This window comes from Melanotaenia boesemani, chromosome 11 (assembly GCF_017639745.1).
Source record: "Melanotaenia boesemani isolate fMelBoe1 chromosome 11, fMelBoe1.pri, whole genome shotgun sequence".
NCBI classification, from domain to species: Eukaryota; Metazoa; Chordata; class Actinopteri; order Atheriniformes; family Melanotaeniidae; genus Melanotaenia; species Melanotaenia boesemani.
Genome location: NC_055692.1, coordinates 2,530,787 through 2,587,638, shown reverse-complemented (window position 1 = coordinate 2,587,638; position 56,852 = coordinate 2,530,787). Strand labels below are relative to the sequence as shown.

Sequence of the window (56,852 nt, the reverse complement as noted above, 5' to 3'; positions counted from 1 at the left end):
GTCGGACCTTATTAATCCTGGTGTGATAGATGGAAGCAGGAGGTGGAAACCTTCCTCAGAGGTTTTCTCCATATTAACATGACAGCATCACACAGTAACTGACAGTTACCTGATGTGTTTATTTGTATTTGTAGTTTCACAAATATGAACAACATGATTGTTTCTAAATACATAAATATATTTTATTTAGATAAAAACATATTCTTGACTCCTCTGTTTCAGTAAGTCATATTTTGTCTGTTTTAAGGACTTTAGTGAAGTTTTCCAACAAGGAAGAGCTGAACAAACAGTGAAACACTGCCATCAGGTGGTGATGTTGGTGTAGTGCAGGACAATTTTGCATCATTTAAATCAGCTTTGAGTCACTCACCTGTGGTCTCACCTCTCCACCATCACCACCATCTCCTCTTGAAAGTTGGTCTGTACTCATTAGGAAACTCTCAATGGTCAGCAAAGCTTAGTTCATTCCCTCAAGATCTTTATTCCAAGAACTGTAGAGGAATGACCTGTAGCTTCGTCTCCTGCAGTCGGTCCTGTTCCTCTCTGGACTGCAGCATCTACAAGTCTCAGCAACTTCAGCTTGGTTTCACAGCTTGGTTTACACGGCCTGGCAGAGTGGAGGTGTCAGGAAAGCTGTGGGAGGAAGAGTTATTACTTCTGCAGAGGCGGAGCTCATGTTCGTCTGTTAGCAACATAGCTAACAAAGTTAGAGATTCTTATTAAATTTTAAGGAAATATCAGAAATGGAATAAGGTACAACCAATTATATTTTCAGAGTGATCCGGATCACCGCCTAGATCCAGGAATTTTTTAATTTTTTAAGGATTCTTTACTATTGGGAGATAATGTTTCCATTGGAACTTCTAACATGTCAGGTAACGCCCAGAAACACCGACAAAACAATTATTTACAAGATGACATCATGGTAGATTTTATAATCCAACATCATGACCCGGATCGTGTTGAATTTCTGCATCTGGTAATCTGGTGATATTGGGGGTGCTGGGTGGACTGTTGGGTCTTTTGGGGTTTTTCTCAGTGCCCCTCTGGCTTGATGGAGGTCTCCAGTTATTATAGTGTCAGATTGCCCCCTAGTGGTCAAACTGATGTACATCAATGCAGATATTTAGCTTACTGTAATTATAAAAAAAATAAAGAAGATAAATGAAAGAGGCAAAGAGAAAAACTTCTCTGTCCTTTCAAATATGTCAAATAAAAATCTACTGGGGGTTAAGAAACAACAAATAAACTTTATTTAAACCAGAGAAGGGAGGCAAATCAGCACAAGATGGTATAAACTAGTAAAAACAGGAAAACCAAAAGAAAGTCAGTCTGGAAACAAACTGGGGAAAGCAGTAAGTTAACAACAGGCTGGATGGACAGACAGACAGAAGACTGAAATTGTTCTCCATGAAAGAGGCAGGAAGAAGGATCTGTACAAGAATTTAAACATTAAAGAGAAAAAGAAGAAAACTAAAAGAAAACCATGAAAACATCTGATGGAAACTTTAGAGGAAAGATCATGTGATGTGTGTGGTGATTAAACCCCAGAAGTCTGACATGTTTCTCATCCTGAGGCCTGTTTCTCCAGCCTGAGAAAAGGGATTAAGCTGGATTTCCTGGTTATTCTGACTAAATTTATCCTTGATTCGGTTTCACAAAAGCAGACCCACATCCGTTACCATGGAGATTTATCCTGTGCAGCTAGCTGCTCCAGACCAGGCTAACAGCCAGGCTTAGTTTACCTCTCCCAGTCCACAGTAACTCCATCAGAAATGACTTCTGTTCAGTTTTAAGTTAGTTATTTAACTTAACTGCGGTTATTATCATCATCATCATCAATCATTACAGTCACCATCACAGCAAATTACATAAATGATTAATGAACATTTTGATGTTCGATATGTAGACATGTTTGGTCTGGATTCCTGATATCAGCTGATCAACATGCAGGTTGCTTTCAAGATCCAGCAAATTTCTATTTATTTAATTTATTTTGCTCCTAGTTCAAAATAAAGACTTTTAAATTTTTTTTTTTTTTTTTTTTTCTAACCCCGTCCTGTCCAGCATCCTAACATACAGAACGGTGGTCTGTGTGCCATATTTTGCTTGACAGATTTGCTCTACCAAGGGAGACATGTTATATACATGGCTGCCCTTGATATTTTTATTATTTTTATTGTAATTTTATTTTCTTTAGTCTTATATGTCAGTGCCGAACCTGACAGGGAGATAGAGGAAGAGAGAGAGAGAAAAAAAGGGAGAAAAGGACAGGATTAAAATGTGGAAATAACAGTTGTCTATGCTGCCCAGAACATATCACAAAAAAACAACAACATAAACTACCACAGTACTACATGATACCGAAAGAAAGATAGAATGATGATGATATAAAAAATTACAATAGTCATCAAACGTACCTGCAGATGAACGTACCAACACACAAACATCAGCTACATCTAGTGAGAAGCGGATGGAGAGACGAGCACGTTTGTGAGCATGCACGTGTTAATATGCATGTGTGGCCATGCAACAGGGAGGAAATGTGTACCCGCAAGGGGGCCGCGATCACGCCGCACCCCGAAGCATCAGCGGGGGACGGGGGGAGCCCGAGGCCCCAAAGGCCAAGCAGATCCACAGAGTACCAAGCCCGGGACAGCCAAAGCAGACAGAGCAGTGGCCCACCCGGACCAGAGCAGAGGGGTCCCCAGACCGGAACCCCCGGCGCGATGGGGCAGGGGCACCGGGCAGCCCAGGGCGATAGCGAGCAGGCCCAGCGGGCGCCGGGCGCTGCGGCGCGGGCCGCACGGAGGGCAGGCGCCCCACAGGCCCAAGGGCCACCCTTTCCCCCCAGCAAAGCCCCACCCAGGAACCCGACGGGGCCCGACCGCCCCAGGCAAAACCACCGTGGGCCACGCCAACCCAACACCAAGGCTAGGCACCCCAGGGACAAGAACATGTCCGCAGGCCTGGTGGGCCCCAGACCCGTCCCTCTCCACATACACACACCCACACAACCACATACATTCTCCCTGGGGTCTCACCAGCCCCCCGATGCGGCACCGAGGGCAGCCCCCAGGGCAGATGGCGCCCAGCAGCACCCCACACAGGACTCCAGGCAGGCACCGAACCTCCACCCCCTGCAGCCCCGAGTGCATCCCGGGACACGAGGGCGTAGGAAGACCCCGGCCCCCCTGCCCCCCAGCCTGAGTTGTGTGTGCATGAGTATGGGCTATTTATAATGCAATTAAAAACTGGAAGGAGCCATGAGATGGTGATGGGTCCCACTGCTGCCAGGCAGCAGGACCCCCTCAGGACTCCCTCAGTGTGTGTGAGTGTGTGTTATGTGTGTAGTGCAGTACTGTTAAATGTGGTAGTGTCTAACATGTAAATAAAATCGGGGGGAGAGAGGTCACAAAGGGAGGGGATGGAGGAAGGGCCACCTCGGTGGCTCCTGTCCACCCACCCACAGCCCATGTGCCCATCCCCCCGAGGCCCTAAATGCATATTGATGTCTAGGCTGTGATTAAAATCTAGTGGGGCGGGCAGTCGCAGGGGTCAACCGGGGGATCCCGCAATGGGGACCCCTAAGCCAAACCCACCGCCTCCACCTGCCCCACAGTGCCCTATGTGTAGTGTGTATGATGTGGGGTGGCGGAGGAAAAGAGGGGCTAGGGGAGGGGCACAACTGGGAGAGAGATCCCCGTCCCAGGCAGCCAACTCCTCAGCTGGCCGCTGTAGGCGCACCCGCCTCCCCAAGACCACCCGAGGAAAGAGGGGCAAAGGCCCGGCCCCGCCAAGAGCCCAACGCATGAGCGCCCCGGACGCCCACCCACCCCCGGCAGCCCACGCCACCACACCAGGGGACCAGAGAGCCCCAGGTTGCACACAGGTATCCTGGTTGGGTCCAAGGCACAGCGTCCCCATCCTCCTCGAAGGAGCCCCCGGCGGGAGGGGAGAGAGCGAGAAGGAGAGCAGACTCCATCCCCACTGCCCACCAGGACTCCCGCCGCCCCCCTTCCCCCTACCCCTTCCTTAGACCCAACGGACACATTGTAATCCCAAGGGTACCTGCCCGGCATCGGATCAGCCCGACCCCGATGGCATGACCAGGGCGACCAAGCCCCCCCGAGGCCCAGGAAGGGCCCACCGAGCTGGAGGGAGGCAGCCCCCAGACCCCGGGGCACCCCCCCGCCCGGCCCCCACCACAGCAACCCGGCCGCCCAGCCCCAGGCCAGCCCCCCAACCGCCCCGGACCCCCAGTCGCCCCCCGGCCCGTCCCCAGTGAGCACCAGCCCCCAGGCCCCCAAGGCCCCAGATCCAGTCAGCCACACCGTCCCCTACCCAATGGCCCGCCCGACCACCGACCCAGAGAAACGGCCAGGGCCGATGGACCCCCAAGGCCCCCCAGCCAGCCCCACCCCTGACCCCCACAGAACGACTAGACCCCAGCACCCCTTCCCACTACGTGATGTGACTAATCAGCGGGGTCCAGGAAGACTGAGAGTTAACTGATTGGTGTTTAATGGATGCCGATACAGACTCTAGACTGATGTGATCCAACAGGAGATTTCTGTACTGGTTAATATTTAGATTGTTTTTAGACTTCCAGTTCACTAGAATAGTTTTCTTTGCGATACATAAGGCCGTGAGGACCATATGTGCTTTGTTAGTGTCTATATTAATGTCACTTAGGTCACCCAGTAAACAAAGTTTTGGACATGCAGGAATGTTACATCTAACCCATGTTGATAAATCCTCACAAACCTTATTCCAGAACTTCTGGACAGGTGCACAAAGCCATAAAGCATGTAAGTAATCATCTGCTGTGTTACCTGTGCACTGTGTGCAGATATCTGAGGGATTAAGACCCATCTTGAACATCCTTTGTCCTGTATAATGCGTTCTATGGAGGACTTTGTATTGTATGAGTTGTAAATTTGGGCTGTCTGTCATATTAAAGGCATTAAGACATATTTGTAACCAAAATGGTTGACTAGGATTGATGGATGAATCTATCTCCCATTTTGAAGTAGGTAGGGAATTTGAGTCATCTATTTTTAACATTAATCTGTATATTTTTGAAAGTAATTTGGGGGTACAGAGGTCCATAAAATCTGCTACTATTGGAGAAAGTTCCAGATCTGTTCGGTGAAGGGGGAATTTTGTGTGTATTACGGTTTTGAGCTGTTGATATTCTAAGAATCTGTTGCTGTTAATCCCATATTGTGATGACAGTGTATTAAAAGATAAAATGTTTCTGTTATGGATAATATGTTCAAAGTATTTAATTCCTTTGTTAATCCATTGGTTAAAGTTTAGCATATTTTTGTTTAGTAGAATATCAGGATTGTTCCAGATGGGTGTGAGTTTACATGGTATTATTGAGGAGTTGGTTTTATTGAGAAATTCCCACCAGGCTGTCAGAGAAGTGCTGATGTTGACACTTTGGAAATTTCTGATCTTCCTTTTTTCATCTTAAGTATAAAAAAGCAAAAGTGCTTTAAAAGTGTCACAAAATGTTTGTTCTATGTCTATCCACAGGTCATCTAGTGGACTAGGTTTGAGCCATTTTAGGACATATTGCAACCTATTAGCTAGGTAGTAATGTTGAAAGTTAGGCAGGTCTAATCCTCCTCTATCTTTCGGCTTCTGTAAAGTTTTTAAACTGATCCGGGACAAAGACATTTAAATTTAATACCGTCCAGTCCGCTCAGGTTTCAGCTACACAAGTTAGACAGTTTGTTAAACTTAAACTACATCATAAAGTGAAATTACAAATACTTTATTAATCCAAAGAGTTTAAATTACAAGGTTATTTTAAAGAAAGCAAAATTTCATGTTTTTTTAAGTCATAAACGTGCCCTCAGCAGGTTAACTTCACCTGGTTTGGTTTAAGTTTCTCCATCTCAGCCTGGTTTGGTTTACGTTTCTCCATCTCAGCCTGGTTTGGTTTACGTTTCTCCATCTCAGCCTGGTTTGGTTTAAGTTCCTCCATCTCAGCCTGGTTCGGTTTAAGTTTCTCCATCTCAGCCTGGTTTGGTTTAAGTTCCTCCATCTCAGCCTGGTTTGGTTTAAGTTCCTCCATCTCAGCCTGGTTTGGTTTAAGTTTCTCCATCTCAGCCTGGTTTGGTTTACGTTTCTCCATCTCAGCCTGGTTTGGTTTAAGTTCCTCCATCTCAGCCTGGTTTGGTTTACGTTTCTCCATCTCAGCCTGGTTCGGTTTAAGTTCCTCCATCTCAGCCTGGTTCGGTTTAAGTTTCTCCATCTCAGCCTGGTTCGGTTTAAGTTCCTCCATCTCAGCCTGGTTCGGTTTACGTTTCTCCATCTCAGCCTGGTTCGGTTTAAGTTCCTCCATCTCAGCCTGGTTCGGTTTAAGTTTCTCCATCTCAGCCTGGCTCGGTTTAAGTTCCTCCATCTCAGCCTGGTTTGGTTTAAGTTCCTCCATCTCAGCCTGGTTCGGTTTAAGTTTCTCCATCTCAGCCTGGTTTGGTTTAAGTTTCTCCATCTCAGCCTGGTTCGGTTTAAGTTTCTCCATCTCAGCCTGGTTCGGTTTAAGTTTCTCCATCTCAGCCTGGTTCGGTTTAAGTTTCTCCATCTCAGCCTGGTTCGGTTTAAGTTTCTCCATCTCAGCCTGGTTCGGTTTAAGTTCCTCCATCTCAGCCTGGTTCGGTTTAAGTTTCTCCATCTCAGCCTGGTTCGGTTTAAGTTTCTCCATCTCAGCCTGGTTCGGTTTAAGTTTCTCCATCTCAGCCTGGTTCGGTTTAAGCTCCTCCATCTCAGCCTGGTTCGGTTTAAGCTCCTCCATCTCAGCCTGGTTCGGTTTAAGTTTCTCCATCTCAGCCTGGTTCGGTTTAAGTTTCTCCATCTCAGCCTGGTTCGGTGTGTTTGGAACCAATAAAACCAGAATGCTGTTACAAAGCTGGCCAAGCCCTGCTACCTTCTCTTATCCTGAATAAAACACTTTTTATTGTGATTTTTATACAAACTTCTGTAAAACTGATTATTAAATTCTGTTTGATACATTTTCACTGCGTTTTTATTTTAGTTTTTTTTATTTAATTCTCGAATGTTGTTGAAACGACAGTATCGATAACGTTTATGTACGTGTTACGCGCGTGCGCGCACACGTGAGTATTTTTCTTTCACTTTCATTTAGCAGCTGCTTCGTGATGCTTCACGTTAAACGGTGAGTGATTAAAATGACCTAAAAGCAGATTTTATTATAGATAAATAGTTTCTCTCTGTGAGGATGAAGATTAAACACGATCATTAAAACGAGCGGAGCTTTAAAACAGCCTGAACATTATTGATCGTTTATCGGTAGAAATAACAGTAGAAATAACGGTAGAAATAACGGTAGAAATAATGGATCACCGTCAGATCAGGAAGCTCAGATTCTACAGAAATTATTTCTAAACAGCTGAAAACTACTTCCAGACATTTTGCAGGCTCCACATCAACAGATATAAGTACGAACAGGTTTATAACATCTACTCTGGAGAAATTAATAAGGAAATGAAAGGTTTTCAACTGTAGCTTAAATATATAAAATAGCCGGAATAAAAACACATTTCTGCATTTTAATTATTTAATATTAAGTCCAGGTGGTGTGTGTGTATTTTATTTTCATCCATGTGACGATCTGATATTTATCAGCTCTTGTTAAGATTTAAGCAGCAGAATTTCCGCCGTTTCAGAAGAAGTGAAATAGTTTGAAGCAGAAAGTGGAACAAACTTACATAACAAATAAATCACATATTAAACTGCTTAACAACAGTTTAAATGAGGCTATAAGACCAACCATGCCGGCAGGGTAAAAACTTTTACTCTTAAATTTTACTAAAACTCAGTTATAACTACTTTTTTCTGTCAGGTTGGTGAAACCAGTGTTTTTGTTCTCCTGCTGAGTTCTGGTGTGACAGAGTAACATCATGGCTGCAGCACCTGGTGAGTCACACTGACACGATTACAGACACTTTTGCTTCTGCTAAACATAAAATATAATAAAGAACAAATATCTGGCACAACACTGCCAATGAACCCTTAATCCAATGTTGATGCATTATTGTATGTGTGTTTTATATATATATATGTATATATATATATATATATACACACACACACACACACACATATATATATATATGTGTGTGTGTGTGTGTTGGCAACAATTAAAATTTTTAATTGCATTGTTACATGGAAAATGTCTTTTCCTCTAACAGCAGGCCTACTAAAGAAACTTCAGTACATTCTGGTTTACAAACACTAAGAAAGTCTGTCTGTCCTCTTTTTGCTAAAGTTTTATGTTTTCCTTAATTTTAAAACCTAAGAATAGAAATAAAATTGTGATTCCTCAATCATGACAACAAATGTCCTCTAGTAGATATTTATCATCAATGATAAGTCGTCTTTTTTCTAAAGATCTGGTAACATCTGCGTCTCTAAAGTAGTTTTATTTAGCTGCTGAGGGAAAAATGTCTCTTTGGATTGGAAAGGCTGCAGACCCCTGCACTAAACACATAAACAGGTTTAGCAGCAGTTTTCTCTTTAAACACCAACAGTTAAAATATTTCTTCATATATAAAATCAAATATTTATGAGAAAGAAGGACGAAATGTTCAGGATTTACTAACTAAAAGGTAAAAAGTCAGCAGGATGAATTTAAAGCTGTGAAGCTGCTTCCTTCTAAACACAGAAGGAACAATATGTGATGAATATCAGCATCAGGTGAACAGACAGAAAGCAGGATGAGAATCTCACAGCTTCTAGATCAGGGTTTCTCTAACTTATGTTTCAAAGATTCATATCTACTCTCTGTTAAAGGCCAGAGCGAAAATACATTTATTGATTAAACGTTTTTACTGTATTTATTTTATGTATAGGCATCATATAAAATATGACAAAATTAATAACAAAAATGTTATAAACATACAAATAAATAAATATTTAATATAAATAAATTCACCAGATTCAAGAGAAAATCAGAGTGACAGATAAGAAAGGAAAACTTGTCAATATAAACATGTTTTAACTTCTTAACTTCGAGTGACGTGAAGTCAGGAACAGTTCAGATGCATCCATCCTGGGAGACATGTATGGGGCTATTATTGTAGCAAAATTATCTACAAATCCGTGTTGAAAGTCACAAATGCATACAGAGAGTCGTGTATCCGTATCTTAATTTGTGTGTGCACAGTTGGATTCGCAAATGTGTAAATAAATCCACAAATGTGTGATGAGATTTCTGTGTCTGTACAAGAATCTGCAAATGTGTAAAACAACTTGTGTGTAACCCGGTTTGCAAATGTGTAAAAAAATTCCACAAATCTGTATTTAAAGTTGCAAATGTGTAGACCAATCTGTAAATGCGTGCTAAGATCTGCACATGTGCAGACCGATCTGTATCCACAGAGAGACATGAATGCCTGGAGTATTTCAGCTACAAGACCCAGAAATACAGACAAATCGCTGGTTACGAGTCAAGCAGCTTCTGGATTGGCTCTCTCTACACACGTGGATTTTGCTACACTTGTTCCGTGAGAAATCCACAAATGCGTGTCAGGATTCGTATCCGTAACGCTTGGGTTTGCGTGCCCTGACCGCTGGCTCACAGGCTGCCTCACTCCGGCTGCCGTTGGTTCGCTTGCTCTGCTGCTGGCGGTAATATAATTACTGCGGTCAAGCCAGCCGCCTTTCGTTTTTGCGTAGTCAAGCCAGCCGCTCCTACATTTTCAGTGCGCACCTACCGTCAGTTTACGGTAAATGCAAGCGTACTGCTGCAAGGAAATTATTTCCGGTTCACAAAATAAAAGCACGAATTTAAATGTGTATTATCAAGTGATGTTTTAAGAAACTGATTCACGTTAACTGTAAACTATCGGGGTATACTGCTAACATTTACACTAAATAAATACCTTAGAATGTATGGAGTTGAAAACAGTTTTATCTATCTATCTATCTATCTATCTATCTATCTATCTATCTATCTATCTATCTATCTATCTATCTATCTATCTGTCTGTCTGTCTGTCTGTCTGTCTGTCTGTGCTAATAAACATATACTGAGGCCTTAAAGCAAATACTAAGTGATGTATGTTGACCATCCTTGATAGCACTATCATTCTGGACTGCTTTGGGGTCAATAGGTCACATGACCTCAAAGCTATTGAGCCGAAAATGCTCCCATTTGTTATGTAAATTTGATCAAAAACCAATAGAATAATGAAATGAAATACAATATATACAGTGGTCACACAGTAAAAGGACTTCAGATATCTCAAATTCAAACCTTTTTAAAACAAAAACAATTCTTCAACATGTGTAACTTAAGCATTGTGGGGAAAAAAATTATGATAATGATATCTAACATTAAAATGACCTCAAAAACAACATCAATAAATACACAATGATAATAAATAAAAATAATACTAGTAATAATAACAATTTGAATTAGGAAATGACCATAAAATAGTTAATATATACATTTAACTATTTACACATGTCACTCTCAAAATGTCTATCAAAATATATATTTGGAAGTAAAGTAGATCTAAAACCAATAGAACAATAAAATTAAATAAAATAAATAGAATGGTCAAATGGTATATGAACTTTTCAAATAGTTTTAAAAGAAAAATAATTCTTCAACATGTGTAACCTCATCACTATAAGAACAACAATAGTACCAATAAAATTGAAAATAACAACAATAATAATAATAACAAATAAACAAAGACAATAATATTTAAATGACCAAAAATGGTAAACATATATATATTTACTGTAACTATTTACACATCAATATCGAACTATCTTAAAGGCACTTTTCAAATAGTTTTAAAACAAAAACATTTCCTTAACATGTGTAACCTAATTACAACAACAAAAAACAAAACCTGTTCCTCCTCTCTTGCTCCTCTCATTACCAACATCATTCATTCCTCTTTACTTTCCGGAATCGTCCCTCCTGCACTTAAAACGGCTACAGTTACACCTATCCTGAAAAAACCCGGTTTGGACCCCACCAATTTTAATAACTTACGCCCTATGTCCAATTTACCTTTCATTTCCAAAATTCTTGAAAGGTCTGTTGCCTCTCAGCTTCATAACCACCTCATCACAAACAATATTTACGAGCAGTTTCAGTACAGTTTTCGTCCCCTCCACAGCACTGAAACGGCACTCCTCAAAATCTCCAATGACCTTATAGCTTCAGATTCTGGTTTACTGTCCATTCTCATCCTTCTTGACCTCACAGCAGCATTTGACACTTTCTCACCGCACTCTTCTTGACAGACTGTCATCTATCGGTATCTCCGGCACCCCTCTCACCTGGTTAACTTCTTACCTCTCTGGCCGCACACAGTTTGTTCAACTTAAATCACACAAATCCAACCCTTACCCTGTCTCTGCTGGTGTGCCCCAGGGCTCGGTCCTGGGGCCCCTACTATTCATCATCTACATTCTTCCACTTGGCTTCATTTTTCGTCGACATAATATTCATTTTCATTGCTACAAGGACAACACCCAGCTTTACCTCTCTACCAAACCATCTTCCTCACTTCCACCAACCTCCCTTACCCACTGTCTCCAAGAAATTCATTCTTGGTTTTCTTCCAATTTCCTAGAACTCAAGAGTTCTAAAACAGAAGTCCTAATGATAGGCACGCCCCATATTCTCTACAAATCTAATAGTTTCTCCATTTCCATCAACAATTCAACCATCCTTCCCTCCCCTCAAGTAAAGAGTCTGGGTGTTGTCCTTGACAGCACACTCTCTTTTCAGTCCCACATTAATAATATCACTCGGTCAGCATATTTTCATCTGCGAAATATTTCCCGTCTCCGTCCGTCTCTTACCCCCCATACCACTGCCATTCTCGTCCATAGCCTTGTCACCTGACGAATTGATTACTGTAAATCACTTCTCTTTGGTCTCCCCAACAAAGCCCTCCAAAGACTGCAGCTCCTTTAAAACTCTGCAGCTCGAATCATCACCCGGACACCCTCCACTCATCATATCACCCCCATCCTGCAACAACTTCACTGGATTCCCATAAAAAAAAGAATTAATTTCAAAATACTCCTTATCACTTTCAAAGCACTTCACAATCAGGCTCCACCATACATATCTGAGCTTCTACACATTTCCATTCCTGTCCGCTCACTCCGCTCCTCCACCTCTCTTCAACTTTCTGTTCCCCCTGCCCGCCTTGTCACTAAGGGGAGTAGAGCATTCAGCCGCTCTGCTCCCCGTCTTTGGAACTCCCTCCCCCCTGATCTTCGTGCCATAGACTCTCTCCCTCTCTTTAAATCTAAACTGAAAACACACTTGTTCAGACAGTCCTATGCCATCTAGTTTTTCACTCACCATTACACTGTTGTCGTCTGTTTTGCTTGTTAGTGCTTTGCTTGTTAGTTTTTTGTATACTTCTCTCTCCTATGTTTTTAAATGTTTTCATTCTCCTGTAAAGTGTACTTGGGTTTTTTGAAAGGAGTTTTTAAATAAAATGTATTATATATATATATATATATATATATATATATATATATATGTATATACACACACATATATATTTCATGTTATTTCAAAAGTTATTACAATAACTCCCAGGTCATGTGACCTATTGACCCCAAAGTAGTCTAGAATGATAGTGCTATCAAGGATGGTCAACATACACCACTTAGTATTTGCTTTAAGGCCTCAGTATATGTTTATTAGCACAGACAGACAGACAGACAGACAGATAGATAGATAGATAGATAGATAGATAGATAGATAGATAGATAGATAGATAGATAGATAGATAGATAGATAGATAGATAAAACTGTTTTCAACTCCATACATTCTAAGGTATTTATTTAGTGTAAATGTTAGCAGTATACCCCGATAGTTTACAGTTAACGTGAATCAGTTTCTTAAAACATCACTTGATAATACACATTTAAATTCGTGCTTTTATTTTGTGAACCGGAAATAATTTCCTTGCAGCAGTACGCTTGCATTTACCGTAAACTGACGGTAGGTGCGCACTGAAAATGTAGGAGCGGCTGGCTTGACTACGCGAAAACGAAAGGCGGCTGGCTTGACCGCAGTAATTATATTACCGCCAGCAGCAGAGCAAGCGAACCAACGGCAGCCGGAGTGAGGCAGCCTGTGAGCCAGCGGTCAGGGCACGCAAACCCAAGCGTTACGGATACGAATCCTGACACGCATTTGTGGATTTCTCACGGAACAAGTGTAGCAAAATCCACGTGTGTAGAGAGAGCCAATCCAGAAGCTGCTTGACTCGTAACCAGCGATTTGTCTGTATTTCTGGGTCTTGTAGCTGAAATACTCCAGGCATTCATGTCTCTCTGTGGATACAGATCGGTCTGCACATGTGCAGATCTTAGCACGCATTTACAGATTGGTCTACACATTTGCAACTTTAAATACAGATTTGTGGAATTTTTTTACACATTTGCAAACCGGGTTACACACAAGTTGTTTTACACATTTGCAGATTCTTGTACAGACACAGAAATCTCATCACACATTTGTGGATTTATTTACACATTTGCGAATCCAACTGTGCACACACAAATTAAGATACGGATACACGACTCTCTGTATGCATTTGTGACTTTCAACACGGATTTGTAGATAATATTGCTACAATAATAGCCCCATAGACATGGTTCTGGTTTCTTACTAGTGGAGTTGTTACAAATTCCCGCCCCACTCTGCTTCTGATTGGCTCTGACATCACAAACCCCTGTGTGCTGATAGGCTACTGCTTCCTGTCATTTATAGCAGCCTCTGCTCATGTCCTCGTGCCCATAGACATACAAAGGCTAGATGTCTCATCGCCGCTGTTGGCCAATAAAGCCAAACGGCCGCAGCTGGAGGATCTTACCACAGAGAACTTGTTCTCTCATAACATTGTTTTAATGGTACATGAACTTTAGAAATAACCATAACTTGCTCAATTTTGCAGCAATTTTCAAAAGGTTTGGTTCATTATAAATGCCAGAGATGTAGCTATGACAATGTATACTTATAACTACAGATTCTTAAGCAGATCTTTAACTTTCATATAATAAACTGAATAAATTAATGAATGGATGGATGGATGGATGGATGGATGGATGGATGGATGGATGGATGGATGGATGAATGAATGAATGGCTGGATGGATGGATGCATGGATGGATGGATGGATGGATGGATGAATGAATGGATGGGTTGATGGATGGATGGATGGATGGATGGATGGATGGATGAATAGCCTTTATTGGGATTGTACCAGTCAATACAGCGAGATTGAGTGTGCTTCTCTTTTTTTTGTGTGTATATATATATATATATATATATATATATATATATATATATATATATATATACACATAAAAAAATAAAATACACAGTCTATAAGATAAAAGTAAAAATATAAAGGAAGACGGTCGGTGGGTAATATTATTACACTGAGGTTTTATTGCACAGATTAAAAAAAACAAAGTGACCGAAGTGTGCAGAGAAAGTTTGTTGTCTGGGTTTATTTTTTGTTCAGTGCTACGACAGCTCTTGGATAGAAGCTGTCGTGTAGTCTGTTTGTCCTTGCTTTCAGTGACCTATAGCAGGTCAGGTCGAAAAGGTGGTGGCCAGGATGGGAAGTGTCTAACAGCGCGATTTGTAAATGTCCATGTGCGTACAGCGTGGTGACACCACCGGTGATTGTGGGTGGCACTGTGGGTGTGTTATCTACATTAATGGGTACGCTCACCTGTCTTCGGTATGGGGCCTAGAAGGTGAGCCTTGGGGGGAAATTTTCTATTAACCGTCATCGTTACTATCATCGTCACTGTCATTGTATATTAAATAACATCATCTAAATGCACTGTTTTTATATAACCACATCCTGAAGCTCATCAAATAAAGTAAGTGCTTGTGAGATGGATATAAAACAATAAAGCATCATGACATGTGCACTGTTTTAGCCTGTCGCGTTTTGGATATAAATCAAGTCTTAGCCTGTCGCGGTGTTTGGGATAAAGTTGATGCGCCGCAATAATTGTTAATAGAAAATTATTTGTTAATCGTTACTTATCTGTCAACGGAGTTTATTTAGTTATTTTGTTAACAGAAGATATTACTTGTTGAAAGTGCAGATGTAATCGTATTATCGGTACAACTCTGGGTGTTTGAGTTTGTTTTAAGGTTGTAAGCGAAAGACGTGAATGCGCATTAAGTCTCGTGAAGCCCGTTCATTCACAATTTGCTGCTACTCTTTTCGTTCGCTGTCGCAGTCGTTTCAGTTTTACTTTGTGTATTCTACACAGTGTGTTTGGTAAATATTTATGGTTGTTTGTAAATAAAGGTGGATTTTTTTCCCCTGTTAGGCTGAGCGGTACTTTGGAATAAGGTGATTTTACTGGTTTGTTTATTTTGGGATTATTTTGTGAGTGTTTCTGTTCGTGTGTAAAGCGGCTGAAGCGTCCCGCTTGGGAGTGTCGCCGTAGTTCTGGTTCTAAGACGGTCAGTCTGGTTCGAGGCTATCGGTATTTGGGTACATAAATACCCACCGCTAGTACGCACAGAGGACTAGGACTGAGTTTAGTAGTCCTGGAGAAGAGGTAGAGGGGAATTAAATAAAAATAACGCACTGTATGTGTGGAAACATAAGTTATAAATAAATACATAAAGGCTGTGTATAGTTGAAAATTAGCTAATGTTTTTGTGATTACTGGATATTTTGTGAATAAAAAATGGAGTTAAATGAAACATTTGGGAGGAGACAAACGAAACTTACAGCTAAAGCTTTTGAAAATAAAGTTGAAAGGCTCCAAAGAAAACGTCAAGCAAAAGTAAAAAGGCTCAAAGGTGCAATAAGAGAAATTACAGATCTTATGCAAAATGCTGATAATGTTGGGAAAATACAGTCATGTCTTGAAAATATATCAGGCCAGTATAAAGAGGCAGATTATTTACATGCTATGGTTGTTCCTATACTTCCTCTTGAAGAACAAGAAAAGCAGAATGCATGGTTTCAGAGTGTTAAAGAACATAAAACAGCCTTTGAGTCTGGAACAAGAAAGCGGTTGACAGAGGTGACAAAGGAATCTGTTACATTGCAGACACCAGTAGAGGATGCTGTTAATCCATCATGTGAAGGACTTAATGTTTTAATGGTAAAGAGACATGTATGCCTAGGAACATTAAAAGTGTTGTGGATGAAATTGGACCAAATGACAGCGTTTCTAATGTATCTTGTAGAATAAAAAGACAGTGAAGTTGGGAGTAGAGCTGCTTCCTCCACGACATCATCAGCTAGATTAAAGGCGGAAGCAGATACATCCGCTCTTTTAGCTCGACAGAGAATGCTGAAAGAAAAGCATGTTTTAGAGATTTAGATTTAGATAGATAATCTTTAGATAGATTTAGATATGGAACTGGCTGCTTCTATGGCTAAGGTAAACATGTTAAAGGCGTCAGAAGAATCCTGTGTGTCTCATGTTTCTAAAGATGGAATGAATTAGTGATGTGTCGGTCACGAACGATTCGTTCAGTATGAACTAATCCTTTATATAACTCGGGAGTAACGGGTCCTCTCAGTGAGCGATTCGTTCATTTTCATGCGGTACCTCCTCTCGCCACATGGCAGGCAGCTGCATAAACTCAGTCAGTAGGTCAGGACAGGAAACAGAAATGATTCGTTCAGGACTCGCTCAGGTCCGTCCTCAGGTCCTCGTTCTTTTGTCACGTGACAGCCAGGCTGCTCAGGCATTTGTGACAGACAGCTCGGGCTGCACGGTCTCGGTCTCGTTCTCGGTCTCGTTCTCGTTCATCATTCAGGCTGTTTGGCGAGCAGTAAGTTCGCTCTCGGATTGGTCGCTTCTGTAACGTAACAGGCAACTCGGTCTCTGAACGGGTCTTCCTTCGTTTCGTTCACAGCTCAAGCTGTATCAAGCTCAGCAGTACGTTCGCTCTCGGCTCGGTCTCTTGTTCATTTGTCACGTGATAGCTACCGAGTCACTGTTGCGCTGTTAAACAATGGCAGGGAGGATGTAGGACACAAATCACTTTATTGTGGTGTGTATTTGCTTCCCTACGTTTTCACATGGTTTGAATTGCTTGTGGCATTACCAGTAGTTTTGTTGCCTTCAGTATTTACTGCTTGAGAATCGCTGACTTTTTTACAACGCCACCTGCTGTAAAAATGAACGACATGATTCGTTCAAGATTCGTTCACTTTACTGTTCGAGAGTAAAAGACCTGGGTTAGTGAAAAGAGTCGAACTTCGCATCACTAGAATGAATATCTATCTTAAAAGAGGTAAAAGAGCACAGCTGAATGATAATGCTGCAACTTTTGTACCGGAGTTTGATGTGCAGCCATCGGTTGCAAAGGCTGTAGACGATGCTCTTTCTTTTAGCTGCATTAATGCGCAGGCAGGGTTAAATAATCCTGTTGCTGTGACAGGAGCTGGTCTACCTACAACGTTAAACGGTGCAATACAACAAACCGTTATGCATAGTGCTTCTAACTCGTCTATGACTACAATAGAGAATAACACAGAACAGCGTTTTCTTACAGTTTTGGAAAAACAGAACGAAATAACATCTTTATTGGTTGAACAACAGTCGCTTCTTCTCCTACATAAACGCGATCTACAGGTTTTTGATGGCGACCCATTACAATATCAAGCCTCCATAAGAGCTTTTGAGTACAACACTGAAGGAAGAACTCAAAGTCAGAAGGATTGTTTTTATTATTTTAAGCAATGTACAAGGGGTCAACCTAGAGATTTGGTTCGAAGTTGTCAACATTTGCCTATCACACAGGGATATTTGAAGGCCAAATCACTACTCCAACAACATTTTGGTGATACATTTAAAAAGCCTCTGCTTATATGGATGAAGTACTTCACTGGCCAATGATTAAAGCAGAAGACAACAAAACTTTACAGGCATACAGTTTGTTACAGGAATGTTGTAATTCAATGGGCAGCTCTTTAAATGACTTGAATGCACCATCAAATATGTAAACCATTATAAAGAAGCTTCCTTATAAGCTGCGGCATCAGTGGAGAAGCACGGTTTGCGATATTTAAGAAAAGTTGTGCCGTAGAGTCATGTTTCAGGACATTGTGGAGTTTGTGGAAAAACAGGTTAGAATAGTAAGTGACCCTTTTTTTGGAGTCATCCAAGTTGAACCTGCAATGAAGAGAAAAGAGCCAAAAAAGGTCAAGTCTCAAATCGGTTCAGAATTTAGGGACAGTGGTTTCGCCACAGCTGTAACATCTGTTCAGGAGAAAGTGGAAGCTGTGAATAAAGGAGAGAAGAACTCATCAGTTTGTTTTGTGGAGCTGCTCATTCTTTGGACATTTGCCTTCTTTTGGATAGAAGGACACAAGAGGAGAAGATGTGTCTTTGAAGGAGAATGGGATGTGCTTTGGTTGTCTGTGTACTGGGCACAGAAGTAGAGATTGTAGAAAACGATTTATGGAGAATATACAATTTTAAACACCCCACATTGTTGCATATCCACTCCAAAGCACAACAAACGAGTCCAACACAGGTTAATAAAGGTTCAGATGTGTCCAGAGAAAGTGCTGTAGTGTCCGTTCAGACCAGTGGTTTAACTGGGGCCGGTCAGCAGGAGTGTGTACTTTCTATTCTACCTGTCCAGGTGAAGTCTAAAAGAGGACAGGAGAGTGTGATGACCTATGCGTTCTTGGATCCAGGAAGTACGGCTTCATTTTGTTCAGAACGACTCATGAACCGACTTCATCTAACAGGAAGGAAGATGGAAATCCTCCTTAGAACCATGGGACAAGAGAAGAAGGTGTGTAGCTACATGTCTGATTTGGAAGTAGCTGGATTGGATTCAGATAACTTTTGTGACTTACCTGAGATTTTCATACAGAAGAACATTCCTGTTCATCGAGGGAACATTCAACAAACAAGACATTCAAAACTGGCCACACCTGTTTGTCGGAAGTAAATGCAGATGTGGATCTTTTGATTGGCATCAGCATTAGAGCCGTGGGAGGTGGTTCGTTCTGTGAATGGTGGCCCTTATGCAATCAGGACCCTCCTTGGCTGGACGGTGAATGGTCCGCTCCGAGGAGAAGGCCAGATCAGTGATCAGTGTTTGCGTGCGATCGTTTATGGCTTAGCTGACACCGGTGAGTTTGTTTTCGCACTTAAGCATAGGGGTACACATAGTTTTCGTTTTGTGATGCAGTTTCTCCTCCTAACCTGAAGGTGGCAGCAGGGGTGGTATTGGCTGGTAAACTCACCAGGTCGGAGGTTTTTTGATGGTTCACTTCAGTTCGGTCGGTATTTTCTGTTTTAAAACAACAATGGTTCAGTGTCTTTATTAGCTTGTGGAAGAAAATGAAGAAATAATTCGATCAGCCTCTTATCAACTTGATCCACTGGTTATTGTTTTAAAAATGGTGGTTACCACACAAATCAGTGAGAAGATTCAGCAACATGTGATCCCAAACTGACCAATCACTAGGGAGTACCTCTGCATAACCATCTGTGTAGCAGGGGTGGACAACAGGTCTGTAAGAGGTGCTCGTTGAGCCTCTGTGGAGCTACGCCGCCAAGTTACTCGGCCAAGTGGTCAGCTTTTCAGCGTTGGGGTCTGGAGAGAGGATTTAATCCCACAGCGTGCACGCTGCCCTGTGTGCTCTCCTTTCTCCAGATGTTGATGGAAAGGAATTTGGCTTTCAGCACCATTAAAACGTATGCTGCAGCCATCTCATCCCGTCATGAAGGTTTTGGTGACAGATCTCTTCATCATCCTCTGATCAAACGTTTCCTGAAAGGAGTGTGCAGACACAGACCTGTGACACTCGCTCTTACACCTCAGTGGGATTTAACGCTGGTTCTATGTGCACTTCGTAAAGCTCCGTTTAAGCCTTTAAATTATGTTCTGTGTAAGTTTCTGTTCATGAAGACATTCCTGCTGTTGGCTCTGACGTATGCAGAGAGAGTCAGAGACTTATCAGCCCTCTGTGGCTCCGTCCTGCCTTCGGATCCTAACCCAGCGTTCACTCCTAAAACATTACACCATCTCTTTCAGATCCAGGGTGATCACACTGAATGGATTTTATCCTCCTCCCCACAAGTCAGAGGAGGAAGCAAAATTCATTTACTATGCTCTGTATTACTACGTTGTATGCACAGCTGCATGCCGTCGCTCTCAACATCTGTTTGTGCTCTATGGAGGAAACTCTCTGGGTCAGCCTGTCTGCTCAGCGCCTGCCACACTGGCTGCGTGATGCCATCTCACAGGCTTTTGTTTCCTCTGGATCGGATCCTCCATAGGGTCTCAGAGCACACTCTACCAGGGGGATTTCATCCTCCACTGCCCTGCTTGGAGGAATGTCAGTGGAGGACATCTGTAATGCAGCTTCATGGTCTTCACCATGTTTTTTATTCATTTTCATCTGCAGGATGTCTCCGGCTTCTCTCTGGGCCATTTTGTTCTAGGTGTTTTATTGGAGAGAGCATGGTTCTTCTCTTTCTGCCGTTCAACATTTCGAGATGTTACTTTTCTTCAAATGTTTCTCATGTTTGGACCTTCATCATGGCTTTTCTTTTTTTTTTTTTTTTTTTTTTTTTAACCTTGTCCTGTCCAGCATCATAGCAGCAAAATGATAGTCTGGTTTCTGTATCGTGCTGAACAATTTTGTTGGGTAAGGCTCCTCTTGATAATCAGAATTATTTATTTATTTATTTACTTTGATTCACGGAATCTATGTAATCTTGCTGGACCCGACCGGAGGGGACAGAAAAAGATGGAAAATAGCAAAAAGAGCAAAAGGGAAAGAAGAAAGGAGATAAAAAGATTGCTCCCGCAACATGCCTAGGAGGACCAGGCCCCCCGGCGTAGGCCAGCACACACCCCGGGAACCAGGGGGCCATCAAACCCTCTCCCCCCACTCCCCACCTGCTCCAAGCTGCACCCCATATAACCCCACACTCACACCCTCCCCTGTGCCGTACCCACAAGCACTCACCATCACACAGTCAAGTCACACATAACCCACCCACCATGCCCCGTGGGGGACACCCCAGGGGGACCAGAGGACAGCGGGCCCCAAGCCCCCCCCCCCTTGACCCAACACCCACAGAGCCAGCAGCCCACCAGCGCAGCCACCCCGGGACCCGGCCCCGGGGCAACCACCTCCCCCCGCCCGCCCCTGGCCACACACAGGGGGAACAGGGGTGTGAGAGGTCCCCAATACCCTCTCCCTCCCCGCTCCTGACTGTTTATGTAGTGTGTGTTGTTTGCAATTAAAATTGAGGGGCAGTGACCGCAATGAGCCGGGAGCCCGCCCAACATACACCACATGCCATGCCCCCCAGGTGTTGTTTGTGTGTTGTGTTTCTTGTGTTTTGGTGTCTCGGTGCAATTAAAACTGTCACCACGGGGTGCATCCAAGGAGACCACTGAATGGTCTCCTCCGCTCCACCCCGCATGGCTCCACACCTCCCAACTCCCTATGTGTGTGTGTGTGTGAGAGACAGAGAGAGCGGGAAGTAAGAGGGAAGCAAACTTCCCTCTGGATGTTGAGCCTTTATGGTGGCGTTAGGCACCCCTGCTCCCCAGGAGGCCCCCCAGGGCAAGACAAGCCAAAAGAGTCCGCCCCCCACGACCATTCAGTGACCAAAGCCAGTGAGCCGTCAGCAACCCCAGAAAGTACCCACCCTCCCATATCCCTATGAGAATGAGAGGATGGGGACAGTGTCAGACCCACGGCACACAACCCCCAGGCCCGCCCAGGCCCCCCCCACAAGTGCACTTAACCCCGCCTCAACCACACACAGAAACACATGCACACACCTATTCCCTTTCACACTCCCGCTCATCCTAACACATACATGCCTCCTCAGCCCCACCCACATAATATAAACGCTCACACAGCATCCAACCCTCCCACTCTCACTCCCCAGACACACCCCCATTCATCCTAGCACATGCATACGCACGCACACAAACATACCCCCACACCCACACAAACATCATCCAAGGTATAGACACACACACAACATACGAGCATCCCTGTCTCATACCCCAGCACCTCCCCCTATAATCCCCCGAATCCCACTCAGCCCTCCTTCAAACCCCTGCACCCCTCCTGCGCCTTGGGCCATACCCTGGGTCCCAGGACGACAACCAGACACCAGGGCATGCACCAACCCACACAACGGCAGCACATCCGGGCAGGCCCAGACCCCCGGCACATAAGGACCCCACCACCCCGGAGGGAGGAGGACCACCCCCAGGCACCAGAGCCTAGAACCCCTGCCCAGCCCGCCCCGGAATAGCCCGGCCACTCAGCCCAGGACCGACGCCCACCAACCCAGGCGTCACCAGTGGCCTCACCCCCCGCCACGAGGCGACTCCAACTGCTGGCCCCCACAGCCCCTGACAGGGCCAGATCCAGAGCCACCCCCATCGCAGAGCAGCCCGGCCCCGCACCACAGGAAACCACAAAGAACCCGCAACCACCGGTCACCCCCGGCCATTTCCCAACCCCCATAGCAACGAGGTCACAGTCCTCCACCTACACTAAGTGATGGAACTAAGCACAGGGGACCAGAAGGAATGAGATTCAGCTAAATAGTTCTTTGAGGAGGCAGACATTGTCTCATTACTGATGTGGTCAACTAAGAGATTCCTAAACTGCTGAATACACAGATTATTTTTGTTTTTCCAGTTCACAAGGATAGTTTTCTTTGCGATGCATAATGCTGTGCGTATCATGTGTGCAGAGTTAATTGCCATATTAATGTCACCCAAGTCACCTAGTAGACACAGTGCGGGGATTGTAGGAATATTACATTTTAACCATGTTGACATGTCCACACATACCTGAAGCCAGAACCTGCGGACAGGTGTGCAGGACCACAAGGCATGGAGATAGTTGTCAGATGTGTTTTCATTGCAGTGTGTGCAGATGTTTGATTGTGACAGACCCATCCTGAACATCCTTTGTCCTGTATAATGAGTTCTATGCAGAATTTTGAATTGTATTAGTTGCATATTTGAATTCTTAGTCATTTTAAAGGTGTTTAAACATATTTGTGACCATTTATCTTTATTAAAGTTACTGGATAAGTCACCCTCCCATTTAAAGTTGGAAGACAGATTGAGTCTTCTAGTTTAGATAATAGTCTATATGTTTTTGATAATAGCTTTGGGGCATTGAGATTCATGAATTCTGCCACCCTAATAGGTAGCTGTAAGTTTAATTGATTAATGGTATATTTTTTACATATAATAGATTTAAGCTGGTGATATTCTAAAAATGTTTTGCTACTGATTCCATATTGTGAAGTGAGAATATTAAATGACAAGAAGTTTCCATTTTCTATTATATGTTCTAACTGTTTTATTCCTTTATTTTTCCATTGAGTAAAATTGATAAGCTTTTTGTTTTGCAGGATGTCAGGGTTGTTCCAGAGGGGTGTAAACTTACATGGAAAAAGTGAGGATTTAGTTATTTTTAGAAATTTCCACCAAGCCAGAGAGGAACTGATATTAATGCTTTTAAAACACTTATGTGTTTTGATGGTTGAGCTGATGAATGGCAGGTCAGAGATAAACAGATCCTCACATAATGCTTGCTCTACATCTAACCATGATTCATCCAGACTGCTAGGTTTAAGCCATTTGGAGATATACTGCAGCTTGTTAGCTAAGAAAAAGTGATTAAAGTTGGGTAGCTCCAATCCGCCTCTATCTTTAGTCTGTTGTAAAGTTTTTAGACTGATACGTGATGGCTTATTTTTCCATAAAAATTTAGATATATGTGAGTCCAGTGACTTAAACCAACTGGAGGATGGTTTAGTGGGTATCATTGAAAACAGGTAGTTTACTTTAGATAGAACCATCATTTTAACTGTGGCAACCCTCCCCATGAGTGATATGGGTAAGCGCCTCCACCGTGAGAGATCATCCTCTATTGCTTTAAGTAGCTGGACATAATTTAGTTTGGTCAGTTCTGATAACCTGGGGGAAATGTTTATGTCTAGATATCGAATGTTTCCAGACTGTATTGTAGTATTGGGTATGTTTTGTAGGTCACAGTTGATGGGCATAATAATAGTCTTAGACCAGTTAATAGAGTATTCAGATATTGATGAGAACGTGTTAATAAGTGTGATTGTCTGGGGGAGAGATGTCGGTGAGTTCTGGAGGAAAAGTACTACGTCATCAGCATAAAGACTTATCTTTTGTTCTATATTTTTGGCATGGATTCCTTTAATCTATTTATTTTGTCTTATGGCAGCAGCTAGGGGTTCAATAAAAATAGCAAAGAGTGATGGAGAAAGCGGGCAGCCCTGTCTGGTGCCTCTCTGCAAACAGAAGCTTGGAGAAGTTTGATCATTGGTCTTCACACATGCATTTAGGTTGTTATAAAATATCTTTATCCAATCTATGAAAGATGACCCAAACCCAAATTTATTTAACGTTGCAAATAAAAATTTCCAGTTTACTCGGTCAAATGCTTTTTCTGCGTCTAAAGAAATGACTGTGGATTCCAGATTATGTAGAGTAGAATAATCTATGATGTTAATTAATCTACGCATGTTAGTAGAGGAATGTCTACCTTTAATTTGTAGAATTCTGCTGGGTAACCATCTGGACCCGGAGCTTTATTGTTGGGCATATGCTGGAGAGCTTCATGGAGTTCGCCGACTGAAAGGCGGGAATCCAAGACCATTTTATTTTCATGTTTTCATTTTGGAAGATTGATGTTACTAAGAAATTTATCAATATTGTCATCTGTTGTAGTTAGTTGTGATGTATATAATGTTTTATAGAATTCTTTGAAAGTGTTATTTATCTTGTCAGGGTCGTGGCTGATGTTTCCTTCTGGATCTCTGACAGAGGAGATGGTTGTTTTCTCCTTGTTTGTTTTTAACTGATTAGCCAGGAACCTTCCAGATTTGTTGCCATGCTCAAAGTTCTCCAAACGAAGTCTTTGCACCAAGAATTGCGTCTTTTTGTCTATTATTTCATTAAGTTCAAGTTTAGCTTTCCTTATAGCATTTAGTGTGTGTTCTTCTGGGGAGACATGGTAAGCATCCTTGTTATGTTCTTGGGTATAATGTTAACAGTTCAAGAACCGGACATTCAGTTGCACATGACAGTCTCTATATTGCTCTAGTGCCTGTTCATACACTGGATCAATGCGCACCGCATCACACATCACGTGTGTTACACAGAACAGGAAATAGTACCCCAACCAGTGTAATGTCATTTCCCAAATATATAACAATTCCTCCCATCCAATTCTGATGTGTCCACTTAATGTCCATCAGCCAAACAAAAGAACATTAACCTGCAACTGAATATTAACATTCTGCTTTATGTTGTATCCCAATAACTTACTTAAACCAGAATAAAACACTGCTCACTCTTGTTTGTTAACCTTATCAGGCAATCTGCTGAGAATCTTACAAATTCAGTCTCTGAGGTGCTCTGCGATTTCTCTCAGTGTACCGTCTGGTAGGTTGACCAGAGTCTATATGACTCTGTGTGGAGGATTCCGCTGTTTGATCCTCGGTGACATCACTCAACCCTTGGGCCTCAGGGGGTGTGTAAACGCCCTGATAAAGGGGAGAATAAGTTAAATAACACACGGACACCAGCGTTCCTCAGCTCCTGCGTGTATTAACTGAAGTGAGGGAACGGGGTGCCTTGCTACATGGCTCAGTGGTCCCACACTCCCCCTGCTGGCGCCCTCTGGTTACTGCATTGGTTGCACTCAAACCCCATTTTAAATGGGATCCCAGCATTTAACTCCATTTCTCATTGAGTTTCATTTTAATCCTCTGCAGGTGTAGTGAAAATAAACTAATCCGAGCCCAGGGCAGTTGATATATTTTCTGTTTGAGCCGTAGCCAGATGGGTTTCTGCATCCAAAATCTGGTCAACGTGCCTGCGCCAGACTAGGTTAGTTCCCACACTTATAGTATATGTCAGAGGCCCTGTTTGTGACAGAATCCAACCTGGCTGCCATTTCTGATTCTGCCCTCTATAGTCTCTAGCACCTTTTGTCCAATGTTGAAGGTTCGTGTCTTGATCTTTGTTGATTCTTTAGTAGATGCTTGTTTATCCTGGACATGTTTACGGATGTCTGGTTTCAGCAGGTCCAAACGTGATCTCAGATTCCGTCCCATGAAAAGCATTGCTGGTGAACAGCCAGTTGTTGCATGCGCCGTGTTTCTGTATGCTAGAAGGAAGTTGTGAATTTTCTGCTGTAGTGGCTTCACGTCCTTCCGGCTGGCTTTCATTGATTGCTTAAAGGACTGGATAAAACGTTCGGCCTGTCCGTTTGTTGCAGGATGATGGGGCGCTGAGGTGATGTGTCGCACTCCGTTGCTCCTGAGGAAACACTGGAACTCTTCTCCAGTGAATTGGCAACCGTTGTCACTCACTAGCTGCTGTGGCAGACCCGTGCATGCAAACAATGTCCGAAGAGTATTGACAGTGTTAGCAGCTGTTGCTTGTCTGACAGGAAAAATTTCCGGCCACTTTGAATGAGCGTCGACCACAATAAGGATGCCATAATGCCATTAATATGGCAATTAACTCTGCGGCATTATCACAGATAATGTGCTCAACTTTTTTCTTGATCTGGTACTCTTCACATATTTGCTCAAAATCTTCACAAATCCTCTCTCCAGTATGGGAACCTTTGAAGCGTTTGCATGCAAGCAACTGTGATTTTAACTGCAAACTGTCATCTTCTATGTTGAGCCAGTGTGCTGTGACTTCTAAAAAGCCTCTCATTTTACGGTCTGACCAAATGTCTACAGTCTTTGACAAACTGTCAGCCTTTGCAAGCTCATTTTTTTTTATTTTCTTTTTTATTTTTATTTTTTTCTCTTCTTAACCTGTCTTGTCCAGCATCGTTGCAAACAGAATGATTGTCTGGCTGCTGTCTGGTGCTGGGCAATTTTACTCTATCAAGCAGGGATTTATACTACATGTATAAAGTCCCTCTTGATGAAAAACTTTATTAAATCAGACTCTTAATGCTGGACTCGACCGGAGGGGACAGAGAGAGAGAGAGAGAAAAGAAAGTAGAGAGAAGAGGGAGGGGAGAGAGAGGGACAGAAAGGGTGTGGGGAGTGCGGGTGGGGACTTGAAACATCATACAGAAGACCATGTAATCCATACTACTTACAACATATATAGCTACGATCATCCTAGCCAGTTAGTCATTACACAACTAGTTGATAATAGTAACAATAATAATAATAAGAGTAAGAGTAATAATAATAATAAGAACAGAAATAATTAAAAAAAGAAACAAAATATGATAATAGATATAAGTGAAACTGCTGTATTCAAGAACACGCGCAGAGAAACCTGTGTGGATGTGTTGGAGAACTCGGCCACACGGCGACGCAAAGACTGTGTGGAGACGTTCAGGAAGGAGTGACCATGCAGAGTGATCATGCAGATGCCACCTCACTTGAACAGAGGCCAGAGTCAGGCCAGCGGTCCCGAGACCCAGGCCACCAGCCCCCCCGCAGGCAACAGATCCCGACCGGTCCACAGAGACGACCACTCGCCCGCCCAGGAAGGCAGCAGCAGGAGACCCCAGCAGGAGCCGCCCCGCGGACCCAGGGCACCGGCCCCGGCGGGCCGAGGCCAGCAGTCCCCGACCCCCCCGGGCACCGGCCGCCCGGGACAGACGGGGCAGAGGGCCCGGGCCCAGGAGCGCAGGGACACCCCCCCCCCCCCCCCCCCCACAGGCCGAGGGCCAGCACGCCACCTGGGGGGACCCGGCCCGCCCAGACGGCCACCACCAGAGGCCAGCCCCACACCCCAGCGCCCAGCTGCACACCCCGAGAACCAGTCCTGCCCCCCCCCAGACCAACACACACACACACAAACACACACACTCTCCTTCCACTCCTCCATTTATCCTCCCACGCATACACCATTCAACCCTCACATACTCTGTCCTCCCACACACACACACCATCCTTCCACCATCCATCCTTCCACACACACACCATCCTTCCTCCCACACACTCACCATCCTTCCACCATACACTCTCCCACACCTATCCCATCCTCCCACACACACATCATCCCTCCACCACTCATCCTCCCACACATACACCATCCTCCCTCTCACACACCATTCATCCACCTTCACACCTCCCATACACACACACACACACACACACCTTCCTTCCACTACCCATCCTCCCACACATACATCATTCTCCTACACCAAACATCCACCTTCACGTACCCCATCCTCCCACACACACACACCACCCCTCCATCACCCACTCTCCCAAACATACACCACTCCCCCACACACACACCATCCTCCCTCCCATACACCATCCATCCTCCCGCACACACACCATCCTTCCACCATCCATCCTCCCACACACTCCCCCATCCCTGCACCATACATTCTCCCACACATACCCCATCCTCCCACACATACATCATCCCTCCACCATTCATCCTCCCACACCCACACCACCCCCCCTCCCACACACCACGCATCCACCTCCACACACCCCACCCTCCCACACACCATCCCTCCACCGCCCATCCCCCCACACCCACACCACTCTCCCACCCACACACCACCCCCCCCAACACACACACACACAAACACCATCCCCCCACCACCATCCTCCCGCCACCCCACGCCACGGGGGGACAGCCCCAGCCAGGAGGCGAGGAGACACGAGCCAGGCCCCCAACCCCCCATCCCGCCCCCGCCCCCCACTCCCCACCCCCAAAACAGCACCTTCCCCCCAGGGCCAGCAGCCAAAACCCCCCCGGGACAGCCCGCCTACGCCCCGGGCCAACGCGACAGGCCACCCGGCCCGCCCCGCCCCCGGGCCATCCATGGAGACAGGGGCGCTTGAAGACCCCATCCCCCCTCCCTCCCCCACTAGTGATGGAATATATTATGTGCTGTTTGCAATTAAAAAAAGAGGGTTAAAATTGGGGGGCAGTACCTGCATTGAGGAGGGGGTGGGGCCACCTGAGCAGTCCCACCCACCTGACCTCGCATGTTCCACCCCCCAAAACGTGTTTGTATGTTGCAAATGTTATTTGTGCTCAGTGACTAAGTGGAATTAAAAGCTGGGAGGCATGCTGCCGCTCGGCGAAGCAACAGGGCCACTATGATGACCCCCCTGCCCCGCCCAGCGCAACAAGCACACCTCCCACAGCCCTACCAGTGTATGTAGTGAAGAGTGGGGGAGGGGAGGGGTCAGGAGATGTAGGTCCAGAGGGGAGTAAGCCTCCCCCCTGGAAGACGACCCGCCAGTGGCTTAGGGCGCCCCCGTCCCCCGCCGGCCCCGAAGGGCGTCACAGGCCCGGAGCAGGCACTCCAACCCAGGCACGCCACGAACCCCCCCAGGGGCCAGCCACCAGCCCAAGGGGCCACTTTCCTCTTTCTGAGTGGGAGGGGGGCGAGGCAAAGGAAGGGAACCCCAGGCCCACGCCCCCAACACCCGGCCAGGGCGCCCCCCAGAGGACACGTCCTAACCCCCTGCAAACGCACACACTTTTTTTTTTTTTTTTTTTTTTTTTTTTTTTACCCCCCAGCCACTCACACACCTCTATACACCAACACCTCAATACGTGCACATACCTCCACACACACACTTCACGCACATACCTATAAACACACACACCGGTGCCCAAATACACACACACTCTCATACCCCTCCATACACATACACCACTACACACGCACTCACATACATACCTGCATATACACACAAGCACCTCCATACATACTCACGCCTCCACCCACTCCTTCACTCCTCCACACACACCTCGACCTTCACGTGCACACACTCATATATACACACCTTCACACACACCCACACACACATCCCACATAGACCTCCACACACACACCCGCACCCCACTCACACACACATACACGCACACACCTAGACCTTCATACACACCCACACACACATACAGCACACACATCCCTCTACACCCACCCACACACCCGCATACCTACAGACACACACACACACACACACCCACCTATATACAAACACACCCCCACCCAGGTTCCGGGGCTGCGACCAAGCACCAGGGCACGGACCAACCCCCGGCACGGCACATCCGGACGGGCCCAGCCCCCCCCAGCAGCGGCAGACCCCCCACCCCCAGGAGAGGGGGGAGACCCGACACCCCAGAGCCCGGGGCCCCCACCCGGCCCACCCCGGGCCCGACCGGCCACCCGGCCAGGGGCCGACGGACACCGACCCAGGCACCCCGGCAGCCACCCCCCACCGCCACGAGGCAGTCCCACCCCGGGGCCCACCCAATGCCGCCCGCCCAGACCGGAACCCCCAGCCGACCCAGCAGCGGAGCAGCCGAGATCCCCACCCAGGAGACAACCGGAGACCCGAAGCCACCAGGGACCCCCCACCCATATCCACCCCCATCCCAGCGAAGCCGCAATCCTCCACCTACATTAGGTGATGTAGCCAGTCACAGGGGACCAGAGGGAATGAAAGTCATCTGATTGGTTCCTGGAGGAGGCAGACATTGTCTCAATGCTGATGTGATCTAACAGGAGATTTCTAAACTGCTGGATAGACAAATTATTCTTATCTTTCCAGTTCACAAGGATAGTTTTCTTTGCGATGCATAAGACTGCGAGGACCAAGTTTATGGAGTGTATTCCTATGTTAGTGTCACCCAGGTCGCCCAGTAGGCAAAGTGTGGGGTTTGCAGAAAAACTGGTTTTAAACCATTTTGAGAGATCTTCACACACCTTAATCCAGAACCTTTGGACAGGTGTGCAGGACCACAGCGCATGGATGTAGCTATCAGAAATGTTCTCAGAGCAGTGTGGGCAGATATCTGATGGTGAAAGGCCCATCCTGAACATCCTGTGTCCTGTATAATGAGTTCTATGGAGAATTTTGAATTGTATTAGTTGTATATTTGAATTCTGAGTCATTTTAAACGTGTTTAAACATATTTGTGACCATCTTTTCTGATCAAAGTTATTAGATAAATCATCTTCCCATTTTGAAGTTGGGAGAGATATCCTGTCTTCTAGCTTTGCAAGTAATCTATATATTTTTGATAATAATTTTGGAGTATTAAGATTCAAGAATTCTGCTATTCTGACAGGAAGCTGCAAGTCTAACTGTACAGGGGTATACTTCTTACATATAATTGATTTTAGTTGGTGGTACTCTAAGAATTTATTGCTGTTGATTCCATACTGTGAGACAATTGTGTTGAAAGATACAAAGTTTCCATTTTCTATTATCTGTCCTAACTGTTGTATTCCTTTAGTCTTCCATTGAGTGAAGTTTATCATCTTTTTGTTCTGCAGGATGTCAGGGTTGTTCCAGATGGGTGTAAGTCTACATGGAAAGAGGGAAGATCTGGTTATCTTACAGAATTCCCACCAAGCCATTAAGGAAAAACGGATGTTAAGGCTTTTAAAGCACTTATATGGTTTAATGGTTGAGCTGATGAACGGCAGGTCAGAGATGACTAAGTCCTCACACAAAGCCTGCTCCCCATCTAGCCACGGCTCATCCAGATAACTGGGTTTGAGCCACATTGAGATGTACTGCAGCCTGTTAGCTATAAAGTAGTGATTAAAGTTTGGTAGATCCAGTCCTCCTCTATCTTTAGTCTGCTGTAAGGTTTTAAGACTGATACGTGACGGCTTGTTTTTCCAAAGAAACTTGGATATGAAAGAGTCCAGAGATTTAAACCAACTGGTGGAGGGTTTAGTGGGTATCATTGAAAATAAATAATTAACTTTAGGTAGAATCATCATCTTAATGGTGGCAACTCTCCCCATTAGTGAGATGGGTAAGCGCCTCCATCGTAAGAGATCATCTTCTATTGTTTTTAGTAGCTGAACATAGTTTAATTTTGTTAAATCTGATAATCTGGGGGAAATATTTATACCTAAATATCTAATGTTTCCTGTCTGTATTTTGATATTAGGGATGTTTTGTAGGTCACAGTTGATGGACATGGCTGTAGTCTTAGACCAGTTAATAGAATAATCAGATATTGATGAGAACTTATTAATAACTGTGATTGTCTCAGAGAGTGATGTTTGTGAGTTCTGAAGGAAAAGTAATATATCATCTGCATAAAGACTTATTTTATGTTCTATGTTTTTGCCCTGGATTCCTGTAATTTCTATATTTTGTCTAATAGCAGCTGCTAACGGCTCTATGAAAATGGCAAAAAGTGAGGGGGAGAGTGGACAGCCCTGTCTGGTGCCTCTCTGTAAGCGGAAGCTTGGAGAAGTTTGATCGTTGGTTTTCACACATGCATTTGGGTTATTATATAATATTTTAATCCACTCTATGAAAGCAGGTCCAAACCCAAATTTGTCTAGTGTTGCAAATAGAAACTTCCAGTTTACCCTGTCGAAGGCTTTTTCTGCATCTAGAGAAATGATTGTGGATTCTAGATTATGTAAAGTAGAGTAATCTATGAGGTTAATTAGTCTACGCGTGTTAGTAGATGAATGTCGACCTTTTATAAAACCTGTCTGGTCCCGATGTATTATAAGAGGGGTTATTTTTTCTATCCTTCTGGCAAGAGCTTTACTAATTATTTTCAGGTCTACATTTATTAAAGATATGGGACGGTAACTGGATGGAAGTGTGGGGTCTTTGCCTGGTTTTAGCAATAGTGTTATATTAGCTAAGTTCATATTTTGCGGTGTTTTTTGTTTTTCCTGTATTTCTAACAACATATTATAAAATGTAGGAGCTAGCGTTGTCCAGAATTCCTTGTAAAATTCTGCTGAGTAACCATTTGGACCCGGGGCTTTATTGTTGGGCATATGTTGGAGAGCTTCGTGGAGTTCATCTACAGTAATAGGTGCATCTAAAGTTATTTTATTTTCATTTTTTAGTTTTGGTAGATTAATGTTGTTTAAAAATTGTTCAATATGTTCATCTGTTGGATTAATCTGTGATTCATATAATGTTTTATAGAAGCTTCTAAACGTGTCATTTATCTTGTCTGGGTCATGGCTGATGTTTCTGTCTTGATCTTTAACAGAGGAGATTGTTGTTTTCTCCTTGTTTGTTTTTAGTTGATTTGCTAAAAACTTTCCAGATTTGTTACTATGTTCAAAGTTCTCCAAGCGAAGTCTTTGCACTAAAAACTGTGTTTTTTTATCTATAATTTCTTTAAGTTGCAATTTAGTTTTCCTTATATTATTCATTGTGTGCTCTTCGGGGGAAATGCGGTAAGCCTCCTCCAATGATTTAATCCTGAGTTCTAATTCTAAAACTCTTGCTGTTTCCTTCTTCTTCTTATGTGAGGAGAAGGAAATTATTTTCCCTCGCATTACTGCTTTTCCTGCTTCCCAAAGGAGACACGCTGAAGTTTCAGGCATGTCATTTTTTTCTATATAAATTGACCATTCTTTTTTAAAATAATCAATAAACTCAGGATCTTTCAATAAAGAGGTGTTAAATCTCCAGCTTTTACCAATCGCTTTATTATTTTTGATTCTCAGACTGAATGAAACTGGTGCGTGATCGCTGATGCTGATTGGATGTATCTGAGTCTCTGAAATGTCGCCCATTAGTGAATTACTATTTAAAATATAATCTAGTCTAGAGAAGGAGTGGTGAACTGAAGAGAAGAAGGTGTATTCTCTTAGTTTAGGATGGTGAGAGCGCCAAGCATCGCAAAGACCAAAATCCTTCATGTACTGTTTGATAGTTTCTGACTGCCAGACTCGATGACTACCTGATGTGCTGCAGCGATCTTGTTCAGTCAAGACTACATTAAAATCACCAGCTAGCACTATTCTGTTATCTGAATAATTTTGGAGTGTAGCAAACAGGGAGTGGAAAAAGGAGGGATCATCTGCATTGGGGCCGTACACATTGGTAATACATAATTTGATATTACAAATAGATAATAAAGTTATCAGAAATCTGCCTTCCGGATCCACTACTGTGCTATCTATGTTAAAATTTAGTCTCTTATTAATAAGAGTAGCTACTCCTCTCTGCCTAGAATTATAACAGGCTGAGTAAACATGAGGAAACTGAGCTGTTTTAAGAAGATCTATGGTTGAGTTTGTTAGATGAGTCTCTTGTAGTAAGACAATGTCGGCCTGCAGCTCCTGTAATTTATTAAAGATCTTCACCCTCTTCTCCCTGGAACCGGCTCCATGTACATTCCAACAGACGATTTTTAACATGGTTATTGTGAACGGTTTAATGCTTCATGCGTGTTACTGACGCGTGTGTCTTTGTGCGCCCCTCTTGCGTGTTCGCGCGTGTTTGCATGCAGCCTGATTGCGCGCGTTTGTCCGTATGTTAAATGTCCGTATATGTAGTCTACCTTAATGCGTGTTCTCTCATACATAAAACGCGAGTGTTTATATGTATCATGTATGGTGCGGCTGTGCGTCCTGACGGTGTTGCGTGCGCTGCTGATATTACGAGCTGGATTACAATTAACAGTGAAGACGTGAAATAGAAAGATAGTGAAAAGTGAAAAGTGAGAAGAGTGGTAAAACAGAAAAAAATACATCGATCTAGGTGTAGAGGCTGTGGTGAGACGAGCAGTGTGTTCTACTGTCAGTGATCTATAATGGCGAGTTAAGAGTGATCATTTGGAGAGATTGACTTACAGCACCTGGGATCAGAAGAGCCACGGAGTGATGTCCGGGTCGCGGTACAGCTGTCCATTAATAAACAGTTTATCCACCGCGATGACAGCGCGAGCGCCATTAGCCATAGATTTCCTTCTGATGGGAAACAGGACTCTCCGTCGGTCCAGAATCTCTCTCGGATATTGGTCGTTTACTCCGAAGTTGGTCCCCTTCAGTTCGCGGCCCTGGTTCTTCACCTGCTCCTTCTGTTTGAAGCTGACGAACTTCGCTACTATGGGTCTTGGTCTGCTGGACCCGGGTTTCCTCCCGCCGAGCCGATGGACTCTGTGAAAGGAGATGTTTTTCACCGTTTCCTCCGGGAGCTTCAGGTGGGTTTTGATGAAGTTTTTCACCGTGGTCTCGGGGTCCTCCTCCGTCTGCTCTGGAATCCCTGCAAACACCAGGTTCTCTCTCATGCTCCGCGCCTGCAGATCGATCACCGTTTCCTTCATCTTCTTATTTTCATCTGAGAGACGGGTCAAGCCCTCGGTGAGGGATTTTACCGTCTCTCTGTGACCGGCATTTTCTGCAGCCAGACTTTCCACCTGCTTCTGGCTGAATTCTAATGATTCACGTAGCGCCTGGAACTCCTTGTGGAGAATTTCTACCAGACTCAAACGCGCATCAAAACTACTGAGTTTCTTATCTATGGAGATCAGAACATCTGTTGAGTCGTTCCCCGTTGGTGAAATAGCTCCAGGTGAATCCTCATTTCGCTGTCTCTTGGATTTAGATGAGGTGGAGGGGGTGGAGGTGTTGTTTGGTTTCCCCATGACGATTCTGTCGTAACAACGATCTATAAAATCTGTCAGGCTGGCCAAATCCTCCCCGCTGTGCTCCAGAGTGTGCCTTTTAAAGACACTATAGTCCTACTTTAAAGAATATTTTGATTAAGTTGGCACAAAATACAATCGAATGAAAGTAGAAATGTTTGGGCGCGCCTAGTTTGAATCTGCCGTCTCCCCCGGAACTACGTCACCTACAGCATTAGCGTCACTTACCTGCCACCTTGAATTCTAATGATTCACGTGCAAGCTCATTTTTTAACTTTAACTGCTTTTCCATCACTAGATCATCCAGCTTTGATGTAATGGTTTTTCGACAAACAGGTGAGTACTTATTGTCTATAACTGACAAAAAGTGATGAAAGCTTTTGTGCTCTATTATAGACAATGGCATATTGCAGTTTATAATCAGGTCTGACAATATAGAATTTGTTATGGCTCTTTGTTGAACGTGACGGCAACTGTAGAGTGGAATAGTGCGTGACTCAATAAACTGGGATATCTGAGGCTGCTGTGAGTCAAACGTTGTTTTGGTGTTGATGTATTCTTCATATCTAAAGAAAGAGAGCAAACAAGACAGAATACTTAATTGCAGTAAGTATTTAATAATTTACCACAAACTGTATAAATTACTGCTTTGATGAGTTACTGGCCTTCTGTAGGCTATTCAGAGACAAGAAAATGGCTGGTCTGTAGAGTATCATTATATTTAATATTTTTATAAGTAAACAGTTATATAAACAGCTGAGAAATTAATATGTTATACCCCAGCTTAAGTTTTTACCCACTTTTAACAACAAAAAATAAAAAAAATGTAAGATAATTATCATTATAATGTAGGTAAAACATTGTGGCTAAAAGTGAGATAATAATCTAGGATATCTATCTAGGAGCACATTTTAGTCTGAATTTGTGATCATTAAAACACAACAACCTTTACAGTTTGTCCACTTTTATGGGGATGTGGCAGTAGGCCTATAGATTAAATATAACATAAGATAATGCATTAATACTGTATTTATTCTTAAAAAGTAATAATAGAAATGGTATTAATCTGTGTTTGCAAGAACGCAAGAAAGAATGTGAGCGTTTAATGTTTAGCTTGATCTGCATCAGCTAGAAGCTTGGGTTCAGATCAGCCTCCAAACTGCTGCTGACAGAACAGCTTCTTTTAGCCGATTATGTGTTCAGAAGCTAACAATGCACAAGAATGCCGGCCGGTTTATAACTTTTAACCTTAACAAAAAGCACATATAGACCATGCTATGGACACGGCCGTGCACTGCGCCACACCCCGCATCCCTCTCGTGGTCTCACCTCGTCGGCAGCAGTTGTACGCTCAGCCCTTAACACTCCCCAAAGAATAAACATAACCTGAACTCACAGATCAAATCAGATAAATCCATACAGATAGTGGAAAGTTACAATACATAATATTACCGCTGCATCACTATCTCAGACTTCATGAAGAGACATATTTAGCCAAGGGCCAGAAGGCTGCAGGTGCAGCGTCAGAGGGAACCGCTTTCGTGGATGTAACATTATTAGACCATGCAGCCTAAAGCAAATACATATATAAATCAAACAGTGGACTGAAGAGGGGGACTGAAGCATACAAAGTCTCAGCAAGGCACAACACCGAGTGGCTGTGCTGAAAGCCGAGGAGGAGGCACTGATCTCCCGCAAAAAAGTGCTAAGAGACTTGATGGTACACTACAGGACGAGACCTGGCGAGACACATGGGAAAGTAAACGTTATGGCGCTGTCTACGTTGATAGCTGCAATTAACATTAAGACTAGACGTTCAAAGACTCCAAAGTGAAAGCACTGCCTCATTTAAATCTGTCAAAATGACAAACTAGGCAGCCTACCTCCCAGCCAAAGAAAAAATAAATCGAACAAAAAGACCTCGGTATAATCTCTTCTGCTTCCCACCGTATAAAACGCTCACACAACTAGTGTACTTTTAAGCCTGTAAAACTTTAGCGTTAGCTAAAGACTGAGCAACCCCGGTACTTACTTTTCTTTGTAGCATTTGAAATGTCGAATGAAATTCGACGTAGTTGTCGTTGTATCGCTTATCTTGGCACGGCAGACCTTACAAACCGCCGTTCTTTTTTTGTTGGTGCATACATATTCACTGAAGCCAAACTTGACAATACGTGGAGCTACTGTTGCGCCCTCCATGTTGGTCAATGTTTTGCCAGATTGCGCCAAGTGAGCACATGCGCAATATAGGAAAATAAAGCAGGCAAAAGCCGACTTGATAAAAAAAAAGCATTCAATTATATCTTGAATATGTGAAAAATACAACAAAATGTTAAACCAAAAACAAGTCATTTCAAGTCATTCAGCTCAAGTCCAAGTCAAGCCTAAAGTCATGAAGAGCAAGTCAAAGTCAAGTAGAGTCTTTTTGGAACATTTGTCAAGCAAGTCACAAGTCCTAAAAATAGCACTTCGAGTCTGATCCAAGTCTGACTCGAGTCTCCCATCTCTGGGTCTTGGTCTGCTGGACCCGGGTTTCCTCCCGCCGAGCCGATGGACTCTGTCAAAGGAGATGTTTTTCACCGTTTCCTCCGGGAGCTTCAGGTGGGTTTTGATGAAGTTTTTCACCGTGGTCTCGGGGTCCTCCTCCGTCTGCTCTGGAATCCCTGCAAATACCAGGTTCTCTCTCATGCTCAACGCCTGCAGATCGATCACCGTTTCCTTCATCTTCTTATTTTCCTCCGAGAGACGGGTCAAGCCCTCGTTGAGGGATTTTACCGTCTCTCTGAGACCAGCATTTTCTACAGCCAGAGTTTCCACCTGCTTCTGGCTGAATTCTAGTGATTCACGTAGCGCCTGAACTCCTTGTGGAGAATTTCTACCAGGCTCAAACGTGCATCAAAACTACTGAGTTTCTTATCTATAGAGATCAGAACATTTGTTGAGTCGTTCCCCGGTGGTGAAAAAGCTCCAGGTAAATAGGGCTGGGCACCGAATGTCAGTTCTTTCTTGGCACTGACCGAAATGTGACGGTTCTACTTGGTATTGAAACATGCCTTGTCTGTCGGTTCCAAGTTTCGGTGCCCAGAGGTTTATCACGTGTAAGTAGCTGTCATTTGATCGGCTGAAACGTCCGCGTGCATGAAGTACACAAACTGATCACGCCCCTCTCGTTCTCAAGCGTCTTTCCATGTTTGATGCATCGACGAAGTCTACAAAAATGCCGAAGTCGAAAGCCTGGTTATATTTTGATATATATCATTAAAGAATGATAAATCTACTGCGCGTTGCAATATATGCGACAAGAACATCGTCTGCAACAACAGCAACACATCTAATGTATTGAAACATTTGACGGTCCATGGAATAAATTTGAGAGCGGAGAGTTGCACACTTTTCTCTCCCACAAGTTCTGCCTCGGAGTCGACTTCAAGTGCACCCTCGACTTTGACTTTGCCACTCCCGACTTCTCTGCAGGAGGGCTCGGATTCATCTGACACCGAGCAAAGCACCGTCAGAAGGCTGACATGTTAATTTTCTTGAAGAAAAATTGTTAATTACATTGGTACGTGTGTGTTTATATTGTGAACATGTTTGAGTTCTTACCTCTTGAGTTCTTATTTTTGCACTGGAAATAGCGCGAATAAATATACTCCAATATGTGCAATAAAATTTGTGATGAAATTTTCTTTAAGGGGTAATATTATAAAATAGGAACCGAAATAGGTACCCGTCAGGAACCGGAGCCGGAAAATTTTGATCAATACCCAGCCCTACAGGTGAATCCTCATTTCGCTGTCTCTTGGACTTAGATGAGGTGGAGGGGGTGGACGTGTTGTTTGGTTTCCCCATGACGATTCTGTCATAACAACAATCTATAAAATCTGTCAGGCTGGCCAAATCCTCCCCACTGTGCTCCAGAGTGTACCTTTTAAAGACACTATTTTCCTACTTTAAAGAATATTTTGATTAGGCTGGCACAAAATACAATTGAATGAAAGCATAAAAGTTTGGGCCCGCCTAGTTTGAATCTGCCGTCTCCCCGGAACTACGTCACCTACATCATTAGCGTCACTTACCTGCCACCAGCATCAATGGTGGCAGACATCATCATGGCTTTTCACAGCAGTAAGCTGTTTCATTGTTCAGCCTCGCCCCAATGCAGAGCCTCTTTCACTCTGCTGTTCATCAATACAGGGGCTGCCATGCTGTGTCATTACGTATGGCGCAGCTGCTGGACCTGGGCATTTCTGGGTTATTACATGCAGGTGTGTTTGTGGTACTGAATGGACCTAGAACAGCTGAAGAAAAAGCAGTTTTTTTGGGGGGGGGGGGGGGGGGGGGGCGAATGTCCGGTCTTGTTCAGATTTATACTTTAGCCTGAGGTGGGGCCCACCCAGCAGGTGGGTGTGGACTAAAGTTTTCAGTGCTGCACATGTGAGCGAGGGATATACCCAATAGCAATTAGCCTTAGAAGAGCTGCAGCAATTATCATAGAAGCTGGGGTTACAATACGTAACCAATGTTTCACAGACAGAGGGCAGGTTGGCTGTCACCATCATAGATATCTACAATAAAGGCTAGATGTCTCAACCGCGCTGCTGGCCAGTGGAGTCAAACGTCCGATCTGGCGGCCATCTTGCCACAGTCAACTCGCTCACTCATAACGTTGTTGTAATGGTGCATGCACTTTAAATAAGCATAACCTGCTCAACCAGCACAGGATCCTCCAGCAGCAGCTTCGTACGTTTTATTTTCAGCCTGTACATGAAACAGAGGTGATCATCTCCTGCTCTGGATGCAGCTGCTGCAGGAAGCCTCTTGTGAGTGCTTTTGGACAGGGGAGGAACCTGCACAGCACCCATTCCTCACTGAGAAGAATAAACTACATTTATTATATATATGTCAGTCTCCAAAAGTCTCCAATACTACCAGAAAAAGGCGCTAGTCACTTTTTTGAAAAAACAGACAGTGCTAGAGGGGTCTGAAAACTCACTAAATATAGTGACAAAGTCGCTAAGACGAAGCTGAAGTTAGCTTCCGATTCCCAAAATATGAAAAGGGCGATTCCACTGAATTTAGAGGAATCTAGAACATGTTAGACGGCTCTATGAGGCTAATTAGCATTTTCACAAATAGAAAAAAGCTTTCACAAATCAGAAACTGTGTTTTAATGAATCTGGATGTTGTTTAGGATATTTCAGTATTTCATTTACTGTACCTCTCTATCATCTCGCCTGTCTCTTCCTTCTTTCCCTACTCGCTTCATCACTTGTTTTCTTTCCATCATTTCCTTCTTTCACTTGCTGTTTTCCGTCTTTACCATTACTACTTTCTCAGTAGTATAGCCGAGTTTAAACTAGTGGTAAACTCTTATTTTCCTTCCCAGTCTCGAACATCCCTGTCCTGGAGCAACACACACATACAAGAACCACCAACCTCATTAATACATAAACACCCACACAAAGGTGAGATCATGAAAGACTGGTATTTTATTCCAAATATAAATGTACTGTGAGCAACATAAAATGTAAAACACTCTTTAAAACTCTTTAACTATGACCAGCCAGTAACCTGGAGGTAAACAAAAACATAGTAAATAAATTTATAATAAAGCTGTTCTTTATTCATCTATATTCAAACTAAAGCAGCATCTAGAAACCAAACCTCCAGCACTGATGGGAAAGCTGTTTTCATCTACTACAACACACACACACACACACACACACACACACACACACACACACACACACACACACACACACACACACACACTCAGCACTTCCTTTTTAGGTGTTATGGGACCTTTTCCAGCAGGTAAACCAGCGAATCACGCAGACTTCACCACTGGATTTAATGTAAATGTGTAGAACAGAAAAGTGCAGGGCTAACGGTTTAGTACAGCTAGCTTAACCTTCAAAGTATCAATACTGTCACGAATGATCCGCCTAATGTTCATTTCTTTTTTAAGACATACAGCGTTTAAATTCTCTGTTTACCTGTTTCATGTGTTGACCCAGAGTCTTTCCATTGGCATAATAATAATAAAAAAAAACATCTGATGTCCATTTTTAATTAAGTAATTAAGTCATATCTGATGACTGGAGGGACGACAAAGACGTCCATCGACAGAGCTGTAAAATTTATGCTCAAGCGAACACGCTGATAAGGAAATTCTCTATATGCTCTGATTCTGTGAAGTGCTCCCTGTTCAGAACCTGTCACACCGTTTTATCCTGGTCAGCTGTGGTCAAACTACAGGAAAAGAGTATGAGAGGCTCAAGGTCGCCTATAATGATGCAAAGAGGTTGCTGCTTGGTGTACCTAGGTGGCATAGTGCCAGTCACTTGTTTGTGGCCACCAGGGTGCCAACTATTGAGGCCGTCTTGAGGCGGCTCATGTTTAGTTTTATGTGTCGACTGGATAAGTCAGAAACCATATTATAGCAGCCCTAGCTAGCCCTCTGAAAAGCTGCTGTCCATTTACTTCTACAGTGAGACAGCATTGGGTTAACAGCCTAAATGTGTTTTAATGTACACTAATCATGTTTGGTTTCCTCTTTTCTTATTATTTCATCCTGGATGTGTTTTTTATGGACCTGTGTCTGCAAATAAAGTTTTTTGATCGCTGATGATGACTGTTAGAAATAACACCAGAGTTCAGATTAGGGATAATACGCCGAGCTGTCAGCCAATAAAACGTGGAGGATTCCTCGCTTCCATAAAATTCCTCTGTGACCTGAGTGGGTCATCTGGTTTAATGACACCAAGATCTTTTGGTGGCTGTGGTTGGGACCACTGCTAAAGGCCATTACGCACCGGGACCGTTCGAATAAACAACACGATAATGTGAATAATTTGAAGAGGAAATATTAAAGTTTTTGTCTTTCCACACCAAGTGTGATACGAAATTGCAAATAAATTATAAAGATTCTAAAACAAGTTTGGAAAGTGGGAAAAACAAACATGGATTCCACATCAAACGATGACGATATTGTGCTGATACTGGCAAAAAAACAACAAAATAAAAAATAGGGTACTGGGTACATCGTATCCTTGAGAAGAGAGGAGAGTTTGGGGAGTTTAATTGTTTAGTCCAGGAGCTGAAGCTGTACCAAAGGACCTACTTTGGACGTCCTTCAGACAGTTTAAAGATCTACTTCAGCAACTAGCTCCTACCTTGAAGAAGCAGAGAAGCAATTTCAGGGTGGCTGTTAAACCAGACCAGAGACTAGCTGTATGTTTGAGGTAAAACTTCATTTTTCTTACTTTGTTTTAACATTCCTACTGGTGCCTAAGGAAACGCTGTCAACTAGTTTATGTGTTGAACAGAAGGGGACGTTGTTCCCAAGCTGGTCTCTACTGACCCACAATATTTCAGCCAAATTGGTAAAGATGTTGACAATATCTGTAAACAAACACTATTAAGTAGCTAATAAGGAACAAACTACATATTTACAAAACAGCAATAAGGCCTTTATACTTGTAAAATATGCTTGTTTGTAGGTGACTTCTATTAGGTGTTTGCAGAATTTTTACAATTTTTTACTTTTTAAAATTTAAATCATAGTTACATTAATTTGAGTTTTATATCTCAAATCTTTGCAAAGTTTTCGCTCAACAGAGACAAACATTGTGAGGGAAACTTGCAATGCTATTTGGTAGGACCTAAAGGACCAATACAAGCCTCCTTTTGATCCTGATCTTTGGCAAAGAGCAGAAAAAGATTTGAGGATAGGTGGAACTTCCCCCGTTGTGTAGGTGCCCTGGATGGCAAACATGTTGTCACCTCCCAACTCAGGCTCTCAGTATTTTAATTACGAGGGCACTTTTTCTGTTGTGTTGCTGGCTCTTGTTGGTGGAGACTACAGGTTTCTGGCTGTAGACATTAGGGGTAATGGCAGCAACAGTGATGGAGGCATTTTTGCCAACTCCACTTTGGGGAAAGCCATACAAGCAGGTATGCTTGGCATACCACCTCCATGCCACCTGCCTGAGGCATCAGAGTTTGGGCCTTTGCCTTATGTAGTTGTTGCTGACGAGGCTTTCCCCATGAAGCCTTACCTCCTTTGACCCTTTCCTGGCCATCACCTCCCAGAGGAGAAGCCTGTTTTTAATTATAGGCTCTCCAGAGCCCGCCAATTAATTGAGAATGTGTTTGGCATTCTGACCAACGTTGGCGTGTGCACTGCAGGAGGATGCAAGTCTGCCCAGATACAGCTGACAGCATCATCAAGGCAACATGCACGGTGTCAAACTTCTTGCTGTTGGCAGACAGGGACCAGAACCCAGAGCTAGCTAGTGGTTATGAACTTTGAATGACTGAATGTTGGCCCTGTTTGTCTGATGCAGGCCAGGTGTGCCCTGTTGGGTACAAATCTTTCTGGATGGCGAGCTAGGCAGAGTCTGAACCCTGCAATACACCTTCTGCAGCCTGGTAGGAGGCTGTTTGCAAGCCTGCCCACTCCCACCTTTTATCCGGGGCAGGTTTCCATGGTTTCTGCAATCACACCCCACCAATCAAATAATTTTGTTATGGTTAAAAGTTATATCGACGTGCTTCTTATTGGTTATCGGCTCCTATATCTAAAACTTAAAGCCTTTTTTTGTTAAGTGGTAAACTCTTATTTTGAAACGAATTGGGGACAGAACAGGAAGTGATGGTAGTGTGGCACTAGTTTGATGCTCGCTGAAACCTGGTGAAAGTTTGTGCGCGTGTGTGTGTGATAATAAAGAATCCTTTGGTTTGTTGTTTATTCTACATGGGGTAGAATTATGGGGCGGCGTGGCTCAGTGGGAAGAGCGGTCGTCTTGTAGTCCGAGGGTTGCTGGTTCGATCCTCTGCCTGTCAAGTTCATGTTGAGGTGTCCCTGAGCAAGACACCGAACCCCTGATGGGTCATGGTCGAGCGCCTTGCATGGCAGCTTCCACCATCAGTGCGTGAGGGTGTGTGTGTGAATGTGTGTGAGTGTGTGTATAATGTAAAGGGCTTTGGGTATCATTCCAGGTACAGTAAAGCGCTTTATAAATACAGACCATTTACAAACAGTTTTAAATATCTGTTTATACATAAAAAGCCAACATTCTTCAGGCAGTAGCAGCATTTATAAAGCATTCTTAACGCCGTAGTAGCCGGTCTGCAACTGTGGTGGCGAAAAGGAAAAATGGCTGCAACCGGTCCGCTTGTGGCCGCTAGCTGAATCCTCCAGCTCCAACGTGTCTGTCAACGTTCTGAATGTGGTGGCATGTTTTATAAACCTTTCTAAAAGAAGCAGTAACGTTTGTCTATCATTTACCTAGTGCCAGTATCCTTTATTAATTATTATGATAGCGGTGGTTGCTGGCGTGCTACTGTTCTGACGGTGGCTGCCAAAGTTGAGAACGGTTATAACCACCCAGAGAGTGGTTGCAGCCACTCCGACCATGGTTGCACCAAAACAACAACTAATCTAATCTTACAGCAGTAACGTTCTTCAGTAACGTTTTATCCTCAGTAACGGTAACAGCGTTGTTATGATGGAAAGAGTCATTAGTTAGTTTTTTCAGTAACGGGTAAACTAACGCCGTTTATTTTACACCGTTACTCCGTCACTGTGTATCTGTGTCTATATTGTGTAATTTAGGGGTTGTCCCCATGACGCCGGATTGCAGCAAAACCTCAAAAGTATTTCAGCAAACCAACCTTCATCCCCACGAAGCCAGAGATTAGCCTCCATGAAACCGACCATGTCTGAGTCCAGGTACCAGAGTGGATCGGTTTGAGTCCTCTACCATCTGCGGTACTGTACTGACAGCGTAAACACACCACTAGAGGATATGACGTCAATGTGACTAACGTGCAGCGATCACCAATCCACCTTCCTCAAGGTTTTTATGCTTTGTAGTCCAGCGTTTTTTGAAGAACTTCTTCATTAGTCCAAAGAAATGTTTCTCTTTGGCCTTGCAGTGAGTCCTCAGCCCTCTTCTCTGCTTCCGATGTGAACTTCCTGCAACACACAGTGAGCCTTTATCTGCGCATGTTTGGCTCTAGATACTCTTTAGCGCCCCCACAGCCTTGTAGTATGTACTACAGCTGTGTCATGGGGATGTTGAAGACTTTCTCCTAGTTTTCACCACCGTTTTCACACCTGAACCGGCTTCAGTGCCATGTGGACGAAACCTTAGACAACATGTCTTTCTGTCTTTACAGATGTTCAACCTCTTAAACGCAGCAGGAGCTATGAAATCATACCACCTCACAGTAAGTTTAACTACATTAAAAATCTCTCTAGAAATCACTCTGAACATGCTGCTGTTCAGAAGATGATGGTTTGTGGTGATTCACCCACTCATGAAATTAACACTGAACACTGTAATTTAAATGTCTAATGGATCAAAAAGCATCGCTGAGTTTTATTAACTTAAACTGAAGCAGACCTGGTAACTTAACTATAACTATAAAATAACTATAAAAACATTAAAAGTTAAAACTGAAATTAAAAACAGTGTATTTTACTCAGAGATAGTTAATGTGATTATAAATTAATTTCCTCTCAGCTTTGGTTACGTTTGTTATCATTTCTGTTTTTTCCTTCTTAAATGAAGATCTCTTGCATTTAATATTTATTTCCTTCCAGTGTCGGAGCTGAGGATGGTTCTGCTGGGAGGCAGCTGGTCTGAGAGGAGTTCAGTGGGGAACTTCATACTGGGAGTGGATGTTTTTAATAAAGAACTTCAGTTCTGTTTGAGAATCAGTGGAACAATGAAAGAGGACAAAATAGCCGTCATCAATACTCCAGATCTGCAGTTTCCTACAGCAGACAAACTGACAGAGTTTGTAAAAGATTGTACGAGTGTCTCTGATCCTGGACCTCATGTGTTCCTGTTGGTTCTGCAGCCTGAAACTTTCACTGAGGAACAGAAATATATTCTCTGCAGAGTGCTCCAGAGTTTCAATGATCAATCATTTAATCATTCACTGATTCTGATTCTGAGACAGGAAAGTTCAGGTTTGATGGAAGATTACATGAAACAGCCTCCGTTAAAGGAGATGATCAGAAAATGTAGAAACAGATATCTGATGCAGAAGATCCTTGAACTTCCAGAGCTGCTAACACGCTGTGGTCAGGTTGTTAAAGAGAACAACGGAGGACATGTGAGTTATGAAGAGTTTGAAGAAACAACAGACAGTTTACCAGCTGATCATCAAAGCCTGATACAGAAGATAAAACCAGGTTCCTCCACAGCTTTTATAAGAGGTCCCGGTAAGAGCAGAAACAACTCTTAAGATGTCAATAAGTAAAAAAAAACATTGTTCACACATATATGTATTAAAAACATGAAGTTGCTCTTTTTACAGTTCTTACAGGTCAGCTAGCAGGTAATAGAACTCGACCATTTTCATCCTTTGGGAAGAATCCTTCATCTGACAGTAAGTAAATTAATCTCAGAGTTAGTCTTAAGTTTCCAGACACATATTTGCTTCATCTTTTGTAGAAATTAAACCCAAATTCATCCCTCAATTCTTTATGATTGAAAAGTAAAATCCATTAATTCTGTTTTACTTTTATATCAGAGGAAGAATTTAGGTTTTTATATTATATCACCTTTTCAAAACATAAAAACTAATCATGACTAAATTATACAGATCTCTATATTAACCTCTATAAGTATTTAAATAATAATTAAATTTCCATAATAAATTATTGTTTTCATTAAATAATTTCTCTGTATTTCAGCATCTGATCTCAGGGTTGTGCTGTTGGGAAAAAGTGAGGACAAGAAGATAAAACTTGGTAATTTTATAACTGGAGGACAAAGTTTTCTTCACCAGATATATCATCTAACCAAACCCTGTGTGTCCTCCTGTGGAAAGTGGAGAGGAAAACCAGTGACTGTAGTAAAAACTCCGGATCTGTTCAGTCTGTCTGAGGAAGACGTGAGAAGAAAAGTGAAGGAATGTGAGCGTCTCTGTCCTCCTGGACCAAATGTTCTGCTGCTGTTAGTGAAGCCTTCAGATTTCACTGAAAATGAGAGAAAATCCCTGAAGTTCATCCTGAGTTTGTTTGGAGAAGATGTCTTCAGATATTCGATGGTCATCATCACACATGAGAATAAAATGAATGTTCCTGTTAATGAACTCATTCAGGACTGTAAAGGAAGACATTACATCATGTCTGAAGGTCGTCATGGATCACTGATGGAGAAGATTGAAGAAACAGCAAATGGTTATAATGAACTCTCCCTGCTGGCAGAGAAGAAGAAAGCAGCATTAAACCTGGTTGTGTTTGGGAGGAGAGGAGCAGGGAAGACTTCAGCAGTCAAGGCCATTTTAGGTCAGACAGAGCTTCGTTCAGCCTCCAGCTCATCAGAGTGTGTTAAACATCAGGGAGAGGTGTGTGGACGTCTGCTTTCTCTGGTGGAGATGCCTGCCTTGTATGGAGAACCTCAGGAAGCAGTGATGGAGGAATCATTCAGGTGTGTCTCCCTCTATGATCCTGAGGGGGTCCATGCCTTCATCCTGGTCCTACCTGTGGGTCCCCTCACTGATGAAGACAAGGGAGAGTTACAGACCATCCAGAACACATTCAGCTCTCGAGTCAATGACTTCCTCATGATTCTGTTCACTGTGGAGTCAGATCCTGCAGCTCCAGCTGTTGTTAACTTCATCAGAGAGAACAGAGACATCCAGGAGCTCCGTCAGAGCTGTGGAGGAAGATCTGTTGTTCTCAACATCAAAGATAAGCAGCAGGTGACTGATGTGATGCAATCAGTAGAAAATATTAGAGCTGAGAAACCAGAAGGCTTCAATAAAGACACGTTCACCAGGATTCTGATGGAGATATTAACAAGACTTAAAACTGAGCTGCAACAGAGGAACAAGATGGAAACCAGAGAAGACAATCAGAGCAATGATTGTCTCAGGATGGTGCTTGTTGGACGGACTGGCAGCGGGAAGAGTGCAACTGGAAACACCATTTTAGGAAAAAAACATTTTACATCTAAAGCCAGCACAGAGTCAGTGACAAAGTTTTGTGAGAAAAAAACAGGAGAGTTTGATGGTCGTCCTGTTGTTGTTGTTGACACCCCCGGCTTGTTTGACACGTCTCTGTCCAATGAAGATGTTCAAGAGGAGCTGGTGAAATGCATCAGCTTGTTGTCTCCTGGACCTCATGTGATCTTACTGGTCCTGCAGATCGGCCGGTTTACTAAAGAGGAACAAGACTCTGTGGAGCTGATCAAGAAATACTTCGGTAAACATTCAGAAGATTACATCATCATCATCTTCACCAGAGGAGATGATCTTGAAAATAAGACAATTGAGAATTACATAGAAGAGTCTGAAGACTTTGTGAAGAAACTGATAAAAGATGTTGGAGAACGTTATCAGGTCTTCAATAACAAGAATCAAACCGACTGCACACAAGTAAGAGAGTTGATGACAAAGTGCAACAAAATGCTGAAGAAAAATGGTGGCAGCTGCTACACGACTGAGATGTTCCAGGAGGCCGAGGCAGCGATTCAGAAGGAAGTGAAGAAGATCCTGAAGGAGAAGGAAGAGGAGATGAAGAGGAAGGAGGAGGAGCTTCAAAGAAAGCATGAGGAAGAAATGGAAAACCTGATGAAACGATTAAAAGAAGAGACAGAAAGAACTGAAGAGGAGAGAAAACAGAGAGAAAAACAACTTCAAGAAATGGAGGAAAAAATTAAAAAAGAACGTGAGGAGAGAAAGAGAGAACAGGAAACGAGAGAAGAAGAAGACAGAAGCAGGAAACAGAAATATGAAGCTGACCAACAGGAGTGGGAGGAAAAACTAAAAGGAACATTAGAGCAGAACAGAGAAGAGATGAGAAAACAGCGAGAGAAGTGGGAACATGAACAAAAGCAGTCGAGGGACAAACGATATCGAGAAGAAGAAAAGAGACGAGAGGAGGAGCAGGAAAGACTTAGAAAGCTTCAGGAATCATACGATCAGGAACAAACAAAATATGAAAAGCAAAGAAGAGAAGAAGATCGTCTGAGACGAGAACAAGAGGAGAACGAGAGGAAACAGCTGGAGGAAAGTTATAAGAAACAACTGGAGGACATGAAGAAGAAATATGAAGAGGAAGCCAGAAAACAAGCTGAAGAATTCAACGAGTTCAGACAGAAATACACCAAAGATTTTACAGCTCTGGTGGAAAAACACATGGAGGAAATACAGGAACTGAAGCAAAGTCATGAGAGACAAATGCAAGAGGCTGAAAAGACCCACAACAGAGAAACTGAACTGTTACAAAACCTGTCAAGCAACAAAGAAAAGAATCTGAAGAAGGAGATGGAGAAAATGAAGAAAAAGCACGAAGAAGAAATAAAAGACCTGAAAAAGAAGTACGATGAGAAATGTGTCATCCTCTGATCCTCCAGTTGTTTCAGTTCCTGATGTTTAAACGTCCCTGAAACGTCATCAGTTGCCTGAACTCTCACTTCCAACCACATGGTCCAGACTGAAGATGCTGGTCTCTCTCCATTTCCACAGAGTTATAGAGAAATATTAGAAGATAATGCAGCTTTTGTTGTGTCATGTTATCGATATAGTGGAAATGTACTCAAAGTGGAAAGTTAGAGGATTCGTATCTCTCATGTGTTTTTATAAGACGTTGGACAAGTTGAGATAACCGTAATGAAATGTTCATTTTTTCTTTATTTTTGTTTTCACGACTCTTTTCCAGGTTTTCACTCATTACAGATGTTTTCAGTTGTTTGTTCTTTATGTTCAGTTTTGTCTTTAAAAATAAAATACAGCGGCAAGTGATTTACATAACATTAAATTTCTGCATGTTCAAACACTCCCGGGTTGTTTTGGTGGAACGTTTTCTGTCTTTATCCGTCTGTTCTGTGAAATGCTGCTAATCCTTTGCTGCATCAGGATACAATAAAGAATTCATCCAGCTGTTTCTGTAGAGCAGGGGTAGCCAACATTGGTCCTCGAGGGCACCAATCCGGCAGGTTTTGCAGATTTCCGTGCCCCAACACACCTGACTTAAACTAACGAGTCATTGTGGAGATCCTTATAGGCTGTTGGATCCATTTAATTTGAGTCAGGTGTGCTGGAGCAGGGAAATCTGGAAAACCTGCCGGATTGGTGCCCTCGAGGACCAACGTTGGCTACCCCTGCAGTAGAGTTTCTTCTATCAGGTGTGTTTCTGTTTCTTTTCTGGATAACGTGAGAACTAATAATTACAACCAGACAACCATCAGGTACCAAAACAGAGGGTGAATTTTCTGGACAATAAAGCTCTGAAGTAATTTTTCAGGTTATTCATTTGACAAAGAATTAATACATTTAAGTCTTCTTCAATATGTTTCAAAGATATTGTTATAAAAACACATTTGTTAACTGGTAAATTAGTTTAGCAGAATAAAAATAATAGATTTCCATTTCCATGCACTCTAAACAGGGAACCCCAGACTTTCCCTCCCTGGTTACTTCTTCAAGTTCCCCCAAAGGAATCCCAAAGTTTACCCAGACCAGCTGACAGATGTAGTCCTCCACTTTCTCCTGGGTCTTCCCTGGGGTTTCCTCCCAGTGGGAATACTCAGAAAACCTCCCCAGGGAGGCGTCTAGGAGGCATCCTGACCAGATGCTCGAGCCACCACATCTGGCTCCTCTCGATGTGAAGGACCGATGGGTCAACTCCGAGCCCCTCATAGATGATCGAGCTTCTCACCCAATCCTTATCCCTAAGACAGAGCCCAGCCACCCTGCAGAGGAAACTCATTTTGGCCACTTGTATTTGCAATATCATTCTTTTGGTCACTTCCCACAGCTCATGACCACAGATGAGGATCGATAGAACGTAGATGGACTGGTGAATCGAAAGCTTTGGGGACATGTACTCCAGACTCCCAGAGCACTTGTCAAAGGACACCTCAGGGGAAACAGGGTGACGTCTTCTCCAAATCCACAAAACACATTGGGTGAACTCCCATGCCCCCTTCAAGACCCTGTAGAGGGTGTAGAGCTGGTTCACTATTCCATGATTGAGACGAAAACCACACTGTTCCCCCTCAATCCACAGTTTGACTATCCGACGGACATCCAACTATCCCACCTCTCCAGAACCGCTGACAGACCTTGTCATGTGATGCCCCTATAGTTGTAGTACACCCTCCAGTTCCCCTTCTTGAAGAGGCCTCCACCTTTGGCCACTGTCCAGCTCACAGTGCACCCGACCTCAGTGGCCTTCATGAGTTCTTCTAAACTGCACTTTGTCTGGTCCCTCACCCAGAGATGCAAAAAGGGGTTCCAGCTTTGTACATTTTGCATTACCTTTTATTCTACTTTTTGGAGTTTTTGCTCCTGTCTTGGGTGATCACTCCACAGTTGCCCTTATGTTTACAGCTATTAGTCCTCAGAGACAATGGACTACTCCATGCCAAAAACCAAAGAATACAGCTGAGATAAGATGGAAATGAAGGGGCTGCAGAACCAGTCTCTGAAAGGAGATGAAGATATACGCTATATTTACCAACTGTTGATAGGAAATAATGGGAAATGTCCATTCTCTGTCCAAAAAGATGGCCAAGTTATGGGCGCTAACAAGACTGTAGTGGGAGTACAGAGAGAGGAGTCTCATGTTTCACTGAGACATGGTTGAACCAGGATATACCGGAATCTACTGTGTCTCTAGAAGGATTTACACTCGTCTGTACAGACCGGAAAGCAGCTCATAGTGGAAAGAAGAAGGGTGGAGGACTATGTGTGTTCTTAAATAACAGATGGTGCAATCCTGCCAACATTATGTTAACTAAAACACTATAACAAAGACATTGAGCTTCTAGCAGTCAGAGATCAGTCATGTTACATCCCAAGGGAGTTTTCACGTTATTGTGGTGATTGTTTACATCCATCCCTCAGCAGATCCATCTGCAGCTGCATGTGAACCAAGTGGTAACCTCCGCTTGTAAAATGTGAAGTCTATGCGGAAGTGCAAAAAATTGCAGTTCACCCCTCATCCGCTAGGGGCTGGCACAAAACAGGATGTTATTTAATCTTGAAATCTGGCATAATTGGGGCGTGTCTTTTTGATTGACAGGTATCCAATATCCATGGAAAGAACGTCTAACAAGCTTCACTTTTGCGTTTCAGCAACCTACGGGTGACGTCATGGAGGCTCCGTCCATCTTTTATATACAGTCTATGGGGTGGACATATATACAGAACCCTATCTGCACTGCAGATTGCCTGATTCCTGCCGGACTATCCTGAACTCTGCCTACCTGGATTTGACCTTGCTGCCTCTCACAGACTCCCGATTGCCTGCTCCCTGCCGGACTGTCCTGAACTCTGCCTACCTGGATTAGACTTTTTTCTGGACCGACCTCCGCTATCTGCCCCTCTTCCTGGACCTAGTTGCTACACCTGCTGTCCGTTAGCTGCTTTTCTGCATCTAATAAACTGTTAAACACATCACCGTGTGGGCTGAATTTCCGGGTCTTCCTGAAACGATCATTACACTGAGAGAATGTTCTAACACAACAGCCTGGGACGTTTTGTGTATCCCGCATGGAAAGGACATTAACAGGCTGACCCACTGCATCACAGACTATATCAGTTTCTGTGTGAATAACATTGTGCTATCCAAGAGGGTACGGTGTTATCCCAACAACAAGCTCTGGGTCACCCCTGAGTTGAAGGCTCTGCTGAATGAGCAGATGGCTTTCATCTCCGGAGACAAGGAAGAGCTGCAGAGAATACAACAAGAGCTTAAGTACAATTTCAGGAGGTGCAAAACAGCCTAAAGGCAAAAACTGGAGCAGTGCTTGGAACAAAACGATGTCCAAGATGTCTGGAGAGGTCTCAAACACATCTCTGGCCATGACAAAAAACAGTCAAGTCACTATTGGACTATCAGGACTTGACAAACAAGCTATACCTGTTTGTGAACAGATTTGACTCTGACCCCCTCCAGCCCCCATCTCTCCACTCATCTCAGCTGGAGCCCCTAGAACCCTTGCTCATTTCAGTCAGCTCTGCTCCTCCTCCTCCCCAACCCCACCAAAGGGCTTCCCTCACCCTACAGACACTAAACCTGCAGCCCACCCTAGGGAAACAAACCACTAAAGACCCATTGCCCTGACCTCCCATCGGACCATGGAAAGGATCGTCCTTGGCTATCTTCGTACCCAAGTGAGCTCTACACTGGTCCTGTTGCAGTTCACCTACCGACCTGGCATCAGGGTGGATGATGCCATTATCTACCTGCTGCATTAGGCCCTGTCTCACTTGGAGTCCCCCTGGGAGTCCCCTGGGAGGCGCCCCCCACCCCCAAGCATCCATCATGGACAACTCCACCCACCCATTGCATCCTGCTTTAGCGGCTCTGAGCAGCTCCTTTAGCGTGAGGTTGCTACACCCCCAGTGCAGGAAGGAGCTATCTCAGGTCATTCCTTCCTACATCCATCAGACTGTATAACAGCTCCATATAACACCCAATGTACAACTCTGTTCCTGTCAACCCGTCACCCTGTTTACCTGTCACCTCATTACATTGCATGAGCATAGAGGGCGCTGCTCTTGTGGCAACCGGCAGCTAGCGTTTTGTGCTCCATGTGTGTTGTTTGATTTTTTAGTGTTTTTAGTGAATTTTTAGCGTTTTATTTGGTGTTTTAAGTTTATGAGTTAACAGAGTCAGCTTCCTTAGAAGGTACTCTGTCAAAATGGAGATTCTACATTTTTTATTGTTAATGTTTGTTATAGACTTTGTATAGAGCCATACAATTACTAATTCACGGGAGACGCTTCTGGGATTGCGCTGGAGTTATCTGGCCGTGAACAATCCCACATATTCTGAGGCTCTATCTGATGGGACAAAAGTGAATTATGCAAGGCCACGTCACCCAAAGAAAAATGGGAAGAAAGGTGGCATGCGTCAGCGCATCAGAAAGCTTCAAAGTGAGAAACATACTCCTCTGCCTTTCATGATCCTGGCTAATGTTCAGTCTCTCAGGAATAAGACTGACGAATTGCAAGGGGATGTACTCCACTTACGGGAATACAGAGACGCCTGTCTTTTGACGTTCACTGAGACTTGGCTCACTGATGAGGAAAGCGACTCTTCCTTAAAAATTACCGGCTTTGGGGCTCCTGTTCATTTGGATCACTGTGCACGAGCTGCTGTGTCATACCGACATTGAACTCCTGTCTGTGTCTGTAAGGCCATTCTACCTTCCAAGGGAATTTCCACAAATATTCATCACTGTGTTTTACATCCATCCTAAGGCTGACGTCAGAGCGGCCGCAGATATCATCTTTGAAGTGTCTCACAACTTCCAGTCCATTTCTCCGGATGCTCCCCACTTTATTTTGGGTGATTTTAATAACTACAATCTTAAGAAATCACTGAATCACCTTTATCAATATGTCACCTGCCACACTCGCCATAACAGAACCCTGGATCTATGTTACGCTCCTATTAAGGGATCTGTGGCGGGTCCTGCGTTGGGATCTTCAGACCATAATACTGTGCACCTTTTACCTGCCTACAGATCTGTGTTGAAAAGAGAAAAGTCTTGTGTGAAGCAAGTCAAAGTTTGGACAGATGACAGTTCTCTTGCTCTACAAGGGTGCTTTGACTGTACTGATTGGTCTGTCTTTCAGGAGAGCTCTTCTGATCTGGATGAACTGACTGATGTGGTGTGCAGTTACATTTCGTTTTGTAAAGACTCTGTGATTCCTTCTAGAGTTATTAAGATATTCCTGAACAATAAACCATGGCTTTCCAAGGACATTAAGGACATGATTCCCAAGAGGAAAAAAAGCGTTCAGAGAGGGGGACTTACTTGCTGAAAGGGAATGGAAAAAGTCAGCGAGAACGGAAATACACAAGTCTGAACTAAGGTATAAGGAAAGGATTGAAGCAGAATTCCGCAGTAATAATGTTAAGATAGTTTGGTCTGGAATGAAAACCATGACGGGAATGCAGACAAAGAGTAACTGCACTATTTCTCTGGATGGTTTTAACTCTGATAAACACTTAGCAGATGGTCTTAATAAATTCTTTCTTCGTTTTGAAAATGTTGACGGTACTGAACACCTGGATGCATTAAAGGGAAAGACTGCTGTTCTTCCATCTTTCTCCTTTGATGTTAAAGAGGTGGCTAACCAGCTGAGGCATACTAAGGCCAAGAGCCCTGGACCCGACAATATCTGTGGGAAGGCGTTAAAATTATGTGCAGATCAGCTAAGTGTCATTTTTCATTATATCGTCCTGCAATCTTTAAAGCTGCAAAAGGTTCCCAAGATCTGGAAACATTCTGTAATTGTTCCTGTGCCTAAGTGCAGCTCCCCTGTTGTTTTAAATGATTTTAGACCTGTAGCGTTGACTTCTCTTGTTATGAAATCTTTTGAAAATATCATTAAGAAAGAAGTTTCATCCCAGGTAGAAAAGTACCTTGATCCATTCCAGTTTGCGTACAGGGCGGGTAGAGGTGTGGAGGATGCTGTGGTTACCCTTTTACATTTGTTGTTAAAACACCTGGAAGGCACCAAAACTCATGCCAGAGTTTTGTTTGCAGATTCTTTATCCACATTTAACACTTTGCAACCCTATTTATTGGTTGAAAGGCTTACTGATTTTAAGATTCATCCTAATTTGACTGGCTGGATTTTAGATTTTCTTACTAATAGGTCCCAATGTGTGAAGGTGAATGGCACGTTTTCTAATGTGCTCCCATCTTCCACAGGTTCTCCACAGGGTTGTTGTCTTTCTCCTCTTCTATACATTCTGTACACTGACGAGTGTCACAGTAATGTTAATAACAGATATATTTTAAAGTTTGCTGACGACTCGGCCATTGTTAGCCTTCTTAAGGATGGTGAGACGACACATTGGCAGATCGTGGATGATTTTGTGAGCTGGTGTGACAACTCCTCCCTCCATATAAATGTGTCCAAAACCAAAGATATGGTTATTGATTTTAGGAAGTCTCCGTCAAACCCCCCGTCTACTTTTATTAAAGCAGCTGCCATCGAGGAGGTAGACAGTTATAAATACTTGGGTGTGGTCTTCGACAATAAATTATGCTTTGAGTCTCACGCTGACTTAACCTCAAAAAAGCTTCATAAGAGGTTATTCTTTTTAAGAAAGATGAGGTCTTTTAACATTTGCACTAAAATGTTGTCTCTTTTTTACAAAAGTGTAATTGAATTGGTTTTATCTTTTTGTATTATTGCTGGTTCGGGAGCCTAAATTTGGCAAATAAAAACTGCTTCGGTCGTTTAATGAAAGCTGCTGGCAAAGTTTCTGGATCCCAGCAGGAGGGTCTTTTGGCCATTTTTAATAAAAATGTGGTGAGGAAAGTTCATTCTATATTAAACTGCCCGAGCCACGCTTTCCAGAGTGAGTTTATTATATTA

At 43.5% G+C, this 56,852-nt stretch overlaps 1 protein-coding gene across 1 annotated transcript; it reads left to right on the top strand.

The window, feature by feature from the left end:
- Positions 1-7,154: 7,154 nt before the first annotated feature.
- LOC121648638 (GTPase IMAP family member 8-like) lies at positions 7,155-50,396 on the top strand. The gene is made up of 6 exons (XM_041998877.1): positions 7,155-7,189; positions 7,877-7,950; positions 45,663-45,713; positions 46,090-46,716; positions 46,812-46,883; positions 47,191-50,396. Exons 2-6 carry the CDS (start codon positions 7,935-7,937, stop codon positions 49,848-49,850), a joined length of 3,426 nt encoding a protein of 1,141 aa, XP_041854811.1. The 5' UTR covers positions 7,155-7,189; positions 7,877-7,934; the 3' UTR covers positions 49,851-50,396.
- The last annotated feature ends 6,456 nt before the right edge of the window (positions 50,397-56,852 follow it).

Bases quoted from the DNA above. Each gene is read 5' to 3' on its own strand.
- LOC121648638 (XM_041998877.1), top strand. The intron at 46,717-46,811 runs GTAAGAGCAGAA...CTCTTTTTACAG, and splicing joins AGCTTTTATAAGAGGTCCCG to TTCTTACAGGTCAGCTAGCA. The intron at 46,884-47,190 runs GTAAGTAAATTA...TCTGTATTTCAG, and splicing joins GAAGAATCCTTCATCTGACA to CATCTGATCTCAGGGTTGTG.